Source organism: Ciconia boyciana, chromosome 32 (assembly GCF_034638445.1).
Source record: "Ciconia boyciana chromosome 32, ASM3463844v1, whole genome shotgun sequence".
Lineage (NCBI taxonomy): Eukaryota > Metazoa > Chordata > Aves > Ciconiiformes > Ciconiidae > Ciconia > Ciconia boyciana.
This window is the reverse complement of record NC_132965.1, coordinates 649,274-717,291: the sequence shown is the minus strand read 5'-3', so window position 1 is coordinate 717,291 and position 68,018 is coordinate 649,274. Positions and strand designations below refer to the sequence as shown.

The window sequence follows — 68,018 nt, the reverse complement described above, 5'->3', positions numbered from 1 at the left end:
CCCCACCCCACCCCCGCTCCTCCCCCTCCCTCCCCCGCCCCTCCCCACCTGCGCCCCCAGGATGCCGCTGACGATGCCCAGCTGGTGCAGGGCCCCAGCGCCCCCCGCAGGCGCGTGGGGGCCACCTCCCCCACGTACATGGGAACCAATCCCGCGGCCAGGCCTGCCGGAAGGGGCGGGGTCAGGCGTGGGGAACGCCCTCCCCTCCCCCACTCCGCCCCACCCCCCTCCCAGACACATCGCGGGCCGTTGCCCCTTTAAGAGCCGTTGCCCCTTTAAGGGGCGGTACCTGAGTAGGCGCCGATGACGAAGCGGCCAATGATGATGAGGATGTAGGTGGGGCCCAGCTTGGCCCCGCCCATCAGGGCCCCGCCCACCACGGCCAGCCCGTTGCGGGCCAATAAGGCGCCTTTGCTGGGGGGGGGCGGGCGGGATCACGGGCTGGCGGCCACGCCCCCTTCCATCTTTAGCCACGCCCCCTCCGCGCCCCACCCTCTTCCTCCGGCCACGCCCCTACTAGCCACACCTTTTGAATGGGCAACACCATCCATTGGCCACGCCCCTCCCCAAACCGCCACACCCGTTCTTAGCCACGCCCCTCCCTGACCACACCCCACCCCTTGACCACGCCCTTCCTTTGACCACGCCCCACCCAGCCCTGCCCCTTGAAGCCCCACCCCTCGAGGCTCCTCCCCATTAAGCCCCGCCCCTCAGGCCCCACCCACACCCGCCCCCCCCCCCAGGGGCGCGGCCATGCCCCCCGTGCCCCACCCCTTCAACCCCTCCCCTCTCTGGCCCCACCCCCAAACCCTCCCCTCGAGGCCCCGCCCCCATCCCCACCTCCCACACCCCCAACGAGGCAGCCGTGCCGCCCCTCCCCTCGAAGCCCCGCCTCCTCCGCGACCCCACCCCTCAAGCCCCACCCCTGACGCTCCTCCCCCAAGCCCCGCCCCCACCCCCTCAAGCCCCACCCCCGACGCTCCTCCCCCAAGCCCCGCCCCCACCCCTCCTCCCCCTCACCCGAGCGGCCACGCTGCCTCCCCCCATCCTCCTCCCCCGCAGCCCCGCCCCTTAAGCCCCGCCCCCCAAGCCCCGCCCACCTGCCGAGGCGGTCGCCCAGCTCGCCCACGGCCAGCGAGGCGGCCATGCCCCCACGGAGAAGATGGCGACCGAGAGGGCCCAGAGGGTGGAGATGGTGGCGGGGGCGGGGGAGCCCCAGCGCCGCGTCCAGGTCGCGTTGTACTCCCCTCCAGCAGCTGGGGGCACCCACCGCGCGTGGGGGCACCCACCCGGGGGCACCCACGCGTGGGGGCCCACCCGGGGGGGCTCTGGGCACCCACCCACCCATCACGGGGGAAGCAACGGGTGTGGGGGACCCGCTCATGGGGGGGGGGGGGGGGGGCACCCGTGGGGGGACCCAGCCGTGGGGCACCCACTCGTGGGGCAACCCTCCATGGGGCACCCGCTCTTTGGGAGGCACCCACCCGTGGGGGGGGGTCTATGGGGCACCCACTCATGGGGGGACCCACCCGTGGGGGGTCTATGGGGCACCCACCTACCCACGGGGAAGCAATGGGCATGGGGGACCCACTCATGGGGGGGCCACCCGTGGGGGACCCAGCCGTGGGGCACCCACTCGTGGGGCAACCCTCCATGGGGCACCCGCTCTTTGGGGGCACCCACCCGTGGGGGCCCACTCGTGGGGCAACCCTCCATGGGGCACCCACTCTTTGGGGGCACCCACCCGTGGGGGGGGGTCTATGGGGCACCCACCTATCCACGGGGGAAGCAATGGGCATGGGGGACCCACTCATGGGGGGGGCCACCCGGGGGGGCACCCACGCGTGGGGGGCCCACCCGGGGGGGGCTCTGGGGCACCCACCCACCCATCACGGGGGAAGCAACGGGCGTGGGGGACCCGCTCATGGGGGGGGGGCCACCCGTGGGGGACCCAGCCGTGGGGCACCCACTCGTGGGGCAACCCTCCATGGGGCACCCGCTCTTTGGGGGTACCCACCTGTGGGGGGGTCTATGGGGCACCCACTCATGGGAGGACCCACCCGTGGGGGTCTATGGGGCACCCACCTACCCACGGGGGAAGCAATGGGCATGGGGACCCACTCATGGGGGGGGGCCACCCGTGGGGGGCACCCACCCGTGGGGGGCCCACCCGTGGGGTTCTATGGGGCACCCACCCACCCATCACGGGGAAGCAACGGGCGTGGGGGACCCACTCATGGGGGGGGGCCACCCGTGGGGGGACCCAGCCGTGGGGCACCCACTCGTGGGGCAACCCTCCATGGGGCACCCGCTCTTTGGGAGGCACCCACCCGTGGGGGGCCCACTCGTGGGGCAACCCTCCATGGGGCACCCGCTCTTTGGGGGCACCCACCCGTGGGGGTCTATGGGGCACCCACCTACCCACGGGGGAAGCAATGGGCATGGGGGACCCACTCATGGGGGGGCACCCGTGGGGGCACCCACCCGTGGGGGCCCACCCGGGGGGTTCTATGGGGCACCCACCCACCCATCACGGGGAAGCAACGGGCGTGGGGACCCGCTCATGGGGGGGGGGGCACCCGTGGGGGGACCCAGCCGTGGGCACCCACTCGTGGGGCAACCCTCCATGGGGCACCCGCTCTTTGGGGTACCCACCTGTGGGGGGTCTATGGGGCACCCACTCATGGGAGGACCCACCCGTGGGGGGTCTATGGGGCACCCACCTACCCACGGGGGAAGCAATGGGCATGGGGGACCCACTCATGGGGGGGGGGCCACCCGTGGGGGGACCCAGCCGTGGGGCACCCACTCGTGGGGCAACCCCCCATGGGGCCCCCACTCTTTGGGGGGCACCCACCCGTGGGGGGCCCACCCGTGGGGGGTCTATGGGGCACCCACCCACCCATCATGGGGGAAGCAGCCGGCATGGGGGACCCACTCACGGGGGGGGCCACCCGTGGGGGGACCCAGCCGTGGGGCACCCACTCTTTGGGGGGCACCCACCCCGCGGGGGGTCTATGGGGCACCCACCCACCCATCATAGGGGTCCCACTCATGGCGGGACCCACCCGTGGGGCACCCACCCACCCACCCACAGGGGACCCCCCCATGGGGCACCCACTCATGGGGCGACCCACCCCCGGGGGGGTCTATGGGGCACCCACCCACCCATCACGGGGGAACCCACCCGTGGGGCACCCGCTCTTTGGGGGGCACCCACTCATGGGGGGACCCACCCGTGGGGGGGGGTCTATGGGGCACCCACTCGTGGAGGGACCCTCCAAAGGGCACCCACTCGTGGGGGGACCCACCCACCCACGGGGGCACGCACCATGGAGCACCCCCCCACAGGGTGTCGTCCCCTCCCCCCCCACGGAGGGGCACCCACTCACCACGGGGCACCCATGGGGCACCCCCCCGTGGGGCGCCCACCCCACCCAAGGGACCCAGGCCCCGGGGGGGGGAGGGGGGATCTGGGGGGCACCCACGGGCGTCGAGGGGGGAGGGGGGTCTGGGGGGCCCGAGTGTCTTGGGGGGGAGGGGAGGTCTGGGGGCACCCACGGGCGTCGAGGGGGGAGGGGAGGTCTGGGGGGCCGAGTGTCTTGGGGGGGAGGGGAGGTCTGGGGGCACCCACGGGCGTCTGGGGGGGAGGGGCACCCAGGTGTCTGGGGGAGGGGGGACCCAAGCGTCTTGGGGGGGATGGGGGCCTGGGGGTCCCAGGCGTCCGGGGGGCCTGGGGGGGGCCTGGGGGACCCAGGTGTCTTGCGGGGGGAGGGAGGTCTAGGGGCACCCACGGGCGTCTGAGGGGGGAGGGGGTGGGGGACCCAGGCTTCTGGGGGGGTGGGGAGGTCTGGGGGGGGAGGGGGGTCTGGGGAAATCCCAAGCATCTTGGGGGAGGGGGTCTCAGGGTACCCACAGGCGGCTGGGGGGAGGGGGGACCCAGGTGTCTCGGGGGATCGGGGGGGGCAGAGGTGTCTGGAGGGGAGGGGCGGGACCCAAGCATCTCTGGGGGGAGGGGGTCCCCAAGTGTGGGGGCCCCTCCCCACCTTCTGGGGGCGTTGATCACCCCGATGCTGTAACCGAACTGGAAGGAGCTGAGGGTGGCGGCGAAGACGGCGGGGGCCAGGGGGGGGGTCAGCCCCGCCCCCCCCCGGGGGGGCCCCTCCCCCTCCTCCTCCTCCTGGGGGGGGGGAGGGGTCAGCCGGGGGAGGGGAGACCCAGGTGTCCGGGGAGGGGAGGGTTGGGGGAATCCCGGGGTGGGGGGTGGGATGGGGGGACCCCAGAGGGGTGGGGGATGGGATGGGGGGGACCCCAGGGTGGGGATGGGGGAGGGGGGACGACCCCAGGGGGATGGGGGAGGGGATGGGGAACCCCAGAGGGGTGGGGGATGGGCTGGGGGGACCCAGGTGTTGGGAGGAGTGGGGATGGGACCCCCAGGGTGGGGGAGGAAACCCCAGAGGGGTGGGGGATGGGATGGGATGGGGGGGGTCCTGGGGGATGGGGAGACCCTAAGGTGGGGGATGGGATGGGGTGGGGTCAGGGACCCAGGCCTCCGGGTCAGCCCTCCCCCACCCCGCCACACCCCTGCCCCGCCCCCAGGGGACCCAGGCGTCGGGGGGCCCCTCCCCATAACACCCCTCCCCCATAACACCCTCCCTCCCCCCCGTAGGAGCTGGCCCCACCCCCGGGGGGGTCCCCGGACGCCCGGGTCCTCTTGGGGGGGGGGAGGGGTGTCCTTGGGAGGGGGAGGGAGATCCCGGACGCCGGGGTTCCCTGTCGCGACCGAAGTCACGACCCGCCCCTCCCTCCCCCTCCCCATCGGCCCCGAGGTCGCAGAAAATTCCGCCCGGGGGGAGGGGGAGGCCCGGCCGCCTGGGACCCCCGAGGTCCCCCAGGTCACCCCTCCCCAAGCCCTCTGCCCCCAAGTGTCCTGTGTCCCCCCGGGACCCCAAGGGTCTCTCCCCCCAGTTGCCCCTCCCCCGGGACACCCCTCCCCCATTTCCCCTCCTCCAGAACCCCAAATTGCCCCTCTCCCCCAGGCCCCCAATTCCCCCTCCATTGCCCCTCCCCCCAGGACCCCCAAGTGCCCCCCCCAAATGCCCCTCCCCTCCGAGACCCCCGATTGCCCCTCCCCTCCGGGACCCCAATTCCTCTCCCATTGCCCCTCCCCACCGGGACCCCAAGAGTCTCTCCCAACCCCCACCCCAATAGCCCCTCCCCTCGAGATCCCCAAATTGCCCCTCCCCTCCGAGACCCCCAAGTTACCCCCAAACTGCCCCTCCCCCGGCCCCCAAATCCCCCCCGACCAAATTGCCCCTCCCCCGGGACCCCAATTCCCCACCATTGCCCCTCCCCCAGGACCCCAAATGCTCTCCCCCAATGCCCCTCCCTCCGAGACCCCAATGCCCCCCCGGACGCCCAAACCCCCCATCGCCCCTCCCCCTCAGGACCCCCAGTGCCCCTCCCCCAGGACCCCAAATGCCCCCATCGCCCCTCCCCTCAGGACCCCCAGTGCCCCTCCCCCAGGACCCCAAATGCCCCCATCGCCCCTCCCCCCGGGACCCCAGTGCCCCTCCCCCCGTACCTCCTCCTCCCGGATCTGCTGGAACCCGCTGGGCATCGCGGGGGGGGGGCAGTAATTACCAGGGGGGCAATTAATTACGGGGGAGGGGCAGTGTGCAGGGGGGTGGGGCAGTGCTCGGCACCGCGGCCCCCCGGGGGGATTCCCGGGGGAGGGGGCAGTTATGGGGCAGTGGGGGGGGTCAATGGGGGTCCGGGGTAGTTGGGGGCGGTTAGGGGGCAAGGGGGCAGTTGGGGAAGGGGGTCAATGGGGGTCTATGGGGGCAGTTAGGGGGCAGGGGGGTCTATGGGGGCGGTTAGGGGCTATGGGGGCAGTTAGGGGCAGGGGGTCTATGGGGGCGGTTAGGGGGCAGTTATGAGGCAGGGGGTCAATGGGGGGCAGTTAGGGGCAGGGGGTTCAATGGAGGTCGTTGGGGGGCAGTTGGGGGGCAGGGGGTGGCAGTTGGGGGGCTATGGGGGCAGTTAGGGGTCCGGGGGCAGTTGGGGGCAGGAGGGGCAGTTATGGGGCAGTTATGGGGCAGAGAGGTCAATGGGGGTCAATGGGGGGACAGTGGGGGGGCAGTTGGGGGTAGTTAGGGGGCAGTTATGGGGCAGAGGGGTCAATAGGGGTCAGCGGGGGAGGGGCAGTTGGGGGTGGGGGCGGGGCAGGAGCTCTGGCGCCCCCAGCGGCAGGGCAGGGAGCGGCGGCGGCGGCGGTGGCGGCGGCGGGAATGGGGGCGCGGGGGCGGGTGGCGGGTCCGGGGGCGGGGGGCGGGGCCTGGGACGGGCCACGCCCACTCGGACACGCCCCCTCCCCTCCTCGCGACACGCCCCTCCAACCCCCGGGGCGAGGGGGAGGGGGATGGGGACATGGGGGTGGGGGAGGGCGCCCGGGTCCCACCCCACGTCCTCAGGTGACCCCTCCCGCCCCTCCCCCCGTGGTCCCGCCCCCGATTTAGACCGGTTTTGCCTTAAAATAAGAGGTGGGACGTCACTGCCCCTCCCCAACGCGGTGGGGGCGGGGCTTGGGGGGTGGGGGAGGGGATCCCGGCCCGCCTGGGTTCTCCCCGGGGGTGGGGAGGGGAGGGCGCGTGCAGCGGCTATTTTTAGCCCCCAAATGTCACCTCCCTCCACGTGACCCCGGGGGGGGGGGGCGATTAAAGGGCCAGAGCCGTATTTGCCTCCCCCCCCCCACTTGCGGGCGGTGGGGGAGGGCCCGGACGCCTGGGCCCTGACTCAGCGGCACGGGTGACGTCACGTGTGACATGGGGGTGTGTCACAGGGCGGGGGGGCGGGCAGGGAGGGGGGGACACGGGGGACAGGCAGGGACGGGCAGGGACGGGCAGGGGACACAGGGACGGGGACACGAGGGGACAGGCAGGGACAGGGGACACAGGGGACAGGGACTGGCAGGAACAGGCAGGAACAGGCAGGGGACACGGGGACAGGCAGGGACAGGCAGGGACAGGCAGGGACTGGCAGGGGACACGAGGGGACAAGGAGTGACGGGGGACGGGCAGGGATGGGGGGACAGGGGACAGGGACAGGCAGGGGACAGGCAGGGACACGGGGGACAGGGAGTGACAGGGGACGGGGGGACAGGGGACAGGGACAGGCAGGGACGGGCAGGGACGGGCAGGGGACACAGGGGACGGGGACACGAGGGGACAGGCAGGGACAGGGGACACAGGGGACGGGGACAGGCAGGGACGGGCAGGGGGGACAGGGACACAAGGGGACGGGCAGGGGACAGGGACTGGCAGGAACAGGCAGGGACAGGCAGGGACACGGGGGACAGGGACACGAGGGGACAGGGAGTGACAGGGGATGGGGGACAGGGACAGGGACGGGCAGGGACGGGCAGGGGACACACGGGACAGGGACACGAGGGGACAGGCAGGGACAAGCAGGGACACGGGGGACAGGGAGTGACAGGGGATGGGGGGGACAGGGACAGGCAGGGACACGAGGGGACAGGCAGGGACAGGGGACAGGGACAGGCAGGGACAGGCAGGGACCCGGGGGACAGGCGGGGACAGGCAGGGACAGGCAGGGCCACAGGACAGGCAGGGGAGAGGGGCCCAGCAGGGCCTTGGCAGGGCCGGGGCACACAGGGGACACAGGCAGGGGACAGGCAGGGACACGCGTGGGTGCCGGGCAGGAGGAGGCGTGGCTAACGACACGACCCCGCCCCTTTCCGTGACGCCAGCACCAATAACCAGGGAGCGCTCCCCGTAACCCCCCCCCCTCCCCGCCTCCTGTGGTAGCGCCCGGGGGGCGTGGTCACACCCGGGGAGGGGCGTGATCACACACGGGGGGCGTGGTCACGCACTGGGGGGGGCCGTGATCGTACCCAGGGGGCGTGATCATACCCAGGGGGCGTGGTCACGCACAAGGAGGCGTGGTCACGCACAGGGAGCGTGGTCACGCACAGGGGGCGGGGCCTCTCAGTCTGCTGCGCCGGCTCGGCCCCGCAGCAGCGGATCCGGGGGCTGCGCGCCGCCGCCATCTTCGTCTTCCTCCTCCTCCTCCTCCTCCTCCTCTTCCTCTTCATCTTCATCATGGTCTCGCTGCTCTGCTGCGGGCCCAAGATGGCGGCCTGCGGCCTCGTCCTGAGCGCCTGGGGCGTCGTCATGCTGGTGAGGGGGCTGGGGAGGGGTCCCTGTGGGGCAGAGGCCTTGTGGGGCTGAGGAGAGGCCTTGTGGGGGTGTTCTGTGGGGCTGAGGGGGTTCCTGGGGGTAGAGACCTTGTGTGTGGGGTTCCTGTGGGGCAGAGGCCTTGTGGGGGGTGTTCTGTGGGGCTGAGGGGTTCCTGTGGGGTAGGGGCCTTGTGTGGGGGGTCCTTGTGGGGCTGGGGGGGGGTCGTGTGGGGCAGAGGCCCTGTGGGGGTGTTCTGTGGGGCTGAGGGGTTCCTGGGGGTAGAGACCTTGTGTGTGGGGTCCCTGTGGGGCTGGGGGGTCCTCTAGGACTCAGGGGTTCCCTGTGGGGCAGAGGCCTTGTGTGTGGGGTCCTTGTGGGGCTGGGGGGTTCCTGTGGGGCAGAGGCCTTGTGGGGGGTGTTCTGTGGGGCTGAGGGGGTTCCTGGGGGTAGAGACCTTGTCTGGGGGTTCCTGTGGGGCTGGGGGGTCCTTGAGGACTCAGGGGGTCCCTGTGGGGCAGAGGCCTTGTGGGGGGTGTTCTGTGGGGCTGAGGGGTTCCTGGGGGTAGGGGCCTTGTGTGGGGGTTCCTGTGGGGCAGAGGCCTTGTGGGGGGTGTTCTGTGGGGCTGAGAGGGTCCCTGTGGGGTAGGGGCCTTGTGTGTGGGGGTCCTTGTGGGGCTGGGGGGGTCATGTGGGGCAGAGGCCCTGTGGGGCTGAGAAGAGGCCTTGGGGGGTGTTCTGTGGGGCTCAAGGGTTCCTTGTGGGGCTGGGGGGTCCCTGTGGGGCAGAGGCCTTGTGTGTGGGGGTCCCTGTGGGGCTGGGGAGGGGTTCCTGTGGGGCAGAGGCCCTGTGGGGGGTGTTCTGTGGGGCTGGAGGGGGTCCCTGTGGGGCAGAGGCCTTGTGTGGGGGGTCCCTGTGGGGCTGGAGGGGGTTCCTGTGGGGCAGAGGCTCTGTGGGGCTGAGGAGAGGCCCTGTGGGGGGGTCCCTGTGGGGCTCAGGAGGCCCTTGTGGGGCTGGGGGGTCCTCTAGGGCTCAGGGGTCCCTGTGGGGCTGGGGAGGGGTCCTGTGGGGCAGAGGCCCTGTGGGGGGTGTTCTGTGGGGCTGGGGGTCCCTGTGGGGCTTCTGAGGGGCTGGGAGGTATGGGGGGGGGGGCGAGGGGGACCCTATATGTGGGGCTGGGGCCCTATATGTGGGGTGGGGGTTATATGTGGGGCTGGGGACCCTATATATGGGGCCGCTCAGACTTGGGGGGCTGCAGCCCCACAGAAAGGGGGAGGAAGGACGCACCCCCCTCCCCTCCCACCACCCACTTCCCCTCAGCTGACCCTGCGTCACCCCACCCCCCACCCCCTCAGGGTGGGGGCAGGGAGAAAGGGGGGTGGGGCAGCCCCGCCCGCACACAGGGGGAGGGGGAGGGGCAGAGGGGGTCCAACCCCCCAATCCCCTCCCCCCCCATTTTTCCAGCTCCTCCTGGGCATCTTCTTCAACGTCCACTCCGCCGTCCTCATCGAGGACGTCCCCTTCACCGAGGAAGACTTCAAAGAGTGAGGCCGGGGGTGACGGGGGGAGGGGTGGGGGGGGGTCAGCACCCCTAAATAACCCTCCCCCACCCTCCCCTCCCCCCTTGTTTTGCTGTTCCCCTCCCCCACAGCGGTCCGGAGCGGATTTATCGCCTTTACGAACAGGTCAGCTACAACTGCTTCATCGCCGCCGGGCTCTACGCCCTCCTGGGGGGCTTCTCCCTCTGCCAAGGGCGCCTCAACAAGCGCAAGGAGTACATGGTCCGCTAGGGACCCCCCCAAAAAAAAAAATTTGGGGGACCCCCCCCCAAATTTACCCGGGGGGCTCCCCCAAACCTCCCCTCCCCCCCCCCAAACCAAGCTTGGAGGACCATCCTTTATCTCCCCAGAGCGACGCAGACCAGTATGGACCAGTCACGCCAGTAAAGTGCGTTGTTCCCTACCCCGTCCTGTGGTTTTTTTGGGGGGCCTTTTTTGGGGGGGACCCCCGTTTTTGGGGGGGGTGAGAGCGCTGGCGGGGAAGGGGTTAAGGGCATAGAGAAGGAAGGGGTAGAGCGGCGCGGGAGGGGCGCGCTAGGCGGAAGTGGGGTATAGAGAGGCGGGGCTTAGCCCCGGGGGCGGGGTCTCGGCGAGAGCGAGGCCGGCGGCACCATAGAGGCGCGCGGGGCAGAGCGTCCCGCCGGGCCGCGACCATAGAGGAGCCGGAGCGGAGGCGGCGGCGGCCGGAGGGCCGGGGCGGGGGCGATGACGTCAGCGTCTACGAAGGTGGGGGTTGGGGGGTGGTGGTGGGGTTCCGGTAACGGTCGGGTCTCGTGGGGGGGGGTGGGGTGATGGGGGCGCTTCCGGTACCGGGAAGGGACCCGCTTCCGGTTGGGGGGGGGTCCCAATTCGGGTCCGGGTCGGGCCCTGGCCCCAGACGGGGGTTCCGGGCCCAGTTCGGGTCCCAGTAGGGGGGGTACTGGTCCCAGTTCAGGTCTTAGTCCCGGTTCTGCTCCCAGTTCTGCTCCCAGTATCCATCCCGGTCCCAGTGGGGCGGTACTGGTCCCAGTTTGGGTCCCAGTTCTGGTTCTGGTCCCAGTTCCGGTCCCAGTGGGGGGGTACTGGTCCCAGTATCCATCCCAGTTCTGCCTCTGGTCCCAGTTCGGGTCTGGGTCCCAGTTCCAGTCCCAGTTCTGGTCCCAGTTCAGGTCTTAGTCCCGGTTCTAGTCCCGGTTCTGCTCCCAGTATCCATCCAGGTCCCAGTTCCGGTCCCAGTGGGGGGGGTACTGGTCCCAGTTTGGGCCCCAGTCCTGGTCCCAGTTCAGGTTCTGGTCCCAGTCCTGGTCCCAGTTCCAGTCCCAGTGGGGCGGTTCTGGTCCCAGTCTCAGTCTGGGTCCCAGTTCCAGTTCCAGTTCTGGTCCCAGTTCAGGTCTGGGTCCCAGTTCTGCTCCCAGTATCCATCCAGGTCCCAGTTCCAGTCCCAGTGGGGGGGTACTGGTCCCAGTTTGGGTCCCAGTCCTGGTCCCAGTTCAGGCTCTGGTCCCAGTATCCATCCCGGTCCCAGTTCAGGTTCTGGTCCCAGTTCCGGTCCCAGTTCCAGTCCCAGTAGGGCGGTTCTGGTCCCAGTTCCAGTCCTGGTTCCAGTACTGGTCCCAGTATCCATCCCAGTCCCAGCTCTGGCTCCCAGTTCTGCCTCTGGTCCCAGTTTGGATCTGGATCCCAGTTCTGCTCCCAGTATCCATCCAGGTCCCAGTTCCAGTCCCAGTGGGGGGGTACTGGTCCCAGTTTGGGTCCCAGTCCTGGTCCCAGTTCAGGTTCTGGTCCCAGTTCAGGGCCTGGTTCCAGTCCCCGTCCCTATTTGTGTCCCAGTCCCTGCTACTGGTCCCAGTTCCAGTCCTGGTGCCGGTCCCAGTACGGTGCTGGGGCCGATGCCAGCGTGGGCCCCAGCATGCTCCCAGTATGGTGCTGGTCCCAGTCCCGGTACTGGTGCTGGTGAGGGTCCTGGCACTGGTGCTGATCCCAGCATGGGCCCAGTACAGTACTGGTGCCGGTGCTGGTCTTGGTACTGGTCCCAGTCCTGGTGCCAGTGCCAGTACTGGTCCTGGTACTGGTCCCAGTGCCGGTGCTGGTACTGGTCCTGGTGCTCATACTGGTCCCAGTCCTGGTGCCAGTGCCAGTACTGGTCCCGGTGCTGGTCCCGGTGCTGGTACTGGTCCTGGTGCTCATACTGGTCCCAGTGCTGGTACTGGTCCCAGTGGCAGTACCGGTGCCGGTGCTGGTCTTGGTACTGGTCCCAGTCCTGGTGCCAGTGCCAGTACTGGTCCTGGTACTGGTCCTGGTGCCGGTGCTGGTACTGGTCCCAGTGCCAGTGCTGGTACTGGTCCTGGTGCCGGTGCTGGTACTGGTCCCAGTGGCAGTACTGGTCCCGGTGCTGGTACTGGGCCTGGTGCTCATACTGGTCCCAGTCCCGGTGCCAGTACTGGGTCCCGGTGCCGGGTCCCGGTGCCGGTGCTGTTCCTGGTGCTGGTACCGGGCCCGGTGCTGGTCCCAGTCCTGTTCCTGGTGCCGGTGCTGGTCCCGTTCCCGGTGCCGTTCCCCTCCCGTTCCCCTCCCGGTGCTATTCCGGTGCCGTTCCTGTCCTGGTGCCGTCCCATTCCCATTCCATCCCGGTGCCGTCCCAGTGCCGTTCCCCTCCCGTTCCCTTCCCGTTCCCGTTCCGGTGCCATCCCAGTGCCGTTCCTTTCTTGTTCCTGGTGCTGGTGCTGTTCTGGTGCTGTCCCGGTGCCGTTCCCCTCCCGTTCCCCTCCCGTTCCCGGTGCCGTCCTGGAGCCGTTCCCCTCCCGTTCCCGTCCCGGTGCCATCCCAGTGCCGTCCCTGTGCCGTTCCTTTCCCGTTCCCATCCCGTTCCCATTCCCCTCCCGTTCCCCTCCCGGTGCTATTCCGGTGCCGTTCCTGTCCTGGTGCCGTTCCCGTTCCCATTCCGTCCCGGTGCCGTTCCCGTTCCCATCCCGGTGCCGTCCCGGTGCCGTTCCCGTCCCGTTCCCGTTCCCCTCCCGTTCCCCTCCCGGTGCCATCCTGGTGCCGTTCCAGTGCCGTTCCCCTCCCGTCCCGTTCCCGTTCCCCTCCCGTTCCCGGTGCCGTCCTGGTGCCGTTCCCCTCCCGTTCCCATCCTGGTGCTGTCCCGGTGCCGTTCCTTTCCCGTTCCTGGTGCCGGTGCCGTCCCGGTGCCGTTCCCCTCCCGTTCCTGTCCCGTTCCCCTCCCGGTGCCGTTCCCCTCCTGTTCCCGGTGCTGTTCCCGGTGCCGGTGCCGTCCCAGTGCCGTTCCCCTCCCGTTCCTTTCCCGTTCCCGTCCCGGTGCCATCCCAGTGCCGTTCCTTTCCTGTTCCTGGTGCCGGTGCCGTTCTGGTGCTGTCCCGGTGCCGTTCCCCTCCCATTCCCCTCCTGTTCCCCTCCCGTTCCCCTCCCGTTCCCATCCCGGTGCTGTCCTGGTGCCGTTCCATTCCCCTCCCGTTCCTGTTCCCGTTCCCGGTGCCGTCCCAGTGCCGTCCCGTTCCCATCCCGGTGCCGTCCCGGTGCCGTTCCCCTCCCTTTCCCCTCCCGTTCCCGTTCCCGTCCCGTTCCTGTCCCGGTGCCGTTCCCCTCCTGTTCCCAGTGCTGTTCCGTTCCCCTCCCGTTCCCGTCCCGGTGCCGTCCCGGTGCCGTTCCTTTCCCGTTCCCCTCCCGTTCCCGTCCCGTTCCTGTCCCGGTGCCGTCCCGGTGCCATCCCGGTGCCGTCCCTGTGCCGTTCCTTTCCCGTTCCCATTCCCCTCCCATTCCCGTTCCTGTTCCCCTCCCGTTCCCGTCTCGGTGCCGTTCCCCTCCCGTTCCCCTCCCGTTCCCGTTCCCGTCCCGTTGCCATCCCGGTGCTGTCCCGGTGCCGTTCCTTTCCTGTTCCCCTCCCGTTCCCCTCCCGTTCCCGTTCCCGTCCTGTTCCCGTCCTGGTGCCGTCCCGGTGCCGTTCCTTTCCCGTTCCCGTCCCGTTCCCCTCCCGTTCCCCTCCCGTTCCTGTTCCCGTCCCGTTCCCGTCCCGGTGCCATCCCTGTGCCGTTCCTTTCCCGTTCCCGGTGCCGTTCCTTTCCCGTTCCCCTCCCGTTCCCGTTCCCCTCCCGTTCCCGTCCCGGTGCCGTCCCGGTGCCGTCCCGGTGCCGTTCCTTTCCCGTTCCCCTCCCGTTCCCCTCCCGTTCCCGTTCCCGTCCCGGTGCCGTCCCGGTGCCGTCCCGGTGCCGTTCCTTTCCTGTTCCCCTCCCGTTCCCGTCCCGGTGCCGTCCCGGTCAGGCCGCGGGTCCCCGCAGGTGGGCGAGATCTTCTCGGCGGCCGGCGCGGCCTTCACCAAGCTGGGGGAGCTGACGATGCAGCTGCACCCCGTCTGCGACTCCTCCCCGGCCGGGTGAGCGGGGCGGGGGGGGGCCTATAGGGCCGGGGGGTCCCTATGGGGTGGGCTGGGGTCCCTATAGGGTGGGCTGGGAGTCCCTATAGGGTGTGTTGGGGTCCCTATAGGGGAGCTGCCCGTGTGGCTGCACCCCCCTCTGACTCCTGCCAGGGGAGTGGGGTTTGGGGGGCCTGGGGGGGTCTGGGGGGTCCCTATAGGGCTGGGGGTCCCTATGGGGTGAGTTGGGGTCCCTATAGGGTGGGCTGGGGGTCCCTATGGGGTGAGTTGGGGTCCCTATAGGCAAGCTGCCCATGCGGCTGCACCCCCTCTGACTCCTGCCAGGGGGAGTGGGGTTTGGGGGCCCTGGGGGGTCTGGGGGTCCCTATAGGGCTGGGGGTCCCTATGGGGTGAGTTGGGGTCCCTATAGGGTGGGCTGGGAGTCCCTATGGGGTGAGTTGGGGTCCCTATAGGGGAGCTGCCCGTGTGGCTGCACCCCCCTCTGACTCCTGCCAGGGGGGAGTGGGGTTTGGGGGGGCCCTGGGGGGGTCCCTATAGGGCCGGGGGGTCCCTATAGGGTGTGTTTGGGTCCCTATAGGGTGGGCTGGGGGTCCCTATGGGGTGAGTTGGGGTCCCTATAGGGTGGGCTGGGCATCCCTATGGGGTGAGTTGGGGTCCCTATGGGGAGCTGCCCGTGTGGCTGCACCCCCCTCTGACTCCTGCCAGGGGGGAGTGGGGTTTGGGGGGATTGGGGGGTCTGGGGTCCCTATAGGGCTGGGGGTCCCTATAGGGTGTGTTTGGGTCCCTATAGGGTGGGCTGGGGGGTCCCTATAGGGTGTGTTGGGGTCCCTATAGGGGAGCTGCCCATGCGGGTGCACCCCCCTCTGACTCCTGCCTGGGGGGGAGTGGGGTTTGGGGGGGCCCTGGGGGGGAGTGGGGGGTCCCTATAGGGCCGGGGGGTCCCTATAGGGTGTGTTTGGGTCCCTATAGGGTGGGCTGGGGGTCCCTATGGAGTGAGTTGGGGTCCCTATAGGGGAGTTGCCCGTGCAGCTGCACCCCCTCTCTGACTCCTGCCAGGGGGGAGTGGGGTTTGGGGGGGCCCTGGGGGGCCCCTATAGGGCTGGGGGGGGCATAATGGAGCCTCTGGGGCTCCCTATAGGGTCACAGCGTCCCTATAGGGTGTGTTTGGCTCCCTATGAGGTCACAGGCTCCCTATGGGGTCACAGGGTGCCTATGGGGTCACAAGGTCCCTATAGGGCCTGTGGGGCTTTCTATGGGGTCACAGGGTCCCTATAGGGTGTGTTGGGCTCCCTATGGGTCCCAGGGTCCCTATAGGGCCTGTGGGGCTCCCCATATCCCCCTGTGCCCCCGCTGCAGCGCTGCCCCCCCATCCTATATATCCCGTAACAACGCCCTGGGAGCCACTTCGGGGCTCCTATGGACCCCATACATCCCCCATGGCCCCCATCCATCCCCTATGGCCCCCATACATCCCCTATGACCCCCATCCATCCCCTATGGCCCCATCCATCCCTTATGGCCCCATCCATCCCCTATGGCCCCTATCCATCCCCTATGGCCTCATCCACCCCTATGACCCCCATCCATCCCCTATGGCCCCATCCATCCCCTATGGCCCCTATACATACCCTATGGCCCCATCCATCCCCCATGGCCCCCATTCACCCCTATGGCCCCCATCCACCCCTATGGCCCCTATACATCCCCCATGGCCCCCATCCATCCCCTATGGCTCCCATCCATCCCCCATGGCCCCCATCCACCCCTATGGCCCCTATACATCCCCTATGGCCCCATCCACCCCTATGGCCCCCATCCATCCCCCATGGCCCCCATTCACCCCTATGGCCCCTATACATCCCCTATGGCCCCATCCACCCCTATGGCCCCTATACATCCCCCATGGCCCCCATCCATCCCCTATGGCCCCCATCCACCCCCTATGGCCCCATCCACCCCTATGGCCCCTATACATCCCCCATGGCCCCCATCCATCCCCCATGGCCCCCATCCACCCCTATGGCCCCATCCATCCCCTATGGCCCCCATCCACCCCCTATGGCCCCTATACATCCCCCATGGCCCCATCCACCCCCATGGCCCCATCCATCCCCTATGGCCCCATCCATCCCCTATGGCCCCTATATGTCCCCTATGGCCCCTATACATCCCCTATGGCCCCATCCACCCCTATGGCCCCCATCCATCCCCCATGGCCCCCATCCATCCCCTATGGCCCCATCCACCCCTATGGCCCCCATACATCCCCCATGGCCCCCATCCACCCCTATGACCCCATCCACCCCTATGGCCCCTATAAGTCCCCTATGGCCCCATCCATCCCCCATGGCCCCATTCACCCCTATGGCCCCATCCACCCCTATGGCCCCTATACATCCCCTATGGCCCCATCCATCCCTATGGCCCCTATACATCCCCTATGGCCCCATCCATCCCCCATGGCCCCCATTCACCCCTATGGCCCCCATCCACCCCTATGGCCCCTATACATCCCCCATGGCCCCCATTCACCCCTATGGCCCCATCCACCCCTATGGCCCCTATACATCCCCCATGGCCCCCATCCACCCCTATGGCCCCTATACATCCCCCATGGCCCCCATCCATCCCCTATGGCCCCCATCCACCCCTATGGCCCCATCCACCCCTATGGCCCCTATACATCCCCCATGGCCCCCATCCATCCCCCATGGCCCCATCCACCCCCTATGGCCCCATCCACCCCTATGGCCCCTATACATCCCCCATGGCCCCCATTCACCCCTATGGCCCCATCCACCCCTATGGCTCCATCCAGCCCTATGGCCCCCATCCATCCCCCATGGCCCCCATCCATCCCCTATGGCCCCATCCACCCCTATGGCCCCCATACATCCCCCATGGCCCCCATCCATCCCCTATGACCCCATCCACCCCTATGGCCCCATCCACCCCTATGGCCCCCATACATCCCCCATGGCCCCCATCCACCCCTATGGCCCCATCCACCCCCATGGCCCCCATCCACCCCTATGGCCCCTATACGTCCCCTATGGCCCCTATACATCCCCCAGCGCCAAGTGGACGGAGCCGGAGCTGGCCCTGCTCCGCGCCGCCGTGCGCCGCTTCGGGGAGGACCTGAACCGCATCAGCGCCCTCATCAAGGACCGCAGGGTGTAAGGGGGGCCGGGGCCGGGAAGTTTTGGGGTCCCCCCTTAACCCCCCTCCCCCTTCCCCCCCCCCAATTCACCCCCCCTCCCCTTTTTTGTTTTCTATAGGGCCCAGATCAAGGCGACGGCCAAGCGCAAAGCCTACGAGGACAGCGGGGTGCCCCTCCCCGCCGACTCCCCCAAAAAGGGACCCCGGAAAGGGGGGCGCCCCAAGTGGGGCCCCCCGGGACGCCCCATGAGCCCCCGGGAAGAAGCAGAAAGTCGCAGGTTGGCGGTTGGGGGTCACCCCCCCTTTTTCCTTTCTGGGGTCACCCCGGGTCCCCCCTCTCCTCCCTGACCCCCCTTTTCTTCTTGGGGTCCCCCAGCCCCTTGGGGTCCCCTGAACCCCCCGGGTCCCCAGCTCCTCCCTGTCCCCCCTTTTATTTTTGGGCCCCCTGACCCCCCTTGTATTTTTGGGGTCCCCCAGCACCTTGGGGTCCCCTGAACCCCCCTGAGCCCCCCACCTCCTCCCTGACCCCCCTTTTATTTTGGGGTCCCCCCAGCCTCTTGGGGTCCCCTGAACCCCCCCCGGGTCCCCATCCCCTCCCTGACCCCCCTTTTATTTTTGGGGCCCCCTGACCCCCCTTGTATTTTTGGGGTCCCCCAGCCCCTTGGGGTCCCCCTGAACCCCCCCGAGCCCCCATCTCCTCCCTGACCCCCCCTTTTATTTTGGGGTCCCCCATCCCCTTGGGGTCCCCCTGAACCCCCCGGGTCCCCAGCTCCTCCCTGTCCCCCCTTGTATTTTTGGGGTCCCCTGATCCCCCGGGGTCCCCATCCCCTCCCTGCTCCCCCTTTTATTTTTGGGGTCCCCCAGCCCCTTGGCCCCCCTGCCCCCCTTTTTATTTTTGGGGTCCCCTGCCCCCCCCCGCAGGGTCCCCACCTCCCCTCAGGCTCCCCCTGACCCCCCACCTCCTCCTGCCCCCCTTTTCTCCCTGGGCTCCCCACATCCCCCCCGGGGGTCCCCAAAACTTTTGGGGTCCCCCTCCCTCACCTTGACCCCCCCTTTTTTTATGTCCCCCCCCAGATGACCCCGAAGCCACCGGCGACCTCGTGGACATCGAGGGGCTCGGCGAGACCCCCCGCCAAGAAACTCAACTTCGACCAGGGTACGGGGGGCACCCCAAAATCTTAGGGGGTCCCCAAAATCTTGGGGAGCCCCCAAAATTGAGGGGGCCCCCAAGTTGCCCCCCCCCCTCTTTGTCACCTCTCTCCCTCTTTCCAGACAGCCTGAACCTCGACGCGGGGACGCGCGCCCCCCGGAGACCCGGCCCTGCTCGCCCGCTGACCCCCAAAACCCCGGGCCCCCCAAAACCTCCCGGAGCCCCCAAAACTCCTGGGGACCCCAAAACCTCCCGGGCCCCCAAAAACTCTTGGGGCCCCCAGAATCTCCCGTTGACCCCCCAAACCTCCTCTGGCCCCCAAAATCTCCTGGGGACCCCAAAATCTCCCGCTGACCCCCAAAACCCCGGGGCCCCAAAACCTCCCAGAACCCCCCAAAAACTCCTGGGGACCCCAAAACCTCTCGGGGTCCCCCAAAACTCCTGGGGACCCCAAAAACTCTTGGGGACCCCAGAATCCCCCGCTGACCCCCCAAACCTCCTCTGGCCCCCAAAACCTCCTGGGGACCCCAAAATCTCCCGCTGACCCCCAAAACCCCGGGGTCCCCAAAACCTCCCGGAGCCCCCAAAAAACTCCTGGGGCCCCCAAAACCTCCTGGGGACCTCCAAAACTCTTGGGGACCCCAGAATCCCCCGCTGACCCCCCCAAACCCCCTGGGGCCCCAAAATCTCCTGGGGACCCCAAAAACTCTTGGGGACCCCAAAATCTCCCGTTGACCCCCAAAACCCCGGGACCCCAAAACCTCCCGGAGCCCCCCAAAAAACTCCTGGGGCCCCCCAAAACCTCCCGGGGCCCCCAAAAACTCTTGGAGCCCCCCAAAACCTCCCGGGGCCCCCAAAAAACTCCTGGGGACCCCAAAATCTCCTGGGGACCCCCAAAACCTCCCACTGACCCCCCAAATCTCCTGGGACCCCCCAAAACGTCCCTGAGTCCCCCAAAAACTCTTGGGGACCCCCAAAATCTCCTGGGGACCCCCAAAACCTCCCGGGGTCCCCTAAAATCTCCCGGGGTCCCCCAAAACCTTTTGGGACCCCAAAATCTCTTGGGGTCCCCCAAATTCCCTGGGGACCCCAAAACCTCCCACTGACCCCCCCCAAACCTCCTCGGGGCCCCAAAATCTCCTGGGGTCCCCCCCAAAACGTCCTGGGGTCCCCCCAAACCACTGGGGGTCTCCCCAAAACCTCTTGGGACCCCCCCAAAAAACTCCCGGGGCCCCCAAAATCGCCTGGGCTCCCCCCAAAAGCTCTGGGGGTCTCCCCAGGGCCCCCCAGATCCCCACAATCCCCTTTGGGGTCCCCCAGAGCCCCCCAAAATCCTTTGGGGTCCCCAAACCCCCTGGGCCCCCTCTTTTGGGGTCCCCAAAGCCCCCCATCTCCCCTGCGGACCCCCGATGGTTGTGGGGTCCCCCAAACCCCTTGGGGACCCCCAACCCTTGGGGACCCCCAGCCCCCACCCCCGTTTTGGGGACCCCCAAACCCCTTGGGGACCCCCCCCCCGTTTTGGGGACCCTCTGGGGACCCCCAGAGTCCCCCATTTTAGGGTCCCCCAAACCCCTTGGAGACCCCCACCCCTTTGGGGACCCCAGCCCCCATTTTAGGGTCCCCCACCCCTTTGGGGACCCCCAGCCCCCTCCCCCGTTTTGGGGTCCCCAAACTCCCTTGGGGACCCCCCCCCCCCTGTGGGGGAGGGGGGCAGAGAAACCCCCCTTGTCACCCCCAATTAAAAAGTCAGGGTCCCCCGCACCCCGGTGTCGCCGCGTCCGGGCGGGGGGGATGGGGGAGGGCGTCGCCTCATGGGGGGGCAGGGGTCCTGGCCCCCAAACCGGTGTCCCCATGTCCCACCCCACCCCCCCAGTGTCCCCCAAACTGGTGTCCCCATGTCGCCCCCCCCGTGTCCCCCCAACCCCGTGTCCCCATGTCCCCCCCATCCCTGTGTGTCCCCCCCCATGTCCGTCCCCCCGCGGTGTCCCCCCTCCCCCAAACTGGTGTCCCCATGTCCCGTGTCCCCCCCGGTGTCCCAGTGTCCCCATGCCCCCCAAACTGGTGTCCCCCCGTGTCCCCCAGACTGGTGTCCCCCCCTCAAACCGGTGTCCCCATGTCCCCCCCGCCCCGTGTCCCCCAAACTGGTGTCCCAGTTTCCCCCCCCAAACTGGTGTCGCCCCCCCAGTGTCCCCATGTCCCCCTCCCCCTGTGTCCCCCACCCCCACTGGTGCCCCCCAGTGTCCCCGTGTCCCCCAAACTGGTGTCCCAGTGTCCCCCCCCACGGGTGTCCCAGTCCCCCCCCAAACTGGTGTCGCCCCCCACCCAGTGTCCCCATGTCCCCCCTCCCCTGTGTGTCCCCCCCCACTGGTGCCCCCCCAGTGTCCCCCGTGTCCCCCCCAAACTGGTGTGTGTCCCCCCCAGTGTCCCCATGTCCCCCCCCAAACCAGTGTCCCCAGGTGTCCCCCCCCCCGTGTCCCCCCAAACTGGTGTCGCCCCCCACCCAGTGTCCCCATGTCCCCCCCAAACTGGTGTCCCAGTGTCCCCCCCACTGGTGTGTGTCCCCCCCGGTGTCCCCCAAACCGGTGTCCCCCTCCCCCAAACCAGTGTCCCCACCCCCCCGTGTCCCCCAGATTTGGGGTCCCCCCCGAGCCAGGCCACCAGGTTCGAGCCTTTATTGGGGTGACACCAGGCTGGGGGGCACAGTGACCCAATTCGAGGGGGGGCAGGGGCTCGGGGGGGGTTTAAGGGGGCCCTGAGTGGTGCGGGGGGTTTGGGGTGCCCGGGGTTTGGGGAGCCCTGGGGGGGCAGGAGGGGTTTTGGGGCTCTGTGGTTTATGGGGGGCCCTGAGGGTGGGGGGGGGTTTGGGGGTGCCCTATGGGGGGGTTTGGGGAGTGCAGGGGGTTTTGGGGGCTGTGAGGTGCCGGGGGTTTGGGGGTGCAGGGGGGCCATGGGGTGTTTAGGGGTGCGGGGGGGTTGGGGTGCGGGGAGGTTTGGGGGGCTGTGGGGGTGCAGGGGGGTCGGGGTTCCATGGGGGTATCTGGGGGTGCAGAGGAGTTTTGGGGGTGTCTGGGGGTGCAGGGGGGGGTTGAAGTGCAGAGGGATAATTTGGGGGTGCGGGGCGGTTTTGGGGGTGCGGGGCTTTGTCTCTGCTCCGGGGGGAGGGGGGCCCGTTCCAACACCACGGCCGGGTTGTGGGGTGCAGGTGCCCCTGTTTTGGGGTGCCCCAGTTTTGGGGTGCAGGTGCGGGTGTTTCGGGGTGCTGCTGGTTTTGGGGTGCCCATGCCGTGGGGGTTGGTTTTTGGGGGGGTGTATTTGGGGGAGGGGGCTATTCTGGGGGGTGCGGGGGGATTTTGGGGTGCGGGGGGATTTTGGGGTGCGGCTGTTTTGGGGTGCAGGTGCCCCTGTTTTGGGGTGCCCATGCCGTGGGGGGTGGGGTTTTGGGGGGGTGAGTATTTGGGGGAGGGGCTATTTGAGGGGTGCGGGGGGGATTTTGGGGTGCGGGGGGGATTTTGGGGTGCGGCTGTTTTGGGGTGCAGGTGCCCCTGTTTTGGGGTGCCCATGCCGTGGGGGGTGGGGTTTTTTTGGGGGGGTGTGAGTATTTGGGGGAGGGGCTATTTGAGGGGTGCGGGGGGGGATTTTTGGGGTGCGGGGGGATTTTGGGGTGCGGCTGTTTTGGGGTGCAGGTGCGGCTGTTTTGGGGTGCCCATGCCCATGCCGTGGGGGTGGGGTTTTGGGGTGTGTGTGAGTATTTGGGGGAGGGGGCTATTTGAGGGGTGCGGGGGGGGATTTTTGGGGGTGCGGGGGGGGGGTTTGGGGGTGCGGCTGTTTTGGGGTCCCCTCAGAGCTGCTGGCAGCGCTCCTGCCGGCTGTAGTGCTCGAACTGGCTCTTCCAGCGCATCATGTAGGAGCTCCAGCGATGGAACTCCAGCCGCCACTGCCGCTCCGCCTCCTCCATCGGGCCTGGCCCCCCCCGGACCCGCGGCTCAGCGGGGGGGGGGACCCCAAAATCCGGCCCCGGCACCCCCAAAACCCCCCACCCCCCCTAAACCGCTCCCCGAGCCCGCCCCGATCGCCCCTGAGCATCCCTGGTGCAGCGTCTATCGCCATGGGGGGGGGGTGGGAAGAGGGGCCCCCAAATCTGACCCCCACCAGCACCCCAAAATTACCCTGGGTACCCCAAAACTGAGCAGGACCCCCCAACCCCCCAGCCCCTAAACCGCTCCCCGAGCCCGCCCCGATCGCCCTGAGCATCCCTGGGGCAGCGTCTATCGCCATGGGGGGGGGGGGGGTGGGTGGGAGAGGGGGCCCCCCCCAAATCTGACCCCCACCAGCACCCCCAAAATTACCCTGGGTACCCCAAAACTGAGCAGGACCCCCCAACCCCCCACCCCCCCTAAACCGCTCCCCGAGCCCGCCCCGACCGCCCCTGAGCTTCCCTGGTGCAGCGCCTAACGCCATGGGGGGGGGGGGGGATGAAGAGGGCCCCCCAAATCTGACCCCCCAGCACCCCAAAATTACCCTGGGTACCCCAAAAACGAGACCAGGACCCCAAAACCCCCTGGACCCCAAAACGCCCCCAGAGCCCCCCAAATCTGACCCCCTCCCCCGCACCCCACAAGCGACCCTGGGTACCCGAAAACGAGACCAGGACGCCCCAAAACCCCCGAGCACCCCCAGAGCCACCTCCCCCTCCCCCAGGGTCCCTGGTGCCACCCCCCGTCCTCATGTCCCCCACATGCCCAGTGCCACCTCCCCGTGTCCCCCCACTGTCCCCGTGTCCCCCAGATCCCTGGTGCCACCTCCCAACGTCCCCACGTCCCCATGTCCCCCACCTCCCTGGTGCCACCTCCCCACGTGCCCATGTCCCCGTGTCCCCCACATCCCCAGTGCCACCTGCCCATGTCCCCATGTCCCCACACCCCCCACATCCCCGGTGCCACCTCCCCGCGTCCCCCCGCGTCCCCTCACCGGTGACATTGAGAAGCTTGGGGAGGAAGCGTCCCCATGTCCCCGTGTCCCCCACATCCCCAGTGCCACCTCCCCATGTCCCCACGTCCCCATGTCCCCAACATCCTTGGTGCCACCTCCCCACGTCCCCATGTCCCCGTGTCCCCACATCCCCAGTGCCACCTGCCCACGTCCCCACGTCCCCGTGTCCCCCACATCCCCGGTGCCACCTCCCCACGTCCCCACGTCCCCATCATCTTTGGTGCCACCTCCCCATGTCCCCGTGTCCCCCACCTCCCTGGTGCCACCTCCCCACGTCCCCACGTCCCCCACATCCTTGGTGCCACCTCCCCACGTCCCCATGTCCCCAACATCCTTGGTGCCACCTGCCCACGTCCCCACGTCCCCCACATGCCTGGTGCCACCTCCGCACGTGCCCACGTCCCCACATCCTTGGTGCCACCTCCCCACGTCCCCATGTCCCCAACATCCTTGGTGCCACCTGCCCACGTCCCCACGTCCCCCACATCCCTGGTGCCACCTCCCCACGTCCCCACGTCCCCCACATCCTTGGTGCCACCTCCCCATGTCCCTGTGTCCCCCACCTCCCTGGTGCCACCTCCCCGCGTGCCCATGTCCACACCATCCTTGGTGCCACCTCCCCACGTCCCCACATCCCCACGTCCCCCACATCCCCAGTGCCACCTGCCCACGTCCCCATGTCCCCACGTCCCCATGTCCCCACCATCTTTGGTGCCACCTCCCCACGTCCCCACGTCCCCCACATCCCGGTGCCACCTCCCCGCGTCCCCCCGCGTCCCCTCACTGGTGACGCTGAGCAGCTTGGGGAGGAAGAGTCCCCATGTCCCCATGTCACCCACATCCTTGGTGCCACCTCCCCATGTGCCCATGTCCCCCACATCCCCAGTGCCACCTCCCCACGTCCCCACGTCCCCCACATCCCCAGTGCCACCTCCCCACGTCCCCATGTCCCCATCATCTTTGGTGCCACCTCCCCATGTCCCCGTGTCCCCCACCTCCCTGGTGCCACCTCCCCACGTGCCCATGTCCCCAACATCCTTGGTGCCACCTCCCCACGTCCCCACGTCCCCCACATCCTTGGTGCCACCTCCCCATGTCCCCACATCCCCACGTCCCCCACATCCCCAGTGCCACCTGCCCACGTCCCCATGTCCCCACGTCCCCAACATCTTTGGTGCCACCTCCCCACGTCCCCCACATCCCCGGTGCCACCTCCCGCGTCCCCCGCGTCCCCTCACCGGTGACGTTGAGCAGCTTGGGGAGGAAGCGTCCCCATGTCCCCATGTCCCCCACATCCCCAGTGCCACCTCCCCATGTGCCCATGTCCCCAACATCCTTGGTGCCACCTCCCCACGTCCCCCACATCCTTGGTGCCACCTCCCCACGTGCCCATGTCCCCAACATCCTTGGTGCCACCTCCCCGCGTCCCCACGTCCCCACATCCCCAGTGCCACCTGCCCACGTCCCCATGTCCCCACCATCTTTGGTGCCACCTCCCCACGTCCCCACGTCCCCCACATCCCCGGTGCCACCTCCCCGCGTCCCCCGCGTCCCCTCACCGGTGACGTTGAGCAGCTTGGGGAGGAAGCGTCCCCCTGTCCCCATGTCCCCACATCCCCAGTGCCACCTCCCCATGTGCCCATGTCCCCAACATCCTTGGTGCCACCTCCCCACGTCCCCCACCTCCCTGGTGCCACCTCCCCACGTGCCCATGTCCCCAACATCCTTGGTGCCACCTCCCCGCGTCCCCACGTCCCCCACATCCCCGGTGCCACCTGCCCACGTCCCCATGTCCCCACCATCTTTGGTGCCACCTCCCCACGTCCCCACGTCCCCCACATCCCCGGTGCCACCTCCCCGCGTCCCCCCGCGTCCCCTCACCGGTGACGTTGAGCAGCTTGGGGAGGAAGCGTCCCCATGTCCCCGTGTCCCCCACATCCCCAGTGCCACCTGCCCACGACCCCATGTCCCCACGTCCCCCACATCCCCGGTGCCACCTCCCCGCGTCCCCCCGCGTCCCCTCACCGGTGACGTTGAGCAGCTTGGGGAGGAAGCGCGTCCAGAAGGCGCAGGCCTGGGCGCGGAGGCCCTGGGCCACGGCCAGGGGCCGGGCGTTGAGGCGGGCGTAGCGCTGCCCCGAGGCCGTGTACGAGGGCCAGCGCCGCTCCCGCTCCGACGGCTCGTTGGGGTCCCTGCGGCAACGGCCTCAGCGTGGCCGGGACCCCACCCCACCCCACCCCACCCCATCATCTAGGGAGGCTTAGCTTCATCCCTCCACCCGTCCGTCCGTCCGTCCGTCCACCCAACCCTCCAACCCTCCATCTATGGGGGCTTAGCTTCATCCCTCCACCCGTCCGTCCGTCCATCCACCCACCCAACCTCCACTCAACCATCTATGGGGGCTTACCTTCATCTCTCCACCTACCCGTCCCACCAACCCTCCATCTAAGGGGGCTTATCTTCACCCCTCCACCCATCCGTCCGTCCACCCGTCCCACCAAGCCTCCATCTACAGCGTCTTATCTTCATCCCTCCACCCATCCGTCCGTCCACCCACCCACCCACCCCTCCAACCAACCATCTACGGGGGCTTAGCTTCATCTCTCCAGCCACCCACCATCTCTCCATCCACCCACCCGTCCACCTCTCCATCCACCCACCCATCTCTCCATCCATCTCCAGCTCTCCACCCATCTCTCCACCCACCCATCCATCTCTCCATCCACCCACCCATCTCTCCACCTCTCCATCCACCTCTCCATCCATCTCTTCATCTCTCCACCCATCTCTCCATCCACCCATCCATCCATCTCTCCACCCATCCATCTCCCCACCCATCTCTCCGTCCACCACCCATCTCTCCATCCATCTCTCCACCCATCTCTCCACTTCTCCATCCACCTCTCCATCCACCTCTCCATCTCTCCACCCATCTCTCCATCCACCCATCCCTCCATCCATCTCTCCACCTCTCCATCTCTCCACCCATCTCTTCATCCACCCATCCACCCATCTCTCCATCCATCTCCATCTCCCCACCCATCTCTCCGTCCACCACCCACCTCTCCATCCATCTCTCCACCCATCCATCTCCCCACCCATCTCTCCACCTCTCCACCCATCTCTCCATCCACCCATCCACCCATCTCTCCATCCATCTCCATCTCCCCATCCACCACCCATCTCTCCATCCATCTCCCCACCCATCTCCCCACAGCATCACAGAATTCTTCGGCTCAGAAGAGACCTTTGAAGGCCACCCCAGCCCAACCCCCCCCCGCAACAGCTTCAACCATCTTCAACCACATCCGCTTGCTCCGAGCCCCGGCCACCCCGACCTTCGATGTCTCCAGTCACGGGGCATCCCCCCACCTCTCTGGGCAACCTTCTCCAGCTCCTCACCACCCTCGCTGCAAAAAATGTCCTTCTTAAACCCAGCCTAAATCCACCCTCCCGTAGTTTAACGCCGTCGCTCTTCGGCCTATCACAACAGCCCTTGCTTCGAGGTCTGTCCCCGCCTTTCCTATAGGCCCCCTTTAAGGTGGCTGCTGTAGAGGTATCTCCAGAGCTTTCTCTTCTCCAGGCTGGACAACCCCAACCCTCTCCGCCTGTCCCTCGGAGGTGAGGTTCTCCCAGCCCTTGGATCGTCTTGGTGGCCTCCTCCAGGACTTGCTCCAACAGCTCCGTGTCCTTCTCGTGCCGAGGACCCCGGAGCCGGACGCGGAGCGGCAGGATCCCGCGCTTCTTCTGACGCAGGCCGAGGAGACGGGTCCTTCTGGGCCGCGAGCGCAACGGCGTCGCCTCACGTCCAGCTTCTCGTCCATCGGCACCTCCAAGTCCCTTCTCCGCTGGGCTCCTCTCCATCCCTTCACCCCCCCCAGCCGCGGATTGTCCCGACCCGGGGTGTAGCCCCCTCCACTTGGCCTTGTTGAACCTCATGAAGTTCACCCAGGTCCCACTTCTCCAGGTCCCTCCCGGATGCCACCCCGTCCTTCTGGCGCCGTCAACTGCAGCTTGGTGGCATCTGCAAACTTCCTGAGGGTGCACGCGACCTCGCTGTCGATGGCGTTGACGAAGATGCGGACCCCTGAGGGACACCACCCGTCACCGATCTCCATCTGGACGTTGAGCCGTTGACCGCTACCCTCTAGATCCAACCAGTTCCTCATCCACCGAGGTGTCCACCCACCAAACCCGTATCTCTTCAGAGAGGAGGATCTTGTGGGGACCTTGCCGAAGGCCTCACAGAAGGCCGGCGAGATGACACCCACTGCTTTTCCCCTCGCCGCTGAGGTGGTAGCTCCATCGTAGAAGGCCACCAGGTTGGTCAGGCGGGACTTGCCCCCGGTGAAGCCACGCTGGCTGCCTGGGATCCCCCCCCTGTCCTCCACGTGCTGGAGCACGGCTCCTAGGAGGATCTGATGTTCCATCATCTCGCCAGGCGCAGGGGGGAGGCTGACCACCTCCCCACCCATCTCTCCATCCATTGCTCCACCCACCCATCCATCTCTCCACCCATCTCCAGCTCTCCATCCATCCACCCATCCATCCATCTCCCCATCCACTTCTCCACCCATCTCTCCATCCACCCACCCAGCTCCCCACCCATCTCTCCACCTCTCCACCCATCTCTCCACCTCTCCATCCATCTCTCCACCTCTCCACCCACCCATCCATCTCTCCATCCATTGCTCCATCCACCCACCCATCTCTCCACCTCTCCATCCACCTCTCTATCTCCCCATCCATCTCTTCATCTCTCCACCCATCTCTCCATCCATCTCCAGCTCTCCACGCCTCTCTCCACCTCTCCACCCATCTCTTCATCTCCCCACCCATCTCCATCTCTCCATCCCTCTCTCCATCCACCCATCCATCCACCCACCCATCTCTCCGTCCACCACCCATCTCTCCATCCATCTCCATCTCCCCACCCATCTCTTCATCTCCCCATCCATCTCCATCTCTCCATCCCTCTCTCCACCCACCCATCCATCTCTCCAGCCATCTCTTCATCTCTCCACCCATCTCTCCATCCATCTCTTCATCTCTCCACCCATCTCTCCATCCATCTCCAGCTCTCCATCCCTCTCTCCATCTCTCCACCCATCTCTCCACCTCTCCATCCACCTCTCCATCCATCTTGTCATCTCTCCACCCATCTCTCCATCCACCCACCCATCCATCCACCTCTCCACCCATCTCTTCATCTCCCCACCCATCTCCATCTCTCCATCCCTCTCTCCATCCACCCATCCATCCACCCACCCATCTCCCCACCCATCTCTCCATCCATCTCACCACCTCTCCACCCATCTCTTCATCTCCCCATCCATCTCCCTCTCTCCATCCATCTCCATCTCCCCACCCATCTCTCCGTCCACCACCCATCTCTCCATCCATCTCTCCACCTCTCCACCCATCTCTCCACCCATCTCTTCATGTCCTCATCCATCTCCATCTCTCCATCCTCTCCATCCATGTCTCCATCTCTCCACCCATCTCTCCATCCACCCATCCATCCATCTCTCCATCTCTCCATCCATCTCTTCATCTCCCCACCCATCTCTCCATCCATCTCCATCTCCCCCTCCATCTCTTCATCTCCCCATCCATCTCCATCTCTCCATCCCTCTCTCCACCCACCCATCCATCCACCCACCCATCTCTCCGTCCACCACCCATCTCTCCATCCATCTCCATCTCCCCATCCATCTCTTCATCTCCCCACCCATCTCCCTCTCTCCATCCCTCTCTCCATCCATCTCCATCTCTCCATCCATCTTGTCATCTCTCCACCCATCTCTCCATCCACCCACCCATCCATCCATCTCCCCATCCACCTTTTCATCTCCCCACCCATCTCCATCTCTCCATCCCTCTCTCCATCCACCCATCCATCCACCCACCCATCTCCCCACCCATCTCTCCATCCATCTCACCACCTCTCCACCCATCTCTTCATCTCCCCATCCATCTCCCTCTCTCCATCCATCTCCATCTCCCCACCCATCTCTCCGTCCACCACCCATCTCCCCACCCATCTCTCCACCCATCTCTTCATGTCCTCATCCATCTCCATCTCTCCATCCTCTCCATCCATGTCTCCATCTCTCCACCCATCTCTCCATCCACCCATCCATCCATCTCTCCACCTCTCCATCCATCTCCATCCCCCCACCCATCTCTCCGTCCACCACCCATCTCCCTCTCTCCATCCCTCTCCCCACCCACCTCTTCATCTCCCCATCCATCTCCATCTCTCCATCCCTCTCTCCATCCATCTCTCCACCTCTCCACCCATCTCCCCACCCATCTCTCCATCCATCTCTTCATCTCCCCACCCATCTCTCCATCCATCTCCATCTCCCCCTCCATCTCTCCACCCCCGCCACCCCCGCGGCACCTACCCCGTCCGCGCAAAGTTGCCCCAGTAGCGCATGATCCTGCGGCTGAGCCGCTCCTCCTCCGCCGTGTAGTTGAGGCTGGGGTTGAGGGGTTGCCCGAAGACGAACTCGATCTCGTAGCCGTGCGGCACCCCCATCCACGGCGGCCACAGCAGGTTGGACGCTCGGTGGTCGAAGAGGTACGCGAAGACCGTCCCCCCCCTCTCCGCCCACCGTTGGGCGAAGTGCATCAGGGGACACACCACGTTGTGGTCCCCCACGATGTCGTCCAACGCCTCCCGGTTCTTCACGGGGTTGTCTTGGTCCAACCAATCCGTGTACTGCAAGACCACCGCTTCCGCCGCCAGCTCGTTGGCTTGGGGTACCCCCAACCTCACCCCCCCCAAAAACTCCTCCCGGCTAATTAAACTCTCGTTATCTTTCCCGAAACCCGGCACGCCGTAGACCAAGAAGTAGGTGCCTTCATCTTGGACCGCTCCAAGAAGGACCTCGGCTTCGGGGCGACCGCCGGCCCCCAGCAAAGCTTCGGGGGTGTCCACCAAGAAGTCTCCGTCCACCACCGGCACGAAGGCGAAGCGGAAGACCCCTTGTTGAGGCAACACCGCCGCCTCCTGCTCCACCAGCTCCAGCGGCGTCTTGGCTCGTAGGCAACCCAACAGCTCCGTCTCGTTGGCCACGGTACCGCCGCCGCCGCATCCCACCAGTTTGCCCAACGTGGCCGCTCGCCGGCGTCCCTCCGCCGCCCCTACGGTGGCCCACGGCCCATTGGGCGAGCCGCTTTGGAGGACGGCACGACGAAAAAGGGGACGGCTAGCGGCGGACAACAAGTGGAGACCGACGGAGGCGGCGCCGGCGCTTTCCCCGAAGAGGGTGACGGCGCCGGCGTCTCCGCCGAAGGCCCCGATGTTGTTTTGAACCCATCTCAAAGCCAACCGTTGATCCAACAACCCGACGTTACCCGGTGCTTCGGGATGACCCGGTAAAGCCAAAAACCCCAAAGCGCCCACCCGGTAGTTCATGGAGACCACCACGACCCCTTCGGCGGCGGCGAGGTAGCGTCCGTCGTAGACGTCCAAGGAAGCGGCTCCGCTGTAGAAGCCGCCGCCGTAAATCCAAACCAGGACGGGGACGGCGGTAGAAGGTCGAGGAACCGGTACCCAAACGTTGAGGTAGAGACAATCTTCGCTCATCTCCCGGTTGGGGTTCCACATTTCGGAGCCGCCGAAACCGGGGAACATGGTGTCCACCGCTTGGTAACAGGCGTGCCGGTGAGAAGAAGCGTCCAAAATGCCCCGCCAAGAGGCGGGGGGACGCGGGGGGCGGAAACGAAGGGGACCCAAAGGGGGTTCGGCGTAAGGGATCCCCAAAAACGCGGTGACGTGGTCGGTGCCGGCCGGTAGACGGACGCCTCTCACCGGGCCGCCGGCGGTGGGGACCACCAGGTCGTCGGCGTTGGCCGGGACGGCGGGGAGGAAGAGGAGGAGGAGGAGGAGGAAGAGGAGGAGAACCGGGAACGTCGGGGATGCCCGGCCCCCCATGGCGCTGGAGGCTGCGGAGAGAGATGGGGGTCAGGGTCGGGGGGGTGGGGGGTGGGGGGTGGGGGCTGCCGCCGCCGCCCTTGGTGGATGTGGGGGTGGGGGCACCCGGGGGGTGATAATGGGGTGGGGGCAGCCCAATGTGATGGGATCTGTGGGGCTGGGGGCAGCCCAGTGCGATGGGATCTATGGGGCTGGGGGCACCCGTGGGGCTGGGGGGAACCCCAATGCGATGGGATCTATGGGGCTGGGGGCAGCCGTGGGGCTCGGGGAGCAGCCCAGTGCGATGGGATCTATGGGGCTGGGGGGCAGCCGTGGGGCTGGGGGAACCCCAATGCGATGGGATCTATGGGGCTGGGGGGCAGCCGTGGGGCTGGGGGGAACCCCAATGCGATGGGATCTATGGGGCTGGGGGGCACCCGTCTGGCAGTCCAATGCCATGGGTTCTATGGGGCTGGGGGGCAGCCGTCGGGCTTGGGGGGCAGCTCAATGCGATGGGACCCCCTCCGTGCGCTGGGACACCCCGAGTACTGGGGAACCCCCAGACCTATGGGACCCCCAAGTCTGTGGGGCCCCCAGAGCTATGGGACGCCCCTCCCCATCCCCCCCCAGAGGAGAGGGGCCCCCACCCATGGGAGCCCGGATGCCTGGGTCCCAGCGCCACCAGTGCCCCCCAGTGCCCGCCCAGCACCACCAGTGCCCCCCAGTGCCACCAGTGCCCCCGGTGTCCCCCCAGCACCACCAGTGCCCCCCAGTGCCCCCCCCAGCGCCACCAGTGCCCCCCAGTCCCACCCTGCCCGGCCCCGAGGGCCCTCGGTTCCTGCCGGTGGCTTGGCCATGGCTGTGGGGCAGGGCTGTAGGGCAGGGCTATGGGGCAGGGCTATGGGGCAGAGCCACAGCTGTGGGGCAGGGCTACGGCTGTGGGGCAGGGCTGTAGGGCAGGGCTATGGCTATGGGGCAGGACCACGGCTGTGGGGCAGGGCTACGGGGCAGAGCCATGGCTGTGGGGCAGGGCTACGGCTGTGGGGCAGGGCTAGGGGGCAGGGCCACAGCCGTGGGGCAGGGCTGTGGGGTGTCCCCAGGGCAGAGACGTAGCCATAGGGCCAGGGCTATGGGGCAGGGCCCCACCAGGGCCAGAGCTGTGGGGCAGGGCAATGGGGCAAGGGCCCGGCTTTGGGGCAGAACTATGGGGCAAAACCACAGCCGTGGGGCAGGGCCATGCTGCAGAGCCGTGGGGCAGGGCTATGGGGCAGGGCCCTGGCTGTGGGGCAGAGCTGCAGGGTATCCTTGGGGCAGAGCCATGGCCGTGGGGCAGGGCTGTGGGGCAGGGCCCTGGCTGTGGGGCAGAGCTATGGGGTACCCTCGGGGCAGAGCGACGGCCGTGGGGCAGGGCTATGGGGCAGGGCTACGGGGCATTCTTGGGGCAGAGCCACAGCTGTGGGGCAGGGCTGTAGGGCAGGGCCCTGGCTGTGGGGCAGAGCTACAGGGTATCCTTGGGGCAGAGCCATGGCTGTGGGGCAGGGCCGTGGGGCACCCCCCATAGGGCCCCCCCGCCCCCCACGGCAGCTGTGGGGCTGGGGCAGGTGGCGGCTCCCGAAATAGCCCCCGGAATCCCCCAGCGGAACCTGCCGGGGGCGGGGGAGGGGGCACACGCGTGTGCAAGCGTGTGCGCCGGGGGGCGGGGGAGGTGGGGGGGGCACACGCGTGTGATGGCACCTGCGTGTGTGTGTGTGGGGGGGGAGCTCCGCCCCATAGGGACACCCCGGCCCCATAGATCTGGGCCCATAGGGAGCTCCAGCCCCGCTAGATCTGGCCCCATAGGGAGCCCCAGCTCCTATAGATCTGGCCCTATAGGGAGGCCCAGCCCCTATAGATCTGGCCCCACAGAAACCTGCCCCATAGGGAGCCCCAGCCGCTATAGATCTGGCCCTATAGGGAGCCCCAGCACCTGTAGATCTGGCCCCATAGAACACTGCCCCATAGGGAGCCCCAGCTCCTATAGATCTGGCCCTATAGGGAGGCCCAGCCCCTATACATCTGGCCCCACACACACGTGCCCCATAGGGAGCCCCAGCCCCACAGATCTGGCCCCATAGGGAGCCCCAGCTCCTATAGATCTGGCCCTATAGGGAGGCCCAGCACCTGTAGATCTGGCCCCACAGAAACCTGCCCCATAGGGAGCCCCAGCTCCTATAGATCTGGCCCTATAGGGAGCCCCAGCACCTGTAGATCTGGCCCCATAGAACACTGCCCCATAGGGAGCCCCAGCTCCTATAGATCTGGCCCTATATGGAGGCCCAGCCCCTATACATCTGGCCCCACACACACGTGCCCCATAGGGAGCCCCAGCCCCACAGATCTGGCCCCATAGGGAGCCCCAGCTCCTATAGATCTGGCCCTATAGGGAGGCCCAGCACCTGTAGATCTGGCCCCACAGAAACCTGCCCCATAGGGAGCCCCAGCTCCTATAGATCTGGCCCTATAGGGAGCCCCAGCACCTGTAGATCTGGCCCCATAGAACACTGCCCCATAGGGAGCCCCAGCTCCTATAGATCTGGCCCTATAGGGAGCCCCAGCCCCTATACATCTGGCCCCACACACACGTGCCCCATAGGGAGCCCCAGCCCCACAGATCTGGCCCCATAGGGAGCCCCAGCTCCTACAGATCTAGCCCCATAGGGAGGCCCAGCTGCAATAGAGCTGGCCCCATAGAAGCCTGCCCCATAGGGAGCCCCAGCCCCTATAGATCTGGCCCCATAGGGAGACCCCGGCCCTATACAGCCAGCCCCATAGAGCCTTGCCCCATAGGGAGACCCCCCCCAATCCCCTATACATGCATAGGGAGACGCCCACCCCTACCCACCCAGCCCTATAGAGCCCTGCCCTATAGGGGTCCCCCTCATCCCCTATACATCCGTAGGGAGACGCCCAGCCCCTATATACCCAGCCCCACAAAGCCCTGCCCCATAGAGACACCCCACCCCTATACATCCATAGGGAGATGCCCAGCACCTATACAGGCAGCCCTATAGAGCCGTGCCCCATAGGGAGATCCCCCTCATCCCCTATACATCCATAGGGAGACACCCAGCCCTATAGAGCCCTGCCCTATAGGGACACCCAGCCCCACAGGGAGTACCCCCCCATCCCCTATACATCCATAGGGAGACACCCAGCCCCTACACACACAGCCCTATAGAGCCCTGCCCTATAGGGGACCCCCCCCATCCCCTATACATCCATAGGGAGATGCCCAGCCCCTACACACACAGCCCTATAGAGCCCTGCCCTATAGGGAAACCCCTCCATCCTCTATACATCCATAGGGAGACTCCCAGCCCCTACACACCCACCCCTATAGAGCCCTGCCCCATAGGGAGACCCCACCCCTATATATCCACAGGGATCCCCATCCCCCGTCCCCTATACATCCATAGGGAGATGCCCAGCCCCTACATAGCCAGCCTATAGAGCCCTGCCCTATAGGGACACCCAGCCCCACAGGGAGAACCCCCCATCCCCTATACATCCATAGGGAGACGCCCAGCCCCTACACACCCAGCCCATAGAGCTCTGCCCTATAGGGGGAACTGGCCCCATAGGAGGACCCCATCCCCTATACATCCATAGGGAGATGCCCGACCCCTACACACCCAGCCCTATAGAGCCCTGCCCTATAGGGAGACACCCCCCATCCCCTATACATCCATAGCGAGACGCCCAGCCCCTATATACCCAGCCCCACAAAGCCCTGCCCCATAGGGACACCCCGCCCCTATACATCCATAGGGAGACGCCCGTCCCCTACACACCCAGCCCCATACAGCCCTGCCCCATAGGGAGACTCCACCCCTATATATCCACAGGGATCCCCCACCCCCCCGTCCCCTATACATCCATAGGGAGACGCCCAGCCCCTACATAGCCAGCCTATAGAGCCCTGCCCTATAGGGACACCCAGCCCCACAAGGAGAACCCCCCCATCCCCTATACATCCATAAGGACACGCCCAGCCCCTACGTACCCAGCCCCACAAAGCCCTGCCCTATAGGGAGACCCCGCCCCTATACATCCATAGGGAGACGCCTGTCCCCTACACACCCAGCACTATAGAGCCCACCCCCATAGGGAGACCCAGCCCCACAGGGAGACCCCCCCCAATCCCCTATACATCCATAGGGAGATGCCCGCCCCCCCCCCGAGACCCCGCCCTATAGGAGGACCCCATCCCCTATACATCCATAGGGAGACGCCCGGCCCCACAGAGCCCTGCCCCATAGGGAGCCCCTCCCCCGCCCCGCCCCTCCCCCATCGCAAGTGGTACCCGAGGGTGGGGCTGGGGGGAGGGGTGGGGGGGCAACGGGGGCTGGGGAGGGAAGAGGGGTGGGGAGGAGGTGATGGGGGGCGAGGGGGAGGGGCGGCAATGGGGCAATGGGGGATGGAGGGGGATGGGGGGCAATGGGGGATGAAGGGCGGTGGGGGGCAATGGGGGAGGGGGGATGGAGGGGGATGGGCGGCAATGGGGGGATGGAGGGGGGATGGGAGGGTGGGGGGAATGGACGGGGGATGGGGGCAATGGGGGGTCGGGAGGGATGAAGAGGTGGGGGAGGGGAGGGATGGGGCCGGAGGCCGGACAGGGGTGGGGTTGGGGGGGATGGGGGTGGGGGTGGGGGGCAGGGGGGTGGGGAGGGGGCAGAGGGACGGACCCGCTCTCGCCTCGCTCCTGCGCCCGCTCTGCTCCGGCTCTGGAAAACACCGGGGGAAGGGTTAAATGGGGGGAGGGGAGGGATCACATGGAGCCGCCCCTCCCCTGCTGCAGCGCCGCCCTCCCCAGGCCGGGGCTGCGCACCCCTCCCCAACAACCCCCCCCCCTCCAACCCTGGGGGGGGCTGGGGAGGTGAGGAGGTGGCTGCTGCCCCACTGCTGCCCCACTGCTGCCCCACTGCTGCCCCATTGAGCTGCCCCACTGCTGCCCCACTGCGCTGCGCTGCCCCACTGCACTGCCCCACTGCTGCCCCACAGCAGCCCCACTGCGCTGCCCCACTCCTGCCCCACTGCACTGCACTGCCCCACTGCACTGCCCCACTGCTGCCCCACTGCTGCCCCACACCGCAGTGACCCCCCGGCCCCTCCCCCCCCCACTCCTCCCAGCACCACCCGCCCCCGCTTGGGGGCGCCCTGCTCCCAGCAGGGAGGGGCAGCGCCGGACGTCGCTCCCGGTGGGGGAGGGAGGGGCGGGGGGTGGGGGTGGGGGTGTGTCCTGCCCCTCCCCCCCCAGGGGACCCGGCCGTCCGGGCGCCCCTCCCCCAGTGCTATAATTGGCCCGGGGGAACCCGAGACGGGCCGGGCCCCGCGTGGCCGTGGGGGGGGAGGGGGAGTTGGGGGGGGGGGGTGCGTGTGCGCACGCGTGCGCTGCCGGGACCCCCCCCGTATGGACACGCGTGGGCCACCGGGACCCCTATATCGCCCACGCGTGGGCCACCGGGACCCCCATGTACGTACACGCGTGGGCCACCACGTATGTACACACGTGAGCCACCGGGACCCCTATGTCGCACACGCGTGTGCCGCGGGACCCCACGTATGTACACGCGTGGGCCTCCGGGACCCCTATATTTCACACACGTGTGCCTCCAGGCCCCCTATATCGCACACGCGTGTGCCACCGGGACCCCCATGTGTGTACACGCGTGTGCCACCACGTATGTACATACGTGTGCCACTGGGACTCCTATATTTAACATACGTGTGTCATCGGGACCCCTATATCGCACACGCGTGTGCCACGAGGACCCCTATATCACACACGCGTGTCCCACCGGGACCCTCTGTGTGCACACGTGTGTCCCACGAGGACCCCTATATTGCACACGCGTGTGCCCCCATGTGTGTACACGCGTGTGCCACCACACAGGTACACGCGTGTGCCTCTGGGACCCCTGTATTTCACATATGTGTGCCTCCAGGCCCCCTATATCGCACACGCGTGTGCCACCGGGACCCCCATGTGTGTACACGCGTGTGCCACCACGTATGTACACGCGTGTGCCACCGGCACCCCTATATTTCACATATGTGCGCCACTGGCACCCCTATATCGCACACGCGTGTGTCCCCATGTATGCACACACGTGTGCCTCCAGGCCCCCTATATCGCACACGCATGTGCCCCCAGGACCCGCATGTGTGTACACGCGTGTGTTCCCATGTATATACACACCTGTGCCACCAGGACCCCTATATTTCACATACGTGCGCCACGGGCACCCCTATATTGCCCATGTGTGTGCCCGCGGGACCCCCATGTGTGTACACGCGTGTGCCCCCACATATGTACACGCGCGTACCACCGGCACCCCTATATTTCACATACGTGCGCCACGGGCACCCCTATATCGCACACGCGTGTGCATCCATGTATGTACACATGTGTGCCCCCAGGACCCCTATATCGCTCACGCGTGTGCCCCCAGGACCCCCACGTATGTACACGCGTGTGCCACCGGCACCCCTATATTTCACATACGTGCGCCACGGGCACCCCTATATCGCACACGCGTGTGTCCCCGGGTTGCCCGTCCCCACCCATGGGTGCCGCCGCTCCTGCGTCATCGCCCGGCCAAAGGGTGCCCGCCCCGCCCCCGCCCGCAGGGGACCCCGGGGTGTCCCCGCCCGGGGTGGGGGAGGGGCGCGGGGGGGTGGGGGCACCCACGGTTTTGTCTCGGTAGTGAGGGGTGGGTGGGGGGTGACGTCAAGGGGTGGGGGAGGGGGCGCCGGAGCGGGGACACCCCGCGACAGGCACCGGGGAGAAGTCGGTGGGACGCTGCGGGGGGAGGGGATGGGGACACCCCCTCCCCCCCCAAATCTGTCCCTGCACCCCTGATCCTGCCAAGGCCACCCAGGAGCGGGACAGACCCATCCCCACGTCCCCACCATGAAGGAGGAGAACCCCGATGGTCTGTGGCCCCACCAAGGACCGTGACACCCCCGTGTCCCCCATCCCCACGTCCCCACCAAGGACCATGACACCCCCATGTCCCCCATCCCCACGTCCCCACCAAGGACCGTGACACCCCCGTGTCCCCCATCCCCACCAAGGACCATGACACCCCCATGTCCCCCATCCCCACGTCCCCACCAAGGACCATGACACCCCCATGCCCCCCATCCCCACGTCCCCACCAAGCATGAGAACATCCCCATGTCCCCCATCCCCACGTCCCCACCAAGGACCATGACACCCCCGTGTCCCCCATCCCCACGTCCCCACCAAGCCCCATGACACCCCCGTGTCCCCCATCCCCACGTCCCCACCATGAAGGAGGAGAACCCCAATGGTCTGTGGCCCCACCAAGGACCGTGACACCCCCATGCCCCCCATCCCCACGTCCCCACCAAGCATGAGAACATCCCCATGTCCCCCATCCCCACGTCCCCACCAAGGACCATGACACCCCGTGTCCCCCATCCCCACATCCCCACCGAGCCCCATGACACCCCGTGTCCCCCATCCCCACGTCCCCACTGAGCCCCATGACACCCCATGTCCCCCATCCCCACGTCCCCACCAAGGACCATGACACCCCCATGTCCCCCATCCCCACGTCCCCACCAAGGACCATGACACCCCCGTGTCCCCCATCCCCACGTCCCCACCAAGCCCCGTGACACCCCCGTGTCCCCCATCCCCACCAAGGACCATGACACCCCCATGTCCCCCATCCCCACGTCCCCACCAAGGACCATGACACCCCCATGTCCCCCATCCCCACGTCCCCACCAAGGACCATGACACCCCGTGTCCCCCATCCCCACGTCCCCACCAAGGACCGTGACACCCCCGTGTCCCCCATCCCCACCAAGCCCCATGACACCCCCATGTCCCCCATCCCCACATCCCCACCAAGCCCCATGACACCCCCGTGCCCCCCATCCCCACGTCCCCACCAAGCATGAGAACATCCCCATGTCCCCCATCCCCACGTCCCCACCAAGGACCGTGACACCCCCATGTCCCCCATCCCCACGTCCCCACCAAGCCCCATGACACCCCCGTGTCCCCCATCCCCACATCCCCACCAAGCCCCATGACACCCCGTGCCCCCCATCCCCACGTCCCCACCAAGCATGAGAACATCCCCATGTCCCCCATCCCCACGTCCCCACCAAGCCCCGTGACACCCCCTGTCCCCCATCCCCACGTCCCCACCGAGCCACCTGGCACCCTCCCAGCTCTCCCCACCCCCAGGGTGCTGCCACCCATTTATGACCCAACCCGTGGCACAACGATCCCCATAAAGGTGTCCCTGGCATGAAGGTAGTGTCACCCGCCACCAGGCGTGGCGGTGATGTGCCGACATTCTCCAGAGCGTGTGTCACCGTGTCCCTCCCCCCCATCCCCCACCTCCTCCGTCACCCATTACCTCACAGCCGAAATGGTGGGGACAAAGGTCCAAGCCACCCCCACCATCATATTTCTCGGGCCACCCCTTGGCCGCCGGGTTCAGCTGGCAGCTGGCGCCGAGGAAGAAGGACACGGCCACGGCCACCGCCATGGCGGGGAGGACACGCGGCTGGGTAGGCGTCCTCCTCGGCTGGATGATGGCAGGTGAGTTTGGAGACCCACCAGCGAGGGGGAAGGTGGAGAAGATGGCGGGGTGGAGGAGGTTGGAGGGGGACCACGCGCAAGCCTGGATGATGGGCTTGGAGGAGGAGAAGGAGGAGGAGGAAGGAAGGGGAAGGTTGTGGTCTCCTCCATGGGGAGGTTCTTGGGTTGGGGGAGGCGGTGGGGAGAAGGTTGGGGGGGTCTGCTCATGCCTGAACCTCTGCTGCAGCCACCATCGTTGCGATGACCACAGCCATGGCGCAGAGCAGCCCTGGAGCCCCTACCATGTCGGTGGAGACCTCCAGCTCAGGTAGGACCATGGGGACACCTAGGGCTGTCATCTCCACAGCAGCGCCCAACACCTCGGGAGATGCCTCCAAGATCTCCAACGCAAGAGCCAACTCCGCTGCTCTCATCTCCACAAACGTGACCTCCTCAACAGGCTCCAAAACATCAGGAGATGCCTCCACAGTCTTCTCGACCACTGCAGCCACCCCCACAGCTCTCACCCCCACTGAGGTGACCTCCATGGCTTCCATGACCACCTCTGGAGACTTCTCCACTGCCTTCCCCACCACTGGAGCCACCCCAAGCACTGCCATCTCCACCGAGGGGACCTCCACAGCAGCCCCCACCACCTCAGGAGATACCTCCACAGTCTTCTCAACCACTGGTGTCACCTCCACTGCTCTCACCTCCACTGAGGTCACCTCCATGGCATCCACGACCACCACGGGTGACTTCTCCACTTCCCTCTCTACCACCGGAGCCACCCCCAGCACTGCCATCTCCACAGACGTGACCTCCACCGCAGGCCCCACCACATCAGGAGATGCCTCCACAGTCTTCTCCAACACTGCAGTCACCTCCACAGAAGTCACCTCCACAGAAGTCAAGTCCATGGCAGCCATCACAACCTCAGGTCCCTCCTCCACTGCCTTCCCCACCACTGGAGCCACCCCCAGCACTGCCATCTCCACCGAGGGGACCTCCACAGCAGCCCCCACCACCTCAGGAGATACCTCCACATTGTCCTCGACCACTGGAGGCACCACAACTGCTCTCACCTCCTCAGAGGACACCACCACGACTTCCATGACCACGTCAGGAGAAGTATCCTCTTCCTTCTCTACCACTGAAGCCACCTCCAATGCTGTCATCTCCAAAGAGGTGACCTCCACCGCAGGCCCCACCACATCAGGAGATGCTTCCACAGTCTTCTCAACCACTGGTGTCACCTCCACTGCTCTCACCTCCACTGAGGTGACCTCCATGGCATCCACGACCACCACGGGTGACTTCTCCACTGCCTTCCCCACCACTGGAGCCACCCCCAGCACTGCCATCTCCACAGAGGTGACCTCCACCGCAGGCCCCACTACATCAGGAGATGCCTCCACGGTCTTCTCCACCACTGCAGCGACCTCCACAGAAGTCACCTCCACAGAAGTCACGTCCATGGCAGCCATCACAACCTCAGGTCCCTCCTCCACTGCCTTCCCCACCACTGGAGCCACCCCCAGCACTGCCATCTCCACAGACGTGACCTCCACCGCAGCCCCCACCACATCAGGAGATACCTCCACAGTCTTCTCCACCACTGGTGTCACCTCCACTGCTCTCACCTCCACTGAGGTGACATCCATGGCATCCACGACCACCACGGGTGACTTCTCCACTGCCTTCCCCACCACTGGAGCCACCCCCAGCACTGCCATCTCCACAGACGTGACCTCCACCGCAGGCCCCACCACATCAGGAGATGCCTCCACGGTCTTCTCCACCACTGCAGCCACCTCCACAGAAGTCACCTCCACAGAAGTCACGTCCATGGCAGCCATCACAACCTCAGGTCCCTCCTCCACTGCCTTCCCCACCACTGGAGCCACCCCCAGCACTGCCATCTCCACCGAGGGGACCTCCACAGCAGCCCCCACCACCTCAGGAGATACCTCCACAGTCTTCTCAACCACTGGAGCCACCTCCACTACTCTCACCTCCACTGAGGTGACCTCCACGGCTTCCATGACCACGTCAGGAGAAGTATCCACTCCCTTCTCTACCACTGAAGCCACCTCCAGCACTGTCATCTCCACAGAGGTGACCTCCACCGCAGGCCCCACCACATCAGGAGATGCCTCCACAGTCTTCTCGACCACTGAAGTCACCTCCACAGAAGTCACCTCCACAGAAGTCACCTCCACAGAAGTCACGTCCATGGCAGCCATCGCAACCTCAGGTCCCTCCTCCACTGCCTTCCCCACCACTGGAGCCACCCCCAGCACTGCCATCTCCACCGAGGGGACCTCCACCGCAGGCCCCACCACATCAGGAGATGCCTCCACAGTCTTCTCCACCACTGAAGTAACCTCCACAGAAGTCACCTCCACAGAAGTCACCTCCACAGAAGTCACCTCCACAGAAGTCACCTCCACAGAAGTCACGTCCATGGCAGCCATCACAACCTCAGGTCCCTCCTCCACTGCCTTCCCCACCACCGGAGCCACCCCCAGCACTGCCATCTCCACCGAGGGGACCTCCACAGCAGCCCCCACCACCTCAGGAGATACCTCCACAGTCTTCTCAACCACTGGAGCCACCTCCACTACTCTCACCTCCACTGAGGTGACCTCCACGGCTTCCATGACCACGTCAGGAGAAGTAGCCACTCCCTTCTCTACCACTGGAGCCACCCCCAGCACTGCCATCTCCACAGACGTGACCTCCACCGCAGGCCCCACCACATCAGGAGATGCCTCCACAGTCTTCTCCACCACTGCAGCCACCTCCACAGAAGTCACCTCCACAGAAGTCACGTCCATGGCAGCCATCACAACCTCAGGTCCCTCCTCCACTGCCTTCCCCACCACTGGAGCCACCCCCAGCACTGCCATCTCCACCGAGGGGACCTCCACAGCAGCCCCCACCACATCAGGAGATACCTCCACAGTCTTCTCAACCACTGGTGTCACGTCCACTGCTCTCATCTCCACTGAGGGGACCTCCACCGCTTCCATGACCACGTCAGGAGAAGTATCCACTCCCTCCTCTACCACTGAAGCCACCTCCAGCACTGTCATCTCCACAGAGGTGACCTCCACCGCAGCCCCCACCACATCAGGAGATACCTCCACAGTCTTCTCAACCACTGGTGTCACCTCCACTGCTCTCACCTCCACTGAGGTGACCTCCATGGCATCCACGACCACCACGGGTGACTTCTCCACTGCCTTCCCCACCACTGGAGCCACCCCCAGCACTGCCATCTCCACAGAGGTGACCTCCACCGCAGGCCCCACTACATCAGGAGATGCCTCCACCGTCTTCTCCACCACTGCAGCGACCTCCACAGAAGTCACCTCCACAGAAGTCACCTCCACAGAAGTCACGTCAATGGCAGCCATCGCAACCTCAGGTCCCTCCTCCACTGCCTTCCCCACCACTGGAGCCACCCCCAGCACTGCCATCTCCACCGAGGGGACCTCCACAGCAGCCCCCACCACCTCAGGAGATACCTCCACAGTCTTCTCAACCACTGGTGTCACCTCCACTGCTCTCACCTCCACTGAGGTGACCTCCATGGCATCCACGACCACCACGGGTGACTTCTCCACTGCCTTCCCCACCACTGGAGCCACCCCCAGCACTGCCATCTCCACAGACGTGACCTCCACCGCAGGCCCCACCACATCAGGAGATGCCTCCACAGTCTTCACCACCACTGCAGCCACCTCCACAGAAGTCACCTCCACAGAAGTCACGTCCATGGCAGCCATCACAACCTCAGGTCCCTCCTCCACTGCCTTCCCCACCACTGGAGCCACCCCCAGCACTGTCATCTCCACCGAGGGGACCTCCACAGCAGCCCCCACCACATCAGGAGATACCTCCACAGTCTTCTCAACCACTGGTGTCACCTCCACTGCTCTCACCTCCACTGAGGGGACCTCCACGGCTTCCATGACCACGTCAGGAGAAGTATCCACTCCCTTCTCTACCACTGAAGCCACCTCCAGCACTGTCATCTCCACAGAGGTGACCTCCACCGCAGGCCCCACCACATCAGGAGATGCCTCCACAGTCTTCTCCACCACTGAAGTAACCTCCACAGAAGTCACCTCCACAGAAGTCACCTCCACAGAAGTCACGTCCATGGCAGCCATCACAACCTCAGGTCCCTCCTCCACTGCCTTCCCCACCACTGGAGCCACCCCCAGCACTGCCATCTCCACCGAGGGGACCTCCACCGCAGGCCCCACCACATCAGGAGATACCTCCACAGTCTTCTCGACCACTGAAGTAACCTCCACAGAAGTCACCTCCACAGAAGTCACCTCCACAGAAGTCACCTCCACAGAAGTCACCTCCACAGAAGTCACGTCCATGGCAGCCATCACAACCTCAGGTCCCTCCTCCACTGCCTTCCCCACCACTGGAGACACCCCCAGCACTGCCATCTCCACCGAGGGGAACTCCACAGCAGCCCCCACCACATCAGGAGATACCTCCACAGTCTTCTCAACCACTGGAGCCACCTCCAGGACTCTCACCTCCACTGAGGTGACCTCCACGGCTTCCATGACCACGTCAGGTGACTTCTCCACTGCCTTCCCCACCACTGGAGCCACCCCCAGCACTGCCATCTCCACAGAGGTGACCTCCACCGCAGGCCCCACCACATCAGGAGATGCCTCCACAGTCTTCTCCACCACTGCAGCCACCTCCACAGAAGTCACCTCCACAGAAGTCACGTCCATGGCAGCCATCACAACCTCAGGTCCCTCCTCCACTGCCTTCCCCACCACTGGAGACACCCCCAGCACTGCCATCTCCACCGAGGGGACCTCCACAGCAGCCCCCACCACATCAGGAGATACCTCCACAGTCTTCTCAACCACTGGTGTCACGTCCACTGCTCTCATCTCCACTGAGGGGACCTCCACCGCTTCCATGACCACGTCAGGAGAAGTATCCACTCCCTCCTCTACCACTGAAGCCACCTCCAGCACTGTCATCTCCACAGAGGTGACCTCCACAGCAGCCCCCACCACCTCAGGAGATACCTCCACAGTCTTCTCAACCACTGGTGTCACCTCCACTGCTCTCACCTCCACTGAGGTGACCTCCATGGCATCCACGACCACCACGGGTGACTTCTCCACTGCCTTCCCCACCACTGGAGCCACCCCCAGCACTGCCATCTCCACAGACGTGACCTCCACCGCAGGCCCCACCACATCAGGAGATGCCTCCACGGTCTTCTCCACCACTGCAGCGACCTCCACAGAAGTCACCTCCACAGAAGTCACGTCCATGGCAGCCATCACAACCTCAGGTCCCTCCTCCACTGCCTTCCCCACCACTGGAGCCACCCCCAGCACTGCCATCTCCACCGAGGGGACCTCCACAGTAGCCCCCACCACCTCAGGAGATACCTCCACAGTCTTCTCAACCACTGGTGTCACCTCCACTGCTCTCACCTCCACTGAGGTGACCTCCACGGCATCCACGACCACCACGGGAGACTTCTCCACTTCCTTCTCTACCACTGGAGCCACCCCCAGCACTGCCATCTCCACAGAGGTGACCTCCACCGCAGGCCCCACCGCATCAGGAGATGCCTCCACAGTCTTCTCCACCACTGCAGCCACCTCCACAGAAGTCACCTCCACAGAAGTCACGTCCATGGCAGCCATCACAACCTCAGGTCCCTCCTCCACTGCCTTCCCCACCACTGGAGCCACCCCCAGCACTGCCATCTCCACCGAGGGGACCTCCACAGCAGCCCCCACCACATCAGGAGATACCTCCACAGTCTTCTCAACCACTGGTGTCACGTCCACTGCTCTCATCTCCACTGAGGGGACCTCCACGGCTTCCATGACCACGTCAGGAGAAGTATCCACTCCCTTCTCTACCACTGAAGCCACCTCCAGCACTGTCATCTCCACAGAGGTGACCTCCACCGCAGGCCCCACCACATCAGGAGATGCCTCCACAGTCTTCTCAACCACTGGTGTCACGTCCACTGCTCTCATCTCCACTGAGGGGACCTCCACGGCTTCCATGACCACGTCAGGTCCCTCCTCCACTGCCTTCCCCACCACTGAAGCCACGCCCAGCACTGTCATCTCCACAGAGGTGACCTCCACCGCAGGCCCCACCACATCAGGAGATGCCTCCACAGTCTTCTCGACCACTGAAGTCACCTCCACAGAAGTCACCTCCACAGAAGTCACCTCCACAGAAGTCACGTCCATGGCAGCCATCGCAACCTCAGGTCCCTCCTCCACTGCCTTCCCCACCACTGGAGCCACCCCCAGCACTGCCATCTCCACCGAGGGGACCTCCACCGCAGGCCCCACCACATCAGGAGATGCCTCCACAGTCTTCTCCACCACTGAAGTAACCTCCACAGAAGTCACCTCCACAGAAGTCACCTCCACAGAAGTCACCTCCACAGAAGTCACGTCCATGGCAGCCATCACAACCTCAGGTCCCTCCTCCACTGCCTTCCCCACCACTGGAGCCACCCCCAGCACTGCCATCTCCACCGAGGGGACCTCCACAGCAGCCCCCACCACCTCAGGAGATACCTCCACAGTCTTCTCAACCACTGGTGTCACCTCCACTGCTCTCACCTCCACTGAGGTGACCTCCATGGCATCCACGACCACCACGGGTGACTTCTCCACTGCCTTCCCCACCACTGGAGCCACCCCCAGCACTGCCATCTCCACAGACGTGACCTCCACCGCAGGCCCCACCACATCAGGAGATGCCTCCACAGTCTTCTCCACCACTGAAGTAACCTCCACAGAAGTCACCTCCACAGAAGTCACCTCCACAGAAGTCACCTCCACAGAAGTCACGTCCATGGCAGCCATCACAACCTCAGGTCCCTCCTCCACTGCCTTCCCCACCACTGGAGCCACCCCCAGCACTGCCATCTCCACCGAGGGACCTCCACAGCAGCCCCCACCACATCAGGAGATACCTCCACAGTCTTCTCAACCACTGGTGCCACGTCCACTGCTCTCATCTCCACTGAGGTGACCTCCACGGCTTCCATGACCACGTCAGGAGAAGTATCCACTCCCTTCTCTACCACTGAAGCCACCTCCAGCACTGTCATCTCCACAGAGGTGACCTCCACCGCAGCCCCCACCACATCAGGAGATGCCTCCACAGTCTTCTCGACCACTGAAGTCACCTCCACAGAAGTCACCTCCACAGAAGTCACCTCCACTGAGGTGACCTCCATGGCATCCATCGACCACCACGGGTGACTTCTCCACTGCCTTCCCCACCACTGGAGCCACCCCCAGCACTGCCATCTCCACAGACGTGACCTCCACCGCAGGCCCCACCACATCAGGAGATGCCTCCACAGTCTTCTCAACCACTGGTGTCACGTCCACTGCTCTCATCTCCACTGAGGGGACCTCCACCGCTTCCATGACCACGTCAGGAGAAGTATCCACTCCCTTCTCTACCACTGAAGCCACGCCCAGCACTGTCATCTCCACAGAGGTGACCTCCACCGCAGGCCCCACCACATCAGGAGATGCCTCCACAGTCTTCTCGACCACTGAAGTAACCTCCACAGAAGTCACCTCCACAGAAGTCACCTCCACAGAAGTCACCTCCACAGAAGTCACGTCCATGGCAGCCATCACAACCTCAGGTCCCTCCTCCACTGCCTTCCCCACCACTGGAGCCACCCCCAGCACTGCCATCTCCACCCAGGGACCTCCACAGCAGCCCCCACCACATCAGGAGATACCTCCACAGTCTTCTCAACCACTGGTGTCACGTCCACTGCTCTCATCTCCACTGAGGGGACCTCCACGGCTTCCATGACCACGTCAGGAGAAGTATCCACTCCCTTCTCTACCACTGAAGCCACCTCCAGCACTGTCATCTCCACAGAGGTGACCTCCACCGCAGCCCCCACCACATCAGGAGATACCTCCACAGTCTTCTCAACCACTGGTGTCACCTCCACTGCTCTCACCTCCACTGAGGTGACCTCCATGGCATCCACGACCACCACGGGTGACTTCTCCACTGCCTTCCCCACCACTGGAGCCACCCCCAGCACTGCCATCTCCACAGAGGTGACCTCCACCGCAGGCCCCACTACATCAGGAGATGCCTCCACGGTCTTCTCCACCACTGCAGCGACCTCCACAGAAGTCACCTCCACAGAAGTCACGTCCATGGCAGCCATCACAACCTCAGGTCCCTCCTCCACTGCCTTCCCCACCACTGGAGCCACCCCCAGCACAGCCATCTCCACCGAGGGGTCCTCCACAGCAGCCCCCACCACCTCAGGAGATACCTCCACAGTCTTCTCAACCACTGGTGTCACCTCCACTGCTCTCACCTCCACTGAGGTGACCTCCATGGCATCCACGACCACCACGGGTGACTTCTCCACTGCCTTCCCCACCACTGGAGCCACCCCCAGCACTGCCATCTCCACAGACGTGACCTCCACCGCAGGCCCCACCACATCAGGAGATGCCTCCACAGTCTTCTCCACCACTGCAGCCACCTCCACAGAAGTCACCTCCACAGAAGTCACCTCCACAGAAGTCACGTCCATGGCAGCCATCACAACCTCAGGTCCCTCCTCCACTGCCTTCCCCACCACTGGAGCCACCCCCAGCACTGCCATCTCCACCGAGGGGACCTCCACAGCAGCCCCCACCACATCAGGAGATACCTCCACAGTCTTCTCAACCACTGGTGTCACGTCCACTGCTCTCATCTCCACTGAGGGGACCTCCACGGCTTCCATGACCACGTCAGGAGAAGTATCCACTCCCTTCTCTACCACTGAAGCCACCTCCAGCACTGTCATCTCCACAGAGGTGACCTCCACCGCAGGCCCCACCACATCAGGAGATGCCTCCACAGTCTTCTCGACCACTGAAGTCACCTCCACAGAAGTCACCTCCACAGAAGTCACCTCCACAGAAGTCACCTCCACAGAAGTCACGTCCATGGCAGCCATCACAACCTCAGGTCCCTCCTCCACTGCCTTCCCCACCACCGGAGCCACCCCCAGCACTGCCATCTCCACCGAGGGGACCTCCACAGCAGCCCCCACCACCTCAGGAGATACCTCCACAGTCTTCTCAACCACTGGTGTCACCTCCACTGCTCTCACCTCCACTGAGGTGACCTCCATGGCATCCACGACCACCACGGGTGACTTCTCCACTGCCTTCCCCACCACTGGAGCCACCCCCAGCACTGCCATCTCCACAGATGTGACCTCCACCGCAGGCCCCACCACATCAGGAGATGCCTCCACAGTCTTCTCCACCACTGCAGCCACCTCCACAGAAGTCACCTCCACAGAAGTCACGTCCATGGCAGCCATCACAACCTCAGGTCCCTCCTCCACTGCCTTCCCCACCACTGGAGCCACCCCCAGCACTGCCATCTCCACCGAGGTGACCTCCACAGCAGCCCCCACCACCTCAGGAGATACCTCCACAGTCTTCTCAACCACTGGAGCCACCTCCACTACTCTCACCTCCACTGAGGTGACCTCCACGGCTTCCATGACCACGTCAGGAGAAGTATCCACTCCCTTCTCTACCACTGAAGCCACCTCCAGCACTGTCATCTCCACAGAGGTGACCTCCACCGCAGGCCCCACCACATCAGGAGATGCCTCCACAGTCTTCTCAACCACTGGTGTCACCTCCACTGCTCTCACCTCCACTGAGGTGACCTCCATGGCATCCACGACCACCACGGGTGACTTCTCCACTGCCTTCCCCACCACTGGAGCCACCCCCAGCACTGCCATCTCCACAGAGGTGACCTCCACCGCAGGCCCCACCACATCAGGAGATGCCTCCACAGTCTTCTCCACCACTGCAGCCACCTCCACAGAAGTCACCTCCACAGAAGTCACGTCCATGGCAGCCATCACAACCTCAGGTCCCTCCTCCACTGCCTTCCCCACCACCGGAGACACCCCCAGCACTGCCATCTCCACCGAGGGGACCTCCACAGCAGCCCCCACCACATCAGGAGATACCTCCACAGTCTTCTCAACCACTGGTGTCACGTCCACTGCTCTCATCTCCACTGAGGGGACCTCCACCGCTTCCATGACCACGTCAGGAGAAGTATCCACTCCCTCCTCTACCACTGAAGCCACCTCCAGCACTGTCATCTCCACAGAGCTGACCTCCACCGCAGCCCCCACCACATCAGGAGATACCTCCACAGTCTTCTCAACCACTGGTGTCACCTCCACTGCTCTCACCTCCACTGAGGTGACCTCCATGGCATCCACGACCACCACGGGTGACTTCTCCACTGCCTTCCCCACCACTGGAGCCACCCCCAGCACTGCCATCTCCACAGACGTGACCTCCACCGCAGGCCCCACTACATCAGGAGATGCCTCCACGGTCTTCTCCACCACTGCAGCCACCTCCACAGAAGTCACCTCCACAGAAGTCACGTCCATGGCAGCCATCACAACCTCAGGTCCCTCCTCCACTGCCTTCCCCACCACTGGAGCCACCCCCAGCACTGCCATCTCCACCGAGGGGACCTCCACAGCAGCCCCCACCACATCAGGAGATACCTCCACAGTCTTCTCAACCACTGGTGTCACGTCCACTGCTCTCATCTCCACTGAGGGGACCTCCACGGCTTCCATGACCACGTCAGGAGAAGTATCCACTCCCTTCTCTACCACTGAAGCCACGCCCAGCACTGTCATCTCCACAGAGGTGACCTCCACCGCAGGCCCCACCACATCAGGAGATGCCTCCACAGTCTTCTCGACCACTGAAGTCACCTCCACAGAAGTCACCTCCACAGAAGTCACCTCCACAGAAGTCACGTCCATGGCAGCCATCGCAACCTCAGGTCCCTCCTCCACTGCCTTCCCCACCACTGGAGCCACCCCCAGCACTGCCATCTCCACCGAGGGGACCTCCACCGCAGGCCCCACCACATCAGGAGATGCCTCCACAGTCTTCTCCACCACTGAAGTAACCTCCACAGAAGTCACCTCCACAGAAGTCACCTCCACAGAAGTCACCTCCACAGAAGTCACGTCCATGGCAGCCATCACAACCTCAGGTCCCTCCTCCACTGCCTTCCCCACCACCGGAGCCACCCCCAGCACTGCCATCTCCACCGAGGGGACCTCCACAGCAGCCCCCACCACCACCTCAGGAGATACCTCCACAGTCTTCTCAACCACTGGTGTCACCTCCACTGCTCTCACCTCCACTGAGGTGACCTCCATGGCATCCACGACCACCACGGGTGACTTCTCCACTGCCTTCCCCACCACTGGAGCCACCCCCAGCACTGCCATCTCCACAGACGTGACCTCCACCGCAGGCCCCACCACATCAGGAGATGCCTCCACAGTCTTCTCCACCACTGCAGCCACCTCCACAGAAGTCACCTCCACAGAAGTCACGTCCATGGCAGCCATCACAACCTCAGGTCCCTCCTCCACTGCCTTCCCCACCACTGGAGCCACCCCCAGCACTGCCATCTCCACCGAGGGGACCTCCACAGCAGCCCCCACCACCTCAGGAGATACCTCCACAGTCTTCTCAACCACTGGAGCCACCTCCACTACTCTCACCTCCACTGAGGTGACCTCCACGGCTTCCATGACCACGTCAGGAGAAGTATCCACTCCCTTCTCTACCACTGAAGCCACCTCCAGCACTGTCATCTCCACAGAGGTGACCTCCACCGCAGCCCCCACCACATCAGGAGATGCCTCCACAGTCTTCTCAACCACTGGTGTCACCTCCACTGCTCTCACCTCCACTGAGGTGACCTCCATGGCATCCACGACCACCACGGGTGACTTCTCCACTGCCTTCCCCACCACTGGAGCCACCCCCAGCACTGCCATCTCCACAGACGTGACCTCCACCGCAGGCCCCACCACATCAGGAGATGCCTCCACAGTCTTCTCAACCACTGGTGTCACGTCCACTGCTCTCATCTCCACTGAGGGGACCTCCACCGCTTCCATGACCACGTCAGGAGAAGTATCCACTCCCTTCTCTACCACTGAAGCCACGCCCAGCACTGCCATCTCCACAGAGGTGACCTCCACCGCAGGCCCCACCACATCAGGAGATGCCTCCACAGTCTTCTCGACCACTGAAGTAACCTCCACAGAAGTCACCTCCACAGAAGTCACCTCCACAGAAGTCACCTCCACAGAAGTCACGTCCATGGCAGCCATCACAACCTCAGGTCCCTCCTCCACTGCCTTCCCCACCACTGGAGCCACCCCCAGCACTGCCATCTCCACCGAGGGGACCTCCACAGCAGCCCCCACCACATCAGGAGATACCTCCACAGTCTTCTCAACCACTGGAGCCACCTCCACTACTCTCACCTCCACTGAGGTGACCTCCACGGCTTCCATGACCACGTCAGGAGAAGTATCCACTCCCTTCTCTACCACTGAAGCCACCTCCAGCACTGTCATCTCCACAGAGGTGACCTCCACCGCAGGCCCCACCACATCAGGAGATGCCTCCACAGTCTTCTCAACCACTGGTGTCACCTCCACTGCTCTCACCTCCACTGAGGTGACCTCCATGGCATCCACGACCACCACGGGTGACTTCTCCACTGCCTTCCCCACCACTGGAGCCACCCCCAGCACTGCCATCTCCACAGACGTGACCTCCACCGCAGGCCCCACCACATCAGGAGATGCCTCCACAGTCTTCTCCACCACTGCAGCGACCTCCACAGAAGTCACCTCCACAGAAGTCACGTCCATGGCAGCCATCACAACCTCAGGTCCCTCCTCCACTGCCTTCCCCACCACTGGAGCCACCCCCAGCACTGCCATCTCCACCGAGGGGACCTCCACCGCAGGCCCCACCACATCAGGAGATGCCTCCACAGTCTTCTCGACCACTGAAGTAACCTCCACAGAAGTCACCTCCACAGAAGTCACGTCCATGGCAGCCATCACAACCTCAGGTCCCTCCTCCACTGCCTTCCCCACCACTGGAGCCACCCCCAGCACTGCCATCTCCACCGAGGGGACCTCCACCGCAGGCCCCACCACATCAGGAGATGCCTCCACAGTCTTCTCAACCACTGGTGTCACCTCCACTGCTCTCACCTCCACTGAGGTGACCTCCACGGCATCCACGACCACCACGGGAGACTTCTCCACTTCCTTCTCTACCACTGGAGCCACCCCCAGCACTGCCATCTCCACAGAGGTGACCTCCACCGCAGCCCCCACCGCATCAGGAGATGCCTCCACAGTCTTCTCCACCACTGCAGCCACCTCCACAGAAGTCACCTCCACAGAAGTCACGTCCATGGCAGCCATCACAACCTCAGGGGACTCCTCCACTGTCTTCCCCACCACTGGAGCCACCCCCAGCACTGCCATCTCCACACAGGTGACCTCCACTGCAGCACCCACCACCACCACCACCACCACCCAAGTGACCACCACAACACCCACCACCACCACCCAAGCTACCTCTACAGCTCCCACCACCACCGCTCAAGCGACCTCTACATCACCCACCATCACCACCACCGAAGTGACCTCCACAGTAGCTTCTACCACCACAACACCCACCACCACCACCCAAGTGACCTCCACAGCACCCACCATCACCCCCCAAGCGACCTCCACCATAGCTTCTACCACCACAACACCCACCACCACCACCCAAGCGACCTCCACAGCATCCACCATCACCACCACCCAAGCGACCTCCACAGTAGCTTCTACCACCACAACACCCACCACCGCCACCCAAGCTACCTCTACATCACCCGCCACCACCACCCAGGTGACCTCCACAGTACCCACCACCACCACTGCTCAAGTGACCTCCACAGCACCCATCAGCACCACCCAAACGACCTCCACAGCACCCACCACCACCACCCAAGTGACCTCTACAGCACCCACCACCACCCAAGCGACCTCCACAGCACCCACCACCACCACCCCAGCTACCTCCACAGCACCCACCACCACCACCCAAGCGACCTCCACAGTAGCTTCTACCACCACAACACCCACCACCGCCACCCAAGCTACCTCTACATCACCCACCACCACCACCCAAGCGACCTCCACAGCACCCACCACCGCCACCCAAGCTACCTCTACATCACCCACCACCACCACCCAAGCGACCTCCACAGCACCCACCACCACCACTCAAGTGACCTCCACAGTAGCTTTTACCACCACAACACCCACCACCACTGCTCAAGTGACCTCCACAGCACCCATCACCACCACCCAAGCGACCTCCACAGTAGCTTCTACCACCACAACACCCACCACCACCACCCAAGCGACCTCCACAGCACCCACCACCACCACCCAAGCAACCTCCACAACAACCTCCAACGCAGTGGTTCCTTCAGGTGAGTCCCCCCCCCGCCCCTCCACCCCAAAGGACCATCATGCTCCACGCGTCACCTCCACCCTACCCAGCTCCGAGCGGGTCCCCCTGACCCTGGGGGTCCCCCAAGGTGCCCTGGTGACCTCCCCCATCTTTCTCCCTCCCAGTTGTCTGCCAGAACGGAGGCACCTACGATAACATCAAGTGTCTCTGCACCCCATATTTCTACGGCCCCTTGTGCGAGTACTCCACCAACTCCATCGAGACCAGCCTCCGTAAGTGCCACCTCCACCCAGCCCCGTGGCCTCCCTGGAGGTCCTGGCCTCCTTTGGCCAACACGCTGAGCTCCCTTCCTCCTCCCCTCGTGTCCTCTAGCTTACCCGGGGACGATTGTGGCAGACGTGGCGCTGGTGGTGACCGTCACCAACTTCAACTACACCCAGGAGCTGAAGGACAACCAGTCAGAGACCTACCGCTACTTTGAGGAGCATTTCCGGAAGGAGGTGAGGACAGGGGGTCTGAGTTGTCCCTCTGTGGCCATCTCGTCCCCTCGGTGGTGGCTCACGCGACCTTTTGGCTTTGCAGATAAAAAAGATCTATGGTAACATCCCCGGCTACGAGGGCGTGAGGATCATCAGCTTGAAGTAAGAGGTCCCTCACAGGCAGGGAACCGGGGTGCGTGTGTGGGGTGGTCTCCTCGTTCGCTCCCCCCTTTAACCACACTGTGTCCCCTCTCCGAAGACCTGGCAGCATCGTGGTGGACCACGAGATCTTCTTCACCACGAGGGAGAGCAGCAACTTGACGGACGAGTTCAAGGAGATAACGAAGACGCTGGTGGGGAGGTTGCAAGAGACGGAGGCCAGCCAGGGTGCCTGCCAGCACAACGACTGTGGGTGCCCGTCCATGTCCCCCCTGGGTGTCTGGGTCCCACCTGGGCCACCCAAGGATGGGTCTCTGATGCCTTCTCTCTCTTCCTTTCCACCACAGCCATCCTCTGCCTCGCTGTGCCGCCCGACCCCATCATCAGGAACATGACGGCGGCGCCTTCCCTGAATGGTGAGACCTCTGGGGACCCTCCTGCCAACCCCACCAGCCCCCAGTGCACCCCACTGGTTCCCCCAGCTCCCCACGCACCCCACTGCTCCCTCACATACCCCACACGTTCTCCCCACTCTCCCCAGTGCACTCCACCAGCCCCTCGCCCACCCCACCAGCCCCAGTGCACCCCACCAGCTCCTTGCCCACCCCACCAGCTCCTTGCCCACCCCACCAGCTCCTTGCCCACCCCACCAGCCCCAGTGCACCCCACCAGCTCCTTGCCCACCCCACCAGCTCCTTGCCCACCCCACAAGCCCCTTGCCCACCCCACCAGCTCCTTGCCCACCCCACCAGCCCCTCGCCCACCCCACCAGCCCCAGTGCACCCCACCAGCTCCTCGCCCACCCCACCAGCCCCTCGCCCACCCCACCAGCTCCTCGCCCACCCCACCAGCTCCTCGCCCACCCCACCAGCCCCAGTGCACCCCACCAGCTCCTCGCCCACCCCACCAGCTCCTCGCCCACCCCACCAGCCCCTTGCCCATCCCACCACCCCCACTGCACCCCCCACCCCCTCAGCACACCCCCCAGTGCTCCTGTTCTCCCCTAACCCCCTAACCTCCCCCCACAGAGATCTGCTGGCAGCGAGCACCCGCCGAATACCGGGACTTCTACTACCCGGTGACCACAGAAGGCGTCATCCACTGCGTCACCAACTGCACTCCCAACATGCCGAGCACCATGGATTGCCACTATGGCCAGTGCCACATCACCCGGGCCGGTCCCCAATGCTTGTGAGTGCCACCATGAGGTCCCACGGCCATGAGGTTGGCTGGTGGAAGAGTCTCCAGCATCCCTGACGGAGGGTGGGCCTGATCCTGTCTCCTTCCCACAGCTGCCAGGATGAAGTCATGTACTGGTACACGGACTCTCGCTGCTCTGGGCGCATCAGCAAGTTGGCCACGGGGTTGGGGCTGGTGGCCACTGTCTTGCTCATCGTCTGTATTGTCCTCGTCGTGATTCTGGTCAGGGACCGCCGGAGGAAGTACATGCTGAGGTAGAGGAGCCTGGACGCGTGGCTTCCATGTTGGGGGGGGTGTCTTCCAGTTCAGAGGAGGGTTGGTACCTGGATGCTGGGGTTGGCTGAGGGAGAGCCCCCTCCTCTGGTTCTCTGCCCCCCTCCCCCCCCCCCATCTGAGACACCCTCTTGCTGCCCACCCAGTGACCCTCAACCCTCTGCTGGTGGCAACTGGTACGAGGATGATGGCTTCACCTGGCGTTCGCCCGATGGCTTCCTCTACTGCAACGCGGGAGCCAACAGCACTGGAGGTAACCCCCAACCCCAATTCGGGTTGATGGAGATTAACTCTTGGGGAAGACCCCCGAGACATCCAACTGCCCCCCACCATCTCCCCATAGGTGGTGAGAGTCTACAAAACTTCACGCCTTCGTTGGAGCTGGTGGATACCTCCATCCCGGTACGTCTTCCTTCTTCTCCGGCACCACCCACCACCCTCCCCGGGACCGAGGACCTAAGGGAGACCCCCACACCCCTCTCACTCCCTTCCTTCTCCTCCTTCTCCCCCACTCAGATGAAGATCTCCAGACCCAAGCTCCAGACCCAGCTATGATCCTGCATCGAGGACATCCTGGCTGTCAACGGAGGAAACGCCAACTGGGATGAAGAGCACAGACCCCCAAACCTCAACGCAACAGGTCTTCTTCTCCCAAGGGGAGACCCAAAGCCGCTTGGCGTGGCCGGACCACCGGCATGCTGGCCGTGCCGAAAGCCAGGAAAGATACTCAGGGTGGGCAACCCCCCCCCCCAGATATTTATTATTTATTTGGATGATGAAGCCCTGCAACGCCGGGGGCCGCAAAACCGCCCAACGGCTCCTGGGCTGAGCCCAGGGGCTTCCACGCGGGGACACGGGGCTTCTAACGGGGTGCAGGCAGTGGCCAGCCTCAGGGAGGCTGCCAGGGAGGACGTCCCCCCCCCCTCCCCCCCCAATTTCACATGAATATCGTGTGTGGTAATAAATTTATTGTTATTATTACTCTTATTTATCTTAATTACCTGGTTTTCCTTGCCGGTGGGAGGCGTGCCGGGCAAGTCTGGGGGCGGGGGGTGAGGTGGGACTCCAGAACAATTCCTGAGGGCGCTTTGAGACCCCCCTGCCCCCCCCGTGCCCCCCAACATGACAGAGCAGCCCCATAGGGGTTTGGGGGGTGCCCAGCACCTCGGAGGGGGCCCCCAACACCTCTGGCTTCAGGGTGAGGCTCGGCCCTGGGGACCACCAGAGGGCACTGGGGAGCCCGTGGTACCCGGGACATGCTGGGATGCACTGGGGAGTATTGGGAAGTACTGGGAGACACTGGGACACCCTGGGATGCACGTGGCACCCAGAACAAACTGGGAAGTACTGGGACACACTGGGGAGCACGTGGCACCGAGAACAAACTGGGAAGCACTGGGAAGTACTGGGACACCCCAAGAAGGTGGGAGCCCAGTGGGGGGACATGGGACACTCTGGAGGGGAGGGAGGAGGTGGGGGGCTGGGACCTGGGACAACCCGGGGTGGGGATGGGCTGGGGGGGGCCTGGAGATAGAGGGGGGGGGATGGCACCCATGGGTGCTTGGGGACAGAGGGTCCTGGGGACACTGCCCACAGGTGCCTGGGGATAGGGGACCCCAGGGATGGCACCCATGGGTGCCTGGGGATGGAGGACCCTAGGGACAACACCCAAAGAAGAAGGCCCCCAGGGAGGGACCCTGAGGGTGTCCAGGGATGGAGGGCCCCAGGGATGGCACCCAGGGGCGGGTGGCCCTGGAGAAACCACGCCCGAGGGGGTGCACCCAACCCCCAGTGCCACCATCCTCCCCATTGTGAGGAGGGACCACAAAGCCAGGCTGGGGACAGCACCCATGGGACCCAAGGGACTTGTACCCCTGGGCTGGCGGTGGGTAGAGCGGGGAGAGGACGTGGACGTGGCGCTGCTTTGCCAAATCCCGCCTTGGTTCCAGCCATCTGGGGTGACTCAGCAGGAACTGAGCCCTTGACCCCCCCTTCTCCAACCATCCATCCATTCCCAGGTTTGGGGAGGGAACAACGCCCCAAGGTGGGGTAGGACGAGTGGGCAGCGGGTGCCGGTAACAGAGGAGACGTCCACGTCTTGCCGTAATCTTATCAGTGTGGTGGAGGAACCGCGGCTCCGTCCCTCCCTTGTCTCCGTCACAAGGGTTGGGCCCATTGTCGCCGGTCCAGAGCTGCCTGGGAAGGTGGAACACCATGGGGATGTCCAGACCTTCTCACACCCTTTCTGTTTTGGGATTTGATAAAAATTACTCAGCGATTATTTACCGACGCGGCCCTACCTTGTGGTTGATGACTGTGCCCAACTCGGCACACAGTCACTGCGTCCGCTGTCTCCGGTTGTCAATCCATGGCTCCCTGTTCCTTCAGGTTCTGCTGATGATGGAACTGGGTTGCTTCTTCCTCTTCATCCCCTTGGAGGCTCTGTCAGGTAAGAGAGGGATAAGCAACACCATGGCCACGGTCCCGACTACCACCATGGAAAGCAAGGCTACGGCCACACTACTGGCACCCCGGGCAAGAAATGCCATGGCCAGCCCCCCCAGAAAGCAACACCACGGCCATGGTAAGCAACACCACGGCCGTGGAAAGCAACACCATGGCCACCAGCCTGGAAAGCAACACCATGGCCACCAGCCTGGAAAGCAACACCACAGACACACTAACAACCACCATGGTAAGCAACACCACGGACACTCTACCAACCCCCATGGAACACAACACCATGGCCACGCTCCCAACCATTCCCACCAAAACCTCTGCTACCCCAGCACCGGCTCAGCCCAATGCCACCCACACGGTCCCCTGGGATGCCACCATGGCACGCACCGAGAACTGTACCAGTCCCGCCACTGAGACCACAGCAGTGACGCCCCAGTTCCCTCCCAACACCACGGTGCCCACCACGACATCAGGTCCTGGCTCCACCACCATCACCACCTGGTCCTCTTCAACCAGCAGAGCCACCACCATCGCCACCAGCACCACCTTGGCCACCCTCTGCCTCTACCTCCCACACGGGTCCGGCCCTCCGGCTAATGGGTGTCCCAGCATGGGGTCCTTGGGGTGGGGTGGGGGTCTCCTTTCCAGGGACATGAGGTCTTCCAGGGTGAGGGGAGAGGAGGAGGAGGGAGAGAAGGATGGACATGAGTCCAGCCCTGTGGTTGGTGGGTGTCCTGGCATGGGGTCCTTGGGGTGGGGTGGGGGTCTCCTTTCCAGGGCCAGAAGGGACATGGGGTCTTCCAGGGTGAGGGGAGAGGAGGAGGAGGGAGAGAAGGATGGATGTGGGTCCAGCCCTGTGGCCAGTGGGTGTCCTAGCATGGAGTCCCTGGGGTGTGGAGGGGGTCTCCTTCCCTGGGGTCTCCTGGGACAAGGGGATAAAGGGGGAGGACAAAGGATGGATGTGGGTCTACCATGCCCAAGGATCGGAGCTGGGGGGGTGGGGAGGTCAGGACACCTGGGTCGCCTCACCAAGTCCTTCTGCCCCCACCTCTCTTCCTGTCATCTGCCACAACGGTGGCGTCGCCAACTTGACCAAATGCCTCTGCCCATCCGGCTACTCCGGCCCCACTTGCCAGACGGTGGATCCCACCGCTGGTGGCAGCACGGCGGTGGGCAACAGGTGCATCTGCTCACCGGGGCGGTCGGGGCCCCATTGTGACACCCATGACGAAGCCACAGCTTGCCAGAATGGAGACACGGCCGTGGGCACCGAGTGCTACTGTCCTGGTGGGTTTTATGGCCCACAGTGTGAGTACCACCATGCCACCGCTGTCCCCACCTCTAGAAGGACCACCGCATCCTAAGCAACACCCAACCACCCTACGAGGAGCAGAGCTACACCGAGGAGCACCAGGAGAACCACCACCACACCCATCCCTACCACCGCAGCTTGGTGGGTCTTCCTTGGCATGGATGCTCATGCAAAGACCCCACCCTGGCCATTTCTGGGAGAGGACCCCCCCCACCCAAAGGGGCTTGGACCCCTGAAGCCCCAGTGTTGACCTCCCCAAAGGAGGACACACCAGGGAGCTCCTGGTTGGGACCAGGCACCACTCTGTCCCCCCCAAAAAAAAAATTGGGGGGCTGTGGTGATGGTGCACCCAACTGGATGGATCTAGGAGGGGACAGAGGGTGCTGGACATCATGGGAGAGGGGAAAGGGGGGTGCAAGCAGGCAATGGGGGGTACCCATGAGTCCTTGTGTCCTTCTCCCCACAGACCCCTGCCCAAATGGGTCAATGGACGGGAATGGGTTGTCTCTGCCCACCCACCACCACCACGTGGACGGAGCCCACTGCCAGTTCGGGGCATCCACCATCAACATCACGGCAGGTAAGGGAGAGAGGGACACCCCACCCTGCCCCCAAGAGGGACACCCCATGGGATGTCCCCATCTCACGGGCATCCTAACCCCCTTCCACAAAGAGCGGGGCCCCTCCATGATGATGCTGGAGCGCGCCAACAACCAGAGCTTCTCAGAGGACATGGGCGACACCTCGTCCACCACCTATCGCAGCTTTGTGGATGAGTTCAACCGGACGGTGAAGCCCTTGTGTCCTCCCCCAAGTCATTGGGGGGCCACTGGGACCACCCCAAGGAACCACCAAGCCCAGGCCCACTGGTGACACGTCTCTCTGTTCCCAGATGGATGGGATCTACCACAATGTCTCCGGCTACCGCGGCACCCAGGTCCTGACCCTGACCATGAGTGTGTGGCCAGTGGTGGGAATGGGATGGGATGGGTGAGGAACCGATGGGATGGGATGGGATGGGATGGGATGGGATGGGATGGGATGGGATGGGTGAGGAACTCCATGCCCCATGCCGATGCTCTCGCTGCCACACAGAAGCAGCATGGTGGTGAACTACAAAGTCCTGCTGCACCCACCAGCTGGAGACACCAGCCTTGACCACTGAGCCCAGGAGCTCCTGGAAGCTGCCAATGCCGCGGCTCAGCCCCAAAACTGCAGCCACTTGGTGGGTAGGTGCCAAGTGACCCGCTGCTGGTCAGGGTTGGTCCCCTAGATCTCTGGTGGCCTCCAGTGACCACTCCCCACTCTTCCCTCTCCCAGAAGAGCTCTGCTTCAGCACATCCTCCTCCAGAGCTGCCTGCACGAGGTGTTGGTGCTCAACGCCATGGGTGAGCACGGGTGGCAGGGACACCACGGGGAGCGGGATGGCGTCACCAACTGCACCCTCAACGTCCTCGGCTCCATCAGCTGCGACGGCAGGCTCTGCCGGCTGACGCCGGAGGGACCCCGCTGCTTCTGGGTGGACCCAAACCTCACCCGTCCCCGTCCCTTACCCATAATTCCCACCTTACCCCCAGTCTTGAACCCTCACCCGGGCCCAAACCTCCCCATAACGCCGACGGTAAACCTGATTCCAGTCCTAAACCTGACGACGACCCTAATCTTAACCCCAGCCCTAACCCAAACCAACTCCCAGTCATAGCATTGACCTCTTAACCCTAACCTCACCCTTAACCCCACCCAAGTCCTAACCCCGGTGGTAACCTGAACCCCAATCCTTGACCCCAAACCCAAAACCTTCACCCCAACATCCCAACCCTTGACCCCCAAGCTCCCACCACAACCCAAAACCTTGACCCCAAACCCAAAACCTTCACCCCAACACCCCAACCCTTGACCCCCAAGCCCCAAACTTGAGCTCAACACCCCAACCCTTGCTCTCCAAACCCAACCCTTGACCCCCAAGCCCCAAACTTGAGCCCAACACCCCAACCCTTGCTCTCCAAACCCAACCCTTGACGCCCAAGCCCCAAACTTGAGCCCACCACCTGAACTCCTGCCCTCCAAACCCAAGCCTTGGCCCCCCGGCACCAACCCTTGCCCTCCAAACCCAACCCTTGACCTCCAGGCACCAACTCCTGCCCTCCAAACCCAACCCTTGAACCCCCCAAAAGCCCTTGACCACAACCCCAAACCTCAATCCCAGCCCATGGATATGGGGCTGGGTCTCCTGGATTCTCCCCAGCTCTGGGAAGGGTGAACCTGGTGGGTTTCTTGGAGGATCCCAATCCACAACCTCCACCCTGGGCCAGATCCTGGGGGCAGAGACCCTGCCCATGACACCTCACCCCCACAGCTGCCCAGACGTGCCCTCGTACCTGACATCCGTTGGCCGTGGCCAGAGCCACATCTGCAAAGTGGGGCTGGGTGTGGGGCTGGGGCAGGGATTGACCCTCCTCATCCTGCTCATCCTTTGCGTTGTCCTCACCGTCTGCTTGGCCCAAGGGAAGAAGAAATCTGCTGGTGCCAGGTGAAAGGGCTGGGGGGGCTCCATGGGGGAGGTCCATGGAGGAGACTTGGGGTTGGTACCAAGCTGGGCTGCCCTCAGATGCGCTCCTTCACCAAAACTTGGGGGACAGCTTTTCCCCGTGGGGGTAGGAAGGTTCAACTCCCCAACTCCAGGGAGGGCTGAGACCCCAATGTTGGAGTCCACGAGCTCCAGCATCTCCCCTCTCTGCCCCAGCCCCACACACAAGACCCATGGGCTCACCGGTTCCTGGCCTTACGGCATGACCGGTGAGGACAGCAGCTGGCCGGATGGCAGGCGCAACAGCCATGCCACCGGCATCTACTAGGTGAACAACAGAGGCTTCATGCCCCAGCAAGGTGACACCCATTGTGTGGGGGCTAAAATCACCCCTTTAGTGGGGAGACGCCCACCCTTGCCAGACCCTCACCATCCTTCCTCTTCCAGGTCCTTGCGGACACAGTTCCTACAAACCCAACGCAGAGGTGGCAGCACCCACCACGTCAGTAGGTGCCCGGGCAGCGCCGGTGCCGCAGCCGGCACCATGGATGCGGGGGGGGACCCAGTCCTCACTGTTCCCTCCCCTCTCTGTAGGTCCTGGCAGAAGGTTCAGCATCCTTGTAACGCCCCCACCTCCAAAAATAGCTGGTGGGGGGTGGTGGTCAAGCCTTCCATGGTGCCCCACACGAGGCAAGACACTTGGCCGAAGACCTCAGCCCCTCTGGAGGTGGGGAATGCTCCCCCACTCCCCCAGCATTTCTCATTTTTGGGGCAAAAGCAGGTGGGATGTGGTTCCTCTGTGAGAGAGGAGGGGTTCCCCCATGGTCCTTGGGGGGCTCCTCGCTGGAGAGGACACCCCTACGCCCGGTTGGTGCTCAGTCCAGCTCACGAAGCCTCACATGAGCCAGAGAATCCTTATCTTGGCAGAAATTATATTTATTAACATATTTATTTCACCTTCTGAAAAATAACCTGGAAAAATGGGGCTGGGAGCTGGGGGGAAAGAAGGGGAGAATTCCCAAAGGCAGGGTGCCAATGCCGCTGACATACTTGGGGGTCAAGATTTGGGGCTACAGGGTCACGGTTGGGGTCTTGGGGGTCAGAGCTGGGGTTTTGGAGGTTGAGACTGGGGTCTTGGTGGGGACGGTTGGGGTTTTGGGGGTCACAATCGGGGTTTTGGGGGTCAAAGGGTCAGTTTGGAGGGGGATTCCCAAGGCCATGCCGCCAGCCAGGGCTGGAAATGATGCAGGAAGACCCAAACGTGACCGGAGGAGGAAGAAATTCTGCAAAATGCTTGTTTGCACAAAACACCTGAGGGGAAAAACACCTGGCTGACACCTGCCCATCCAGAAATACAATAAAAATAGATCCTCTGCCACAACAAAGTATTATCCACCCTGCCCAGCATCTCCTCACCCCTCCCACCACCCCTGGTGCCAGCCAGGGAGATTATGGCTGTTTGTTTTCTGGGTGGAAAAGGGCCTTTCCCTGACTGCTGCTGTGCTCAGAGGGGGGGGTTGGGAAAAGCGGGAGGAGGGTGGCCAACAATCTGTGGGTAGGTCTTGGGGTGGGGGGGGTTGCAGGGGGTCTCCATTTTCCCCATTGGTGACGTGCAATGGGTAGCGCTGGGGTGCTGCCCATCCCGATCTCGGGGGGATGCAGCGCCGAGCCCCCCAGCCTGGAGGTTGGTTTTGGCTTCACCCCCGCCTTGGGGAAATGATACGCAACGATGTCGTAATGGGTCTCAACAACCACGAGCAGTTTTGGGAGAGCCCTGGCAACTCAACCGCCGCGGATCATCAAACGGGGTGCACGGTTTGGTGCCTGCCCACCGTGGGGCAAAGGTCTTCCCTTGCTGCTCCTTGCCGGCATTCTGCCTGCTCCGAGCGGGATTCGGGCTCTGGGATGCTGCAGGCGTGGGATCGGTGAAGGGAAAGATGAAGGTTTCCATCTTTCCTCTGCCCTTCTTCCTCCTCCTCCTCCTCCCTGGAGGCAGAATGGGTGAGTAGGGCTGGGGGGCCTTTCCTTGACTGTTTTGGGGGGGACAGAGGGGGTGCCATCTCCTCCTGGGTTTCTCCATGGGGTCCTCCTGCAAAGGGGCAGCTTTGTCCCCCACCACCTCCATCCCCTGGCCAAACAAACCCTCTCTCCAAGCTCCCATCTCCCCCCAACCACGGGGGTCCACGAGGATGGGTCGGGGGTGCAAGCCAGCCCCCCAACACGGGCTGGTGTCCCCAGACGACTGACACTTTGTGTCTGCCCACAACCTTGTCCAGTCCCACCACCGGGACATGGCTGCAGCTCTGGACCCGAGCCAAAGTGCCCCCACAACAACCCACGCACCCAAGAGCCCCCCTCCCCCCGTCACCACCACCCTCCCACCCTGCTCCTGCTCCAGCTTTTCACCGGTCATCCACCCCCATCCTCCCCTCCTGCACCCGCTGCACCGCAGCCGGCATCCACCGATGCCAATTCACCCCCTGCCCGCATCCCCCCCTGCCAAGCACAGCGGCTGGCGTGCTCCGGAGCTTTTAAACCTCGTTAAGAGCAGGGAAGAGGGCGAGCTGATTGCATAAGGGAGGCTAATTTAGGAGAAAGGCAGCAGGAGAACATCAATTAAGAGCAAACGAGCTGGAAAGATGGGGCTTTTGTAATTTTGGGGTTTGTTTGGGGGATTTTTTGAGCTCCAACCAGCTTGAAGAAGCTGGGCAATTTTCAAGGGATAATGTCCCAAGAAAAAACGTGATTTGAAGGACACCATGCCCATGGTGGGGAGGGGCTCTCCCCATCACCCTCCTGCCCGTGACGGGATGACCCATGCTCGAGCAAGCGATTAACAGCTCAAGGCTGTCGCGATCGTTAACCCCTACCCCAGCAGGCGCTCCCGGTCTCATACGCCGCATCCTCGGCGTGAGCCCGCACCCCGGTATCGGTGACACGGGTTTCCTTGCACCGTACGTGCTGCCCAACCATGTGAGGAGATTCATCACTTTCCTTGGAAAGGGAAAGTCTGGGAGATGCCGGGGGAAAGGAAAGGACATGGATAAGGTCCAAGCCCATGAGGATCAGCTGTAAAGGAAGCTCGTTCTGATAACGAAGCTCATTCTGGGGTGGAGAACAGCCAAGGGGTGCTTTGGGGTGGGAACTGCTGGTGGGATGGCAGTGGGGTCACCACCTGAACCTCGGGGAACACAGCACCCATGGCAGCAGTGGATCCACAGGGAGAGAGAGGAGGACGAGGTTCTCCCTCTCCCCAGCCCCGAGGAACCCCGTCCTTCTGCACCCACACGTGCCTCAGCCACAGCTCCTTCACAGCAACCCCTCGGCTCCCTGAGAGCACTGCTGAAAACACAACACACACCACCACAGCCACCACAGCCACCGGGGACCCTGCCAGCACCACGAGCCCCGATACGGCCACCACCACCCCTGCACCCAGCAAAGCCATGACCACCTCTGCACCCACCACAAACACCAGAACTTGTGCTCTCTCCACAGCCTCCAGCACGGCCACAACCACCAGGACCATCAGCACCTCTGCTCCCACCACAACAACCTCCAACATCTCTGCACCCAACATGAGGGCCACCAACACCTCTGCATCCAACATGACGGCCACCAACACCTCCGCACCCAACGTGACAGCCACCACCACCTCTGCTCCCACCACAACAACCTCCAACACTGCTGCACTGAATGTGACGGCCACCACCAGCTCTGCAGCCACCTCAACAACCTCCAACACCTCTGCACCCATCACAATGGCCACCAGCACCTCTGCTCCCACCACAACAACCTCCAACATCTCTGCAGCCAACATGACGGCCACCACCACCTCTGCACCTACCACAACCTCCACCACCTCTGCACCCAACGCGACGCCCACCACCACCCGTGCTCCCACCACAAACTCCAACATCTCTGCACCCAACATGATGGCCACCAACACCTCTGCACCCATCATGACGGCCATGACCATGTCTGCACCTACCACCACAACCTCCAAAACCTCTGAACCCAGCATGACGGCCAGCACCACCTCTACTCCGACCACAACAACGTCCAACACCTCTGCAGCCACCACATCAACCTCCAACACCTCTGCACCCAAAATGACGGCCACCACCACCCCTGCTCCCACCACAACAACCTCCAACACATCTGCACCCAACATGACAGCCACCATCACCTCTGCTCCCACCACATCAATCTCCAACACCTCTGCACCCATGACGACCTCTGCTCCCACTGCAACAACCTCCAACACTGCTGCATCGAACACAACGGCCACCACAACCTCCAACACCTCTGCACCCATCATGACGGCCACCACCACCTCTGCAACCACCACAACAACCTCCAACACCTCTGCACCCAACGTGATGGCCACCACCACCTCTGCTCCCACCACCACAACATCCAACACCTCTGCACCCATCATGACGGCCACGACCACTTCTGCTCCCACCAACACAACCTCCAACACCTCTGCACCCAACGTGATGACCACGATCAGCTCTGCTCCCACCACCACAACCTCCAACACCTCTGCACCCAACGTGTTGACCACGACCAGCTCTGCTCCCACCACCACAACCTCCAACACGTCTGCACCCAACGTGAGGACCACGATCAGCTCTGCTCCCACCACCACAACCTCCAACACCTCTGCACCCAACGTGACAGCCACCACCACCTCTGCAACCACCACAACAACCTCCAATACCTCTTCACCCAACACGACGGCCACCACCACCTCGGCTCCCACCACCACAACCTCCAACACCTCTGCACCCAACGTGATGGCCACCACCACCTCTGCAACCACCACAACAACCTCCAACACCTCTGCACCCAAAATGATGGCCACCACCACCTCTGCTCCCACCACCACAACCTCCAACACCTCTGCACCCAACGTGATGGCCACGACCAGCTCCGCTCCCACCACCACAACCTCCAACACCTCTGCACCCAACACGACGGCCAGAACCACCTCTGCACCCACAACAACCTCCAACACCTCTGCCCCCAACGTGATGACCATGACCAGCTCTGCTCCCACCACAACAAACTCCAACAGCTCTGCACCCAACATGACGGCCACCACCACTTCTGCACCCAACATGACGGCCACCACCACCTCTGCTCCCACCACCACAACCTCCAACACCTCTGCACCCAACGTGATGGCCACCACCACCTCTGCTCCAACCGCAA

General features: G+C 64.8%; 4 protein-coding genes across 4 annotated transcripts in view; 2 read left to right on the top strand and 2 right to left on the bottom strand.

Annotated features, from left to right (window-relative positions):
- SLC2A4 (solute carrier family 2 member 4) overlaps positions 1-1,205 on the bottom strand; it is a 7,068-nt gene extending 5,863 nt beyond the window's left edge. Inside the window, 4 exon segments of the mRNA XM_072848655.1 lie at positions 49-92; positions 95-163; positions 290-414; positions 1,101-1,205. Coding sequence (XP_072704756.1) covers positions 49-92; positions 95-163; positions 290-414; positions 1,101-1,147 — 285 coding nt within the window. The 5' untranslated portion in view covers positions 1,148-1,205.
- Positions 1,206-8,008: 6,803 nt separating this feature from the next.
- RNASEK (ribonuclease K) lies at positions 8,009-10,151 on the top strand. Its single transcript, XM_072848673.1, has 3 exons — positions 8,009-8,198; positions 9,660-9,739; positions 9,847-10,151. Exons 1-3 carry the CDS (start codon positions 8,121-8,123, stop codon positions 9,983-9,985), a joined length of 297 nt encoding a protein of 98 aa, XP_072704774.1. The 5' UTR covers positions 8,009-8,120; the 3' UTR covers positions 9,986-10,151.
- Positions 10,152-10,328: 177 nt separating this feature from the next.
- BACC1 (BPTF associated chromatin complex component 1) lies at positions 10,329-21,135 on the top strand. The gene is given in 8 exon segments (XM_072848610.1): positions 10,329-10,480; positions 14,026-14,120; positions 17,195-17,296; positions 17,399-17,550; positions 18,354-18,402; positions 18,404-18,435; positions 18,552-18,720; positions 21,060-21,135. Coding segments are annotated over 8 exon segments (696 nt in total). The 5' UTR covers positions 10,329-10,459.
- A 1,020-nt stretch (positions 21,136-22,155) lies between these two features.
- ACHE (acetylcholinesterase (Yt blood group)) lies at positions 22,156-36,112 on the bottom strand. Its single transcript, XM_072848647.1, has 4 exons — positions 36,067-36,112; positions 29,829-31,374; positions 25,444-25,610; positions 22,156-22,389 (listed from the first exon to the last, which is right to left on the bottom strand). The coding sequence occupies exons 2-4, from the start codon at positions 31,361-31,363 to the stop codon at positions 22,268-22,270; spliced, it is 1,824 nt and encodes a 607-aa protein (XP_072704748.1). The 5' UTR covers positions 31,364-31,374; positions 36,067-36,112; the 3' UTR covers positions 22,156-22,267.
- Positions 36,113-68,018: the final 31,906 nt, after the last annotated feature.

Coding starts and splice junctions, on each gene's coding strand:
- RNASEK (XM_072848673.1), top strand. CDS start 8,121: ATGGTCTCGCTGCTCTGCTGCGGGCCCAAGATGGCGGCCTGCGGCCTC. Junction 8,199..9,659: donor CCTGGGGCGTCGTCATGCTG/GTGAGGGGGCTG, acceptor CCATTTTTCCAG/CTCCTCCTGGGCATCTTCTT. Junction 9,740..9,846: donor ACCGAGGAAGACTTCAAAGA/GTGAGGCCGGGG, acceptor CCTCCCCCACAG/CGGTCCGGAGCGGATTTATC.
- ACHE (XM_072848647.1), bottom strand. CDS start 31,363: ATGGGGGGCCGGGCATCCCCGACGTTCCCGGTTCTCCTCCTCTTCCTC. Junction 25,611..29,828: donor GGCAACTTTGCGCGGACGGG/GTAGGTGCCGCG, acceptor CCGTTGCCGCAG/GGACCCCAACGAGCCGTCGG. Junction 22,390..25,443: donor CAAGCTGCTCAACGTCACCG/GTGAGGGGACGC, acceptor GGGGGGGGCCAG/GCCCGATGGAGGAGGCGGAG.